General features: G+C 34.7%; 1 pseudogene; it reads right to left on the reverse strand.

Moving 5' to 3' along the window:
* Positions 1 to 53067: 53067 nt before the first annotated feature.
* LOC145661111 (tRNA (uracil-5-)-methyltransferase homolog B pseudogene) lies at positions 53068 to 53394 on the reverse strand (annotated as a pseudogene).
* Between the last annotated feature and the right edge of the window lie 18695 nt (positions 53395 to 72089).

Below are 72089 nucleotides of genomic sequence, written 5' to 3' on the forward strand. Positions count from 1 at the left end.
GCTAATTTTTGCAATCAATTCAGTGTTTCAAGAGAACATATCATCACCTCTCGCAACTCTCTAATCGAAAAAAAGAAGTGGTTCAAATTTACTAGTACTTACGGTTTTAAAATTGCTTTATGTAGAGCAAAAATGGCAAAGATATTCAGAAGGCTTTTTCGTAATATAACTTATTAAGTGTCCCAAGTCCTGCGCTGACTCTTTATTCAAATCGGAAGTGGTAGAAATCAATCTAGTTTCAACGTTGACCATCATAAAACAGAAACTGAAACAGATAGCGACAAGTACGTCCTTTCAATCGATTCAACGTTTTAAGAGAACGTATCAGCACAACACGCAATACTCAACTAAAACCAGAAGTGGGTGAAATGTACTAATACCTCCAGTTTCAATATTGATCTTCATAGGGCTAAAAACATATCAAAATTTGGTTCTTACAAGCAGATACGTGTCCCACATATAAGTTAATTTCTCCTCCCATAACCCACTTTTCAAACCGGAAGTTCTAGAAACTAACCATTTCATGTTCCAGCGTTCATCGCCATAGAACAGAAACAGTAATAGATAGCGAAAAGCGGTTTTCTGCAATATATCAAGACTAGCGTTTGCGCTGTTTCCAAAAGTCAAGTAACTTATACACATTTACGGGACGAGACGAGACATTTTCGAGACAAGACGAGAACTTTTCGAAACGCGACGTGAAGAAGCTTGCTGAGAACAGAGTCGAGAAGAGACCTCTACAAAAATTTAAGAGATGAGAAAAATCTTACGTGTATTTACGAAACAGGATATTGCACAATGATTTGAACAGTGGAAATGACACCCATTGAAGCTAGTGAGATTTCAGTGTGCTCACATTGACCTCAGAATGTTATAACTTGTCCTATTTACAACGTTGCTTATGTCTTGTACTTTCTTTACTTTATATATATTTACTTACATGGCTCGATAACTTCGCGATATGTCTCATACATGCATAGAAGCTCTTTAAACATACTACTATAAAATATTGATATAACTACTAGAAATAGCAGTAAATAAGCATGTCTATTTCATTTATTTTTTACATTGATTTTATCAGTCAATTGGACATATTTTAAAAATGAACACTTCATGGGTATAAGATGCTACGACCTGCTTAAGAATATAATTTTCCGCTAAGCAGAAAGATGATATAAAGACCTTGTATTAAAAGTACAATTACAAGATCAAAAATTAATTAAAATTTTCAATTAGTTAGGATCATCATGAAAAACGAAAGGATGTTTTCCTGCAATCAGCTGTCTTAGTAATAATTTTTAAGCATGATACCTATTCTATATGTAAGGAAAATGTCCATCAACGTACGTAACGAATAATATGAGCATAAATCCTCTTGCGACATACTTTTCCAGCTCTTAAAACATACACATTACTCAAAAGTGTGAACTCCTATACACTATGTTAAATGCTTACCACTTTATTTATTTATGTGTCATAGAATTCTTCTTAATCTTGTGTAAATTACGTGTCATTTTTGGTCCGGTGCATACAATCAACATAAACACATTAGCTAACGCTGTATGGGTAGTTTATATGAAAGAAAAAAGTATAGACCGTCAAACTAAACTTTCTGGCATTCATTTCTTAAATTAAATCATAGTATGGTGCATTATATGGAAAGAAAAGTAGTGTTTGCGTCACTGTTAATGTTAGGAGAAATGAAGCAACAATGTAAAATAATTTGCTGTAACGGTTCATATGTTTTCTATACAGACATACATTATAATAATAATAATAATAATAATAATAATAATAATAATAATAATTATTATTATTATTATTATTATTATTATTATTATTATTATTATTATTATTATTATTATTATTATTATTATTATCCAACAGCATAAAAGCGATGAACTGCATCAGGTTAACAACAAGTGACATGGATTTTAATTTCATAACAATTTCTCGCAATTTTCTCGAAAACTATTTATGATAATTTAGATTCAAGCATGGAATGTCCATTTTGATCTGATATAGGTCAATATCATAGTAAAATAAAAAACAAAGTTTAAGAGTTAATAATAATTTTGGGCTATATCTCATTAACCACACCGTATACTGAGATATATATCATTAACCTAATCGTATACTGGGATATATCTCATTAACTATACTGCATACTGGGCTATATCTCATTAACCATACTGCATACTGGGCTATATCTCATTAACCATACTATATACTGGGTTACATCTAATTAACCATACCTATACTAGGCTATATTTCATTAATCATGCCATAAACTGGGCTTTATTTCATTAACCACTCTGTATACTAGGCTATATCTCATTAATCATACCGTATACTGGGCTATAATTCATTAACTATTCCGTATACTTGATAATATCTCATTAACTATATCGTAAAATTGGCTATATCTCATTAATCATACTGTGTGCTGTCATCTTCCTAGTGTCGTAATGAAGAGTTTTACAAAGGTATATGTCGATATCAGTCTGGCTTTGATAGGTAGAGTGGTTTTCGTTCAGCATCCATTTTTGGGTTTACAATGTTTTCTTGTTTTTCGAAAACTACGCATGAGTTTTTTTTTTCACTGAGACATTTCATTTTATTGTACTCAGTAAGCTTTATTGTCTGGTATATGTCTCATCTTTGACATTTTCTTCTGTAATAACATTGTAGAAATTATAAAATGTAAACGAAATTATAATATGCGTTTTTCCGAAAAACTGTTCGGAAACAACCCACCCGTCAAGAATAAACAACCCCTTGTGAATTCTTTTTTTCTTCAGAAATAGCTTATCTCTTACTGATTTTCCTTTGTGAAAATCAGAAATATTAAATTAGAACTACTTCCTTATTTGGTAGAATGTTTCGGAGTCATGGTTTGTTTCCTTGAGGCGCTAAATCATTTGAAAAAAAAATCTCGCTACATATTACCGTTTCCGTTCTATGATGATAAACGTTGAAACTGTAAATGACTAATTTGAACTACTTTCGGTTCGAGTAAAGAGATAACGGAGGAAATGGAGCCTATTCTTGGGACGCTGAATCAATTACAAGAAAAAGCATCTCCATATCTCTTACCGAGATTGTCTTAATACCTGTCGACAAATAGACTGACGGACAAAGTCGTTCTATAAGGCTTCCGGCACTTATGTATATCGTCATTTGAAAGTCTAAAAACTAAAAGCAAACGCAATAATCATTTATGCACTCGGAAAAGCAAGTACAGTTCGTTTCAAATCGTGAAATTATGGTACACTTTCAAACTATGTGAAGTCAATACTGAAACTAGATAACTTAAACTAGAAATACAAATCGCTGAGCAAAGCTACGCTTATTTAAAATAATAAGTGTGTAACAGTTTCGCCAACTAACTGAACATATTGGCTTCATGGGATTACAGTGTCTGATAAAGCCAATATGTTCAGTTAGTTGGCGAAACTGTTACACATTTATTATTTCATTTTTAAATAAGCGTTGCTTTGCTCAGCGATTTGTATTTCTAGTTTAAGTTATCTAGTTTCAGCATTGACTTCAGACACTGTAATCCCATGAAGCCAATATGTTCAGTTAGTTGGCGAAACTGTTACACATTTATTATTTTATTTTTAAATAAGCGTTGCTTTGCTCAGCGATTTGTATTTCTAGTTTAAGTTATCTAGTTTCAGCATTGACTTCAGACACTGTAATCCCATGGAGCCAATATGTTCAGTTAGTTGGCGAAACTGTTACACATTTATTATTTTATTTTTAAATAAGCGTTGCTTTGCTCAGCGATTTGTATGTCTAATAAAAGTTACTTAAGATAGCAAACCTAGTGTGAACCAGTTAGTTATTGAAACTAGATGTAGTAGAACTATAACTTCCAGTTTTAATATGGGAATAAGGTCAAAGATGCAATTTATTCTTGGGGCGCGATGCTATACCAAAGAGTCATTTGTTGCTAGCTCTTGTCATTTCATTTTTACTATATCTCATTAATATCGGAAGTAAACTCTGTAATTTCCGTCTACATTAGAGGAACGAGGTCGAGGACAAAATATATTCTGGCGGTATTGAATACATATGAAGGAACTGTTTCTTGCTTTCTATTACCTTTTTTCCTCTATGAGGATGAACGTTGAAACTTTATCTACCACTTTCAGTTTGAATAGAGGGACATAGAATGTGACAGGATCTATTCTTAAGGCAGTGTGTTGTTTCTTAACGCCACTTCTCGTTATCTCTTATCGTTGTCACTCTATAAAAAATAATATTGAGACCGGAAGTAGTAGTAAATATCTGCTATTTCCGGTTTTAGTAGAAAGGACAAGGTGGATCGGAGACATTCTTGAGTTAATTTATTGAAGAAATCCATTTGCCACCATCTTTCATAGTTTTTGCTCTATAGCGACCAACGATAAAACCGGAAATCGTTAATTTCTGCCATTTCCGGTTTGAAAACAGGGTTAACGAAGAAAGATGAAACCTATTGCTGGGACATTGAATGGATTAAACAGAACAGCTTATCGATATCTCCTACCAATTTCGCTGTGTGAAGATATAAATTGAAACACTCTTAGTAGATATTACTATCACTAAATATCTTTTACTTGAGATATTTAGATGAAATTCGTATTCAGATGCCAAATCGGTTGCAAAAGTGTTTATCGCTGTCAGTCACCGTTTTCGTTTTATGGAGATCAAATGTTGAAACCGGAAGTGATTAATTTCAACCACTTCTGGTTTTAATAAAGGTTTAACCCATGAGATGGAATCTACTCTTGGGACGTCGAATTGATTCCAGAAAACCAATATCGGTACCTTTCTCCGTTGTTCCTAATATCTGTCGATAGGTAGACAGAGGAATATAGCCGTTCTATTGGGTACGCGCAAAATTTCTACCCATTTTTAGTGTGCATATGGAAGTGTGAAGAACACAATAATCACCAGTATGAGCAATGATTTTTTGCCATCATTCTGGTAGAAGATGAATCTCACGCTAATATAACTCTATAGGTTTGGAGTTGAAGAGCTCGCGTAAAGAAATTTTCACAGCTTCCATATTACCAAAGATCTTTCCCATGAAGGAGAGTTGCAAAGCGCGAAACAGGGAAGTTTGTAGGGGTCAAGTCAGGGGAATTGGGCAGGTGTGGTAAAAACCACAAAACCAAAGTCCATTAATTTCTGATATGTCATCAGCGCAGCACTATTTAGCTCAGCGTTATTACATTATGTTGGATGACGATCTCTCGGAGATTGATAATGGCCGCTTCGCTGCAATAACTCCTATGGTCTGTCTAGTTGTTAACAGTAAAAGGTTACATTAATGGTTAGGTTAGGTTCCAGGATCTCCCAATGCCTTGAACATACCACCACACATTCAACACCTTCTTGGGATGAAATTCTTATGTTGTCGATGAAGGCACTTGAGGCACGCAACGGAGTCCTGCGACGCTACAAGTTCCGGTACATAACCCACTTCTTATCTCCTGTGACAATCCCCGTCAAGAAGCGGTCATTTTTATACCGGGAAAGGAAGGAAATATACTCTTTCGTTGACTTGCACTCGGCTGATGTGAAATTTAACAACCGAACTTTGTGGTGAAACCCACAAACCCAGCACCACAAGCATTTTTTTTTCACTGCTGTCCTCTGTGCCTGGAATTTTTCCGCTAATTCCCCTACAGTTGGATGCGGACTGACTCTTATGACTTGGCCCAGGCCCTCTTCGGAAAACACTGATGGTTGCCAAGACCGTGGTATATTTTGACAGCTTCAGTTGCTGTCTCTGAATCTTCGAAATCAGGGTCGACATGTGTTTTCATCAATTGCATCCTCACAGTACACTTGTCTAATGCTGCGGCAGCCCTAGGTTGGACTACTGCTCTTCTCAAATTAAAGGAGTAAACAGTATCTGATGCGCTCCTTATTGGTCTCCATTTTGTCGGATCCAAAACGTATCCGTATTCCCTCCAGTTACGAGCTACTAGTACACACTCACTGCCTGCTTCTATACTATTCTTTCAATAACATGATCACCGATTCTAGCTCTTGCAGAGCAATCTATTCTATCACAACATCTTTCACCAGCAACATGTCGTAAAAGGGTGGAACTTTTGGGCGTATCCAATAAGACTTCCGATACTTATGTATAACATAATTTGGAGTCTAAAAATGAAAGTATGCTCCTGAATAGAATTTCCCAATTTTTTTTAAATAAAAGGAAAACAGTTCTTTTTTACCTAAGCTTTTGGAACTAAACAACTAATTTATATAGAAGATTCTATTTGTTATATACACATACATATAAAGCATAGATATTGTAAAATCGAAAAAGCTGACACAGACAGAGGAACATATTTGTTGCATTTGCTGTTGAAACATCCTTTTAAATTACTAGCATTACGTTGTTATTCATATTTTGTTTCCTAGTATAGAGATTTCCTGAGGTAAAGATTTAATGAAAACGAAAGGGGGAGTAAACTGAACATAAAAAAATAATAAAAACAAAAAACTATATATAATTAATTGAGAGAGGAGAACATGACATTTGATATGCTCAAACGTTACAGAAAGGCACCGGTATGTGTTCCGATTAATTAAAACACTACATCATAGATGGGAGGATTTCGGATTGTTTTTGTTGTCGACTCTTGATTGAAAACGAAGAGCTTGGTATGGGGTTGATGAAAACAAATAAGCTCTCCTAATAGGATTGCGAGATGAATTCTGCCGAATTCAAAACAGTCGGTAGGTTAAAGTAAAAAGGTACAGAATTTAAGGTTATTCAAAAAAATATTGAGTGAAGTGTATGGTCTTGTTAAGAAAAAATTGACAGTTCTTGGAAAAGCTCTGTATTCTTATCCACATGCAGACCTCCCCAGTGATCTATTGAATAGAGAGCGCACCTTTAGTACACGAGGTCACAGATTTGATTCCCGATGAGAGAGAATTGAAAGCATTTCGATGATTCGGATCCCTCTTAAACCGTAGGTCCAAGACTCATATAGCCTCGATACTGAAAAGGGACGCTTAATTTCAATGAACAAACAAAATTTTTTACACACAGATAGAACTAAATCCAAGATCTTCATGTCAAAAACGGTATTACACTTTCTTACACATGGTCGCGAAAATATGGCTCTTTAAAAAGAGATAGAAAACCAAGTTTGCTTCAGACAAGATTAAATATAGTAGATGTTATTTCTTCATAACTTTTACTTGAATTGCCACTAATCTTTTTAGTTATCTTAATGGTATGTAACATGTCTTCCCATATAGTGTTTGGATTATTTTATGTTGCTTTAGAGATGAATTTTGCCGATGAGATAAAAAAATGGACTTGATGGTAGTTTTATGTACACACACACACAAATTCCTTTTAATTAAGTGAGTAACTTTATTTATATGTTTTGATATATATACTTCTCTTTTTGGAGTCTGTTTGTTGAGATGGTGTTTAAAGCATGCGATACGGACCAAATAACATCAAAATTTGGAGACTAAATACTGCAGTCTATAAGAAGAAAGGAAATAATCATCTATTAATCAACAATGTAGTGGAGGAAAATAAGCACGCTATAATATTGGCTCACATAGCTTAATTCATGTCAAGAAAAAGTACCTGAAAATACGATAAATAATAATAAAAAACATTCAGAATAGTTGTTTGTACTATGATTGTATAATTACTTTATGGCGACTGAGACTGGACATTGCAACCTGATAACTATGACCAGTGGTCGAACTGAGACGGTATGCGGTGGTATGCCATACCGCCTCTGGTTTTTCTGTGAGGAAGGCATACCGCCTATGGTTTTTCAGTGATCAAGACACATCGTCATTGGAGTGTAGATGCTAAATATCTTTATTAACTCCATTTTATACACAGTGATTGACGAATAGCTTTGCACGTAGAAAAATGTTATATCTTAGGTAGAAATAATTTCTAAGTTGACAACATTGACATTTTTGTAATCTTTTTCATATATATATCCTCAAAGAGGTTCATCTAGTTTATATTTTGATGTCCCATACTGAATTGTTTCTTTCTTATGTATGTGTGTGTCTTTTTGTTTTAATGCATATAAATCTCGTGTTTTGAGCATGGGCGGATTTAGGGGTTGTCTGATTTAGGGGAGTTTTCCCGCAGGAAATTGTTAAGATAAAAATTCGATTTTTGAGCATTTTCGTGCATAGTTCTCTCTAATACAATATAAGGGGATACATTTTTTCAGAAAGTTGTTGGCTGGGGATCAAAGTCTCTCCGTGTCTTCCTCCGCCCCCATAACTACAAAGAAGCTCTCCAGTCATTTTCAGTCATTATGTAAATAGAAATGCAATCTTTTAGACAACATATCCTTGCTGTATTTCAACATTTAGATAGCCGGTATGTCAAGCCAAAATCATAATAAAACAACAATCTCCTGTGGCGCTATTCAGCCGGTTCGTATCGGTTCGGGCAAACCGGTTGTTAAAATATTTCGAGTTCGCAGAACCGTTTGCTATACTGAGATAAACCTGCATACACATACAGACACACATCAGCAAACCAAGCTTGAAAGAAAGAAGCAAAACAAATTATGTGTTTAAACCTGGCAGAACCTATTTTCAAAATTTGAAAATTAAACCATGCAGATCGGTTGTTCACGGTTGTTTTCCTTAAAATTTCGTTTGTTCAGGTTTAATAAACAATTATATATATATATATATATATATATATATATATATATATATATATATATATATATATATATATATATATATATATAGAGAGAGAGAGAGAGAGAGAGAGAGAGAAAGAGAGAGAGAGAGAGAGAGAAACCCGGTTATTAAAAATTAGAATAGCATCACTGACAATCTCTGTTTTCTCCCCACTTCGAACACTGACTATGACTATAAAAGACAAAATTTAAAAGAGCTGACGAGCCTCATCTGCTAACAGAACTTCGCCTAAGTAACAGATAGCCCACGAAAATTAGACCAAAAAGTTAAAAACTTCGAAAATAATTCAAACAAGCTGGATTTCTGTAATATCCGCAGCATATCCTCTAAAGTACCCTTCATTTGAGTGATGAGTTTCTGTCTTTGAGGGAAGGAAAGGTATAATTCTAGCTATTTTTCTATTATCTTAAAAAAAACTATCACTTTTTCGAAAATAATTTCGAAGAAAATAGTTTTGAGGAAAATTGTAGTTTCTAAAACTCTACACAAAAAAGCTTCGTAGACTATTTTCGTAGAGTCAACAGTTTCAAAGATATACCTAGACTGAATTATATCTGTTCAGAAATAAGGTAAGGCTTTTAAGCTGAGACTGGAAAATGTCCGAAAAAATAAACATCGGACATAAAGAAATCTTAGCAATAAAAAGTTGATATTTTGGAGGGAAAAATTCGCCTGTGATAAAAATTAGATAGAGGCAACTTTGAAAGCTAAAATGTGGTCCCCATTTCCTATTGCTTAAAAATGAAATTAAATTAAATTTTTAAGTTTTACGTCCCACGATTATGCCGGCTAGGCTAAAGGAGACGGTGAGGATGAGAAGTGAGTGAAATGGTGGAATGAAGAAAGTGTGAAGAAACGGGAGAATCCCCCAGGAAAACCACGCACACGGTGTTTGTCTACCACAAAGTTCACTTGGCGGGAGCATTTCTATTGCAGAGTTTGATTCTATGAGAATAAATAAATAAATTTTATTCGAAACATTTTTCTCGATTCGTAATAGATGACGTTGTAATCAGTTGAAAACTGATTTCAGTAACTTTTCTTCAATTGGGAGGCCTCTTAGGATATGCCTAAGACATTCTAAAAAGTATAATGTTTCTCCCAAAAATTGGTCTCTTTGATACAGTCTCTTAGAAGTATTACAGGAAAATTATCTGATTTGTTACTACGCCAACAAAGAAACATTTCCTTCTATATATAAGGTTATAGTGGTGTGCACTATGTCTGTTGAAATATAACTCAATCTTTATCTTTGAAACCATTTATTCGAAGATGAAAATGTCTAAGAATCTTTCTTGTTTAGAATTTTATATACTATAATTTTTCTCGTAAAGTTAACTATTTTCCTCGAAAAATTGATAATAATTAGATAACTGAAATCCAGTTGAATGACCGTGCTCGAGCCGACCTTGTCCCGACGCGTCCATGACCAACTATGATCGGAATAGGGTCAGATCGTTTCATCTTCGTTTGATCACGTTTGATCGCCAATAATAATCGTCTGATAGCCAGTCGTATTGACGTAATACAAGTAATTATGTAGGGGCTAACAAGTTAACCTGTTAGCCCCCTCATCGATCCAGCTAGGATCGGAATTGTGTCGGATCGTTTCATCGTCGTTTGATTGCGGTTGATGGTCAACAATTATCGTTTGATCGCCACTCGTATTGACGTAATACAAGTAATTATGTAGGGGGTTACACGTTAACCTGTTAGACCCCCAAACGATAATCGTTGACGATCAAACAATAATTGTTGGCGATCAAACGATATTTTTTGCACGCAGGTACGTACGTATCTATCCACATTAGTTTCTTCTCTGATAATCCACACAACATTACTCCACTAATTGTAAGATCATATATACATCTTCTGCAAAATGCGCGGAATAGGGACCTTCAATTATAATTGGTGGTGATTTCAGATTTCTCCCAGAGGGAACGTACAATTGAGATCAGGGGTATCATTTGGGAAGGAAGAGGATAATTCCCCCTAAATTTTTTGAAATACATATTTTTTAATCAATTGTATAGTACTGTAGTATAGTATAAAAAAAGTGAAACACTTGTATCAGTGCAGAATCTTTCCCTCTCCCTCCCCATAAGAAAAATATGAAATAGCGTTGCTGCAAAAGGTTAAAGTACTCAATAACATCCTTCTCCTTCACTTTTTTCTTATTATTTCTAAACTTACGTGTTCTTCTAGGTACAAAACTCCTGTATGACTTTCATAAAATCTATTATAAATATACATAACATCTCCCTATAAATATTCAGTGAAAATACCAGTAACTCTCGTTAGCATGGTCAAAGATATGTCCCTGAGATAGAATTTCTTTGCTCCGGGGCAGCGGTGAATTCAGGTATGTCCAAAGGGGGCTGAGCACTCCCTACAATATATATGCGCTCCCCCTAGAATATCTATATACATGCATTGAAATATTTGTTGTCTTCTGTTTATTTTTTTCGTAAAATTAAGGAAAGATTTTTTTTTAAGAAAATTAGTTTCTTCTTTTGCCCAACCTAATTGTTCTAATTAACAAACCGCGCTCTCGTATAAAGTCGGAGTTTAATAAACTTGGAAATTATACTTGAAAATTAGATACAAACGCTTTACCACGTTAGTTAGGGGAAAATGGCAATAAATTGGTTATTGCAACAGACCAGATATAAAAAGGTAAATAGGTGAAACACTACAGTAAGGACTTTGTAGACAAAATAAAACAGCCCGAACAAGGTTCAAATTAGCCTTCAATCTCTTGACTCATTCTTCACATATTCTTCTTGACTCATTCTTACATGATGATTCTCATGCGTAGGTTGGGAGACGTCCCGTTTTAAAAGACTTCTTGCACTGAGCAAGGGAGGAAGTGGGGAAGGCAAAAAGTCGAAAAATAGAGTCCCTCACATGGAGGTGTAATGTGAGGGTTTTCCACATTGGTTTGTAAAGAATGGTTTCTTTGTTTTGTACTTTTTATCTGGCATTCGCCTGGTGAGACTAAGAAAATTCTTTGGGAAAATTTGAGTTAGCCGGCCTTGCCGGAACAAATCCGGAAGTGTTTTTTTAATATACGACTTAATTTTTTATTGTCCCCTTTTGTAGAAAAGTCTGAATTCTACACTGCTCCTGGGGGGGATCCCTAAGGCTACCGATGAAATCATCGCTGACTCTACAGTGATCCATATTGAACACCTCTAAGAGGATCCACATAGAATAACTCCATTAGAAGCCCACACAGAATACATTCACTAGATACTACAAGAATTCACATAGGATATTTCTCCAACCATAATAATCCACACAGGGTATCTTTAACAAAACCGTCTTCTATTTTCAAAAACCAAAGTTATAACTCCCATTGTATTCGTCGCTTTCAATAGTTGTGCATATTTCTTCGAACTGAAACATAGATACTAGTCAAAGGCTGTGTCGACATGATGTAATCACAGATCCATGTATAAGGCTTCAATTTAAATATTTTTTTTTATCAGTAAGGTAATATGTAGGTAATATATCTATAGATAGATACATAGATATGTTGTTTATATAGATAACAAATAAAACATATTCTATTGTGTTGCAAAACTCATTTAACGATGCAACTACTGACATCAAATACAGCTATATTCAAAATATCACTACACATTTAAGCGTGTGAACACACTTTATACTCCACACTGTAAGTAGCTGGAGTTTCTCTTACTGACTAAGAAGCCTATTACGTCAGAAACCAAATATAAAAAAAGACTAAACAGAAAATGCATTGAGTTTACGAACCAGAAGACAAATTAACAAAATAAAATATTTTGAAAAAAAAAACGGTCGACAGCGGCCATGTTACCGTGTATTTGAATACATTTTTCGCTAACAGCCATTATAAGAGACCATACATCCAGTATATTGTACAACGCGTCGATTTGTTCGCATCGTAACTCATTAACCTGTTAATTCAACGAGTGAAAATAATACTGTGTAAAAGTGGAGGTGATTTATTTACTGTCCCAGGTAATGTGGTAGTTATTTTCCTCTGAAAATGAAGTTTGGTGGCTCAATATATATATATATATATATATATATATATATATATATATATATATATATCAAGGGAGAGAGAGGAATAAAGAGGATAGAGCGCGAAAGGTCCATAGCTCATGCTTCGAATCGTGTTGATGTGTTTTGAAGATAAATACCCTTTGCCAGGATCTATAATTACCTAAAAATGAATAATTGATCAATGATAATGAGTAAGCCGTAACTTTAAAAAAAAATTAAAATCGATTTGTCATAAACGAGGAAAAAGCGTTTATAGTTGATATTCTGTACATTTTTAGCGTTTATATCTAACTCTCTCTCTTTATATATATACAATGAGCATTGTTTGTCTGACTACAGAGAAAAAGGGTTGTTGTGTATATGCATGGTATCTACAATTCTCAATATAGAATATATATAACATTATAAACATTATTATTTACACACGGTAACCTGTATTTGCATGTAGATTTAATCGGATTCCATATAATTGTAAGGGTCATCACTATCGTTGACGTTTTTGCTCTGATAAAGAGAGATATTGTAATTGTAACACAATTATGTTATTTTTGGGCCATGCGCTTCGAAAAAAAAAATACAACGTACACACTTGTGTTTAAAGAGATAGGCCTATGTTGAAATTTTAGAATTGAGTTCATGACATACTTTTATTTGGAAGTCATGTAGCCTAAGGGTTTACTTTTAAAAGTGGTAGATTTATATCTAAGGTTATGAGAACCGAAACTTTTGACAATCAGTTTTAGGATATTAGTAGATGAAATCAATAGATAGATAGATGAAATACATATATAAAAAATGTAGTAAAAATTCTATAATATTGTTACTGAAAAAAAAAAAACTCCAAAGATGAAACTTACCAATCAATTCATGGACCTTATTTAGTCCAGTCAACGAACCCCACTCCCCCCTCCAAAAAAAAATGCTCATTGGAAAAAATCGTGTATGTTTGGAATTTGGCATAGTTGTCGGGGAACGTGTCCCAAATGATGTACTAAAAATCCTTGAGAATGTTGGGTAGGCGTTCAATGGATGGAAGTTTTTAAAGATAATTTTCAAGTTTTAGTTGTAAATTTTAAAACTATGGGGTCCAGCAGAAAATATTTCAAGTACAAAATTAAACCACATTAAATTTTCTACTAAAATAGTCCTAAATGTTTTTTTTTTCATAGGATCAATAGTTCAGAAGATAGTTGGGGTTAAAAAGTACGTATTTAAAAAAAAATCTTATTTTAAAGATAGAATCATCTGAAACTGTTCAGGTAACCTTCAGAAAAAATACTTATCCTCATAAATCCTACACAAAGGCACCATTGCCCAGGCAGGGACGGATTCCTGGTGCGGGCGGTGTTTTTGGCTTTTGGATGAGTAGCTTTATATATTTTATTTAGTTCTCCTAACGCTCTGAGCGTTTGCAAACGTAACGTGTCTGTCTTATGTTCGTTGATAATACGGACAGTGTACGACAGTGCTGGGAAGTATTTATTATGCGGGATGATATGATAATAAGTTTAATGTAAGTGAAAAAGGGTTAGAGGAGCTAATGAAGGGAGATATTACAAGAAAGGTTTAGAAGCACAAAGAAAAAGGTTCTTTACGCTTCTTACAGGAAATAATACATAAAACCTCAATCGATTGCAAAAGGTTTGAAAGTAGCTCTTTTAGAGCAGCAACCTAACCTAACCTAACAAACTTCAGTATCGTGTTCCATTCCTGGTTGCGTTCGTCTCAACTTGAATTTGAATTTAAAAGTAGGTCTACGTCTTTACACAGATTGTGTCTGTACACGCTCGGAGGAATGCGACGCGCAAGCGAACAGGGCCCAATTTCCGGCCCCTTCTCGTGCAATAGTGTGTTTGAGCATGTGTAGTGTTTAAAGGAGTGAAATTTTTCTGAACAGCAGTAGTTGATTCTATCACCGAAATATTTTTTTCTTTTTTCTTTTCCTCTATGTTTCTTTTCCTCTATGTTTACTATTGATTCTTTGAAACAAAAAAAATTATAGGACTAATTTGGAGCAAACTTAATGGAGTTTAACTTTGCACTCGATTTTTTTGGTGGGGCGGGGTAGACCAATAGTTTTTGAGACATGAGAAAATTCATCTTTAAAGCAACCTCTACCACCCACCTACCACGCACCCTTCAGAACTGTTAGTATGCCGTTTATGGCACTCCCTCACACAACTGTGCCAATTTCAAAACTGAATAAGATTTATTTTTCAATTTTTTCTTCGTTGGCTGGACTATTAAACTGAATAAAATGATGAAATGCTCATGCGTAATTTTCGAGAAAAGAAAAAAAAAACAACTTGTAAACAAAAACAATTGATCCTGTACGAGAATCATTCCACTCAACAGCCGTGTGTACCAACGAAGTTTAAGCTTTCACTCAAACGCGTTCAACATTAAACTTTCAAGTTTAAACTTGGTTCCAGGACTTTTGTTGCACCATTGAAATTCGAAATTCAGTACATATCGTTTAAGTAAACTTCGGTCAGTTTGTAAAATCGTCTCTGATTGGTTGTCGTCTTTTGTCTCTACTTTTCATTTAACAAAGTAACAAATGAAGAAAGCATACCGCCTGCCGGTCTTTTCGACTTTTGAGATTGTGTGCATAGAGCTGTGAGTAGTCTAATTTCAGTGATCGTAATTGTGATGTAAAAAATAATAAAACCAGGAGCATTTTTTTTTCGGAACACGAGAAATGTATTGTAATTTCAAGAGTGGAAAAATACAAAGACATTATTGAATGTAAACAGACTGACTTGGATCAACGAAGTTTAAACCCCTAAATTCGTTCGTTCAAGCTAAAACCAAGTTTATCCACCACTTGCCCGCGACTTATTCTTGAACGCTGTTGGTGTTACAGACATTTCACCGAGCTTGGTTATGACCCTCGTTCAACAGTTGAACTTCGTTGGTGCACACAGCTAGTACTAAAGCTAAACTGTTACCGAGATACATACCCATTTAGCTCTTCTTCGTAATACTAATAACTCGACTATATTGTTAATGAGATACAGCGATTTGTCATAATTATATTAATGAGAAATTGTCATTAACTCTTAAATTTTCATTTCTGTTCAACTAAAATATTGTCCAAAAACATATACTCCTATGAGATGATAAGTTACACCAAAACAGTTGGACAAAATAATATGCTTGAGAGTAAATTTCATGTGTAGATTTCGAGAAATTTAAAAAAAAATAAAAAAATAAAAAAACTTTTATAGAGCTGAAAGGTATGTTGTTTGTTGCCATGATAGCTTTTTTTATTTACTGGAAGAAATTATTTACTCATCTACTGTATATGTAGTAAAATACATCGTTAACGAGCAAACTTTTTAAGCAAAGACTACTTGTAATTATATGAATGAGGGAGATGACTGGAGTAACAGATTATATCATGAAAATAAAGGCACAGACGTGGCAGTAGCTCGAACATATTACACGAAAAAAAAAATATTATAAGTAGTGTGATAAGAATTACCTATTGGATATCTAGAGAGAAAGACGAGAAGAGAGTGAGGAGATGTCCTCATACAAGATAGAGCCACACAATTAACATGCTCCCCGTAAGAACATGAGAAAAGCATTATTGAAGATGGTAATGGAGATGATTTCGACAGATCTTTATCCAGTATGAATGATGACATCCTTATTGTAATGTCCTTGCATATGTACAATAAAGATTATGACTTTAATAGGAAGAAAAGAAGCAGAACAACTTAAACAAGAAAAAAACTTATAGGGACAATATTTTGCTTGAGGCTCATATGTCTAAATTGTAAACGTATAACCCCTGCAACAGAAATGTATTATCTAGGGTTTAACACGAGATGAGAAGAAACCATTTTCATTACGCGACGAAAGAGAGCTCTTCCAACAGAAAGACATACACTTTCCAAAATAAGACGTTACTCTTACGACCACATTTTGGAGGCGTAAGATCCTCAACTCCTATGTTGTAGGTAAGACTAAACTTGTCTATTTCTTATGAGAGTATCAGGGTTGAGGATCTTACCTGTTGTATATATGAGGGTTGTTCAAAATGTTTATAACGATAGTGTTATACTTTTAACAAACAGTGTCGACATAAGTATTATTTTAAAAGTACGTCTTTTCTATAGTCATTTAATACAATTATCTTCATTTTCAACATACGAGACGTGAGTCCGGAATGAAAGGGATAACCTTCGAATTGAGAAAACGTAATATCTCTCAATAGAACATCAATATTTAGCTCATTCAATCTTGTCTCAGAGTGTGCTTCCTTGAAGAACCACTAGATATGCTAGATGATCGATTTAGTTGAAGTAGCCTCTCTAGTGGTGGCCACAAAAACCGGTTTTTCAATTTTCGTCTTTTAGAGAAACCAACTTTTAGAGAAAGTTGTTGTTAAAAACTTTTTCAAAATCTGTTTAATTTTCTGTCAAAAACTGGTTTTGGGTTTAAAATCGGTTCGATTTTCTTTTAAAAAAAAAACGGAAATACTGAAAAATGTATACTCCTTAAAGATCCTCTAAAATGCAGATTTCTAACGAAAGTTATACTGTCTTGCAAGAACATCTTTTTGTTAACTGTAACAACTTCAAAAATACCGATATATATGGTGTATATATCTGTGATATAGTGAAGATGATAATAACGAAGTGATCCAACAATCATTGACAGATAACATGTGAATTTTGATTCACGGTAAGAACCTATGATAGACTCCAAGCTATGTGAACGCAATTCTGAAATAGGGAGTAGTGGATCTATATCTTTTGGTTGCAGCAGAAGGATAACATCAAAGGTATAACCTGATCCTTGGACACTGAAACTGTATCAGAAAGTCATTGATCGCTTTCTCCTATTGTTTCTACTGATTTTGCTCTAAGGAGATCAATATTTAAACTCTTAGTTGTACCACTTCGGGTTTCAGTAGAGAAATAAAAGTAAATATGACATATTTTTTCCTCAGGCGCTAAATCGATTCCAAAAACACAGCTTATTGCTATTTGTAACGTTTATATACGAGGTATATATATATATGGCGATCAATATTGAAACCGGAAATGGGTAATGTCTACCACTCTTAATTTGATATAGGGTTAACAGATAACACGGAATCTATTATCGAACCTCTTAATAGACACCAAATGATAAAATAAAATAAAACTACTTTTTGATGTCCCGTACCGTTTTCGCTCTGATACCTGTTGACAAAACAAATGACAGGCAGTCGTTCCATGAGACTTTGATTCTAATGCATAGCATAGTTTGCAAGTCTAAAAACAAGATGAGCTTGTGGTGAGCTGTTTCGGAACTCACCGCACACAAATTTTATAGACACAAAGACTGTTATCAGTGTTGGTAAGTTACTTGTAAAAATGTAACTCTTACTCTACTTCGAAACTAACGCAAGTGACACGTTGCCTTTATGTACGAAAGTTTTTATACAAAAACATTCCAATTACTTCAATTTTCCCTACTACCACTATTATTATTATTATTATTATTATTATTATTATTATTATTATTATTATTATTATTATTATTATTATTATTATTATTATTTAATAGGGGATGATAGGAGAACAGTAGAAATAAATGCAGAGATCTTATTAAATGCTTGCAGGGACATGGGTTTAGAAGTAAATGCAGAGAAAACTAAATACATGGAAGTGCGTCGGGACCGTAATACTGCAAATTGTGGAGGCGTTAAAATATTAAATAATACTTTTGATAAAGTGGATACTTTCAAATATTTAGGATCAATATTAACAGCCGAAAATCATATTCACGAAGAAATTAAATGCCGACTAAAAGCAGGGAATTCGTGTTACTATTCGATTCAAAATCTCTTGTCGTCGCGAATTCTGTCGAAGAATTTGAAGCTTAAAATATATAAAACGATAATCATGCCTGTTGTTCTGTATGGTTGCGAAACATGGTCACTTACTCTGAGGGAAGAACATAGACTGAAAGTATTTGAGAACAAGATCCTTAGAAGAATATTCGGACCCAAGAGGAACGAGAATGGGGAATGGCGGAAACTTCATAACGAGGAACTACATAGTTTATACGGTTTACCCAACATTGTTAGGGTCGTCAAGTCTAGGAGGCTTAGGTGGGCAGGCCATGTAGCTAGAATGGAAGAAAGTAGAAACGCTTTCAAAGTCTTGACTGGAAGACCCATAGGAAAACGACCATTAGGAAGACCTAGGCGCAGATGGGAGGATAATATTAAGATGGATCTCGCAGAGATAGGAATACAAAGTAGAAACTGGATGCAGTTAGCTAAGGATAGAAGTCAGTGGAGAGCTTTTGTGAACGCGGCATTGAACCTCCGGGTTCCATAGGCCATAGAGTTAGTTAGTTAGTTAGTTAGTTATTATTATTATTATTATTATTATTATTATTAATATTATTATTATTATTATTATTGCACTAATCATCGTAAATGTTTAGAACTGTAGGTAGTAGCGCAGTTATATCCTTTCATGTGGACAGTTACTTTCAAGTAATAAAGTAGATCTGCTCATCAGTCAGTTTATTCATATTAACTCCTTACTGTATATCGTTAATTATTGTACCCATCAAACATATCCACAGTAATAGCAACTATAAACAATGCACTATTATTGAAATGCTATACTGCACTGTAAAAAAAATGTTCACTTTTTATATGCGTAAACTGCAACGCCTTTTTATCACTGCTTTTACATGTATACATATGTGCAATAGGAGGAGTGCAAAGTATGTACAAAACATGAGAAATGTGCACGAATTGCACCCTTGGAGGTTTGTGCACATTTCTCACACATTTTGTACATAATTTGCACTCCTGTTGCACGCATATATACATATGAAAGAAGTGATCAAAAATCGTTGCAGTTTATGCGTACAATAAGAATTTTAGGAATGATAAAAAAAAAATGTATCAAAAGATTGCGATCTTGGCCAATATTAGTTTTTGGATCAAGAACCACAAAATTTTTGACTGGCCCTTAAATCGATTGTTCGTATTTTCTAGGGAATAAGCAAGCCATCATACTCAGTTAAGTGATAGTTTAGGTTTGGCTACACTATACGTAATTCTCCAGATATAAGGCCTAAAAGAAAATTTTTGATTGAATTGGATCTTTAGATCCAAAAAGTGTTGGATTTTTTACTATGTGTGTGTATTGCACTACTTGTAGTTGCTGTAGCGCATTGTAAACAGAAAATTAAAAAAAAAAATATTTTGAATATATATATAAATTTCTAGAGTAGACCGAAAAGCACCCACACAAACATTTGGGATCAAACTATTGTCCAAATGTTAATAATTTATTTATGCGTGCTCTTAATAATATTATATTGATACTTTCTTCAAAGCTTCATTCTTGTAATTTTCTGTTTATACTTACGGAGACTTTAAAAGTTGTGATTTCTTCGAAAACAAATGTTTCAATGGCAAAACAGTAAGAAAAAACATAAGATTTCGTTTTCTCAAGAGAGCAAATAAAGAAATGTATATTGAGTATAGGTGAAATAGGAGGTGTAATATGTTGATTGGTTATCGTGACAATGATGTAGTGATTTTCTACTATATATTCTTTCAACTTGAATAAGTAGGCATTAAATTAGTGAGCGAAACGTCAAAACTTCGATGTAAAGAATATTGTAAACTGTTTTATACAATATGATTATCATTATAAATCAATAAATAAGAATCAAGGTTAACAAACACACACACATTATATATATGTACAGTATAGGCCTATATATCGCTCACTAATTTATATCGCTCATGGTCACTCACGGCTGCAGACAATCATGGAATGCACACTCCCTCTGCAATCATCTGTGGTGGTTGTCTTTGTACGTTCTCGTGTGTAATTCTAGTCACTTCCATAGTCATTTATTCACATTCATCCATGGTAAAACAACTTCCCCGAATAACGCTCATCCGTCTATGGATTTCAAACCCTCGTATACCTTCCGACTACAAGAAATGGATTGCAGTTCTTTGTAACTCGTTGTTCGAACAGAAAAGCAGTCATATTTCGCTTGAAATCACAGAAAACAAGTACGTAATGAAGTATGACCATTAAAGAAAAATCATAAACAGTAAACCTGCACCTATAAATATACAAATAAACAAAATGGACATGTTGATTCTATAAATTCATCTGATTATTTGGCCTTAAGTATATTTTCTCGATCTTTCTTTTACGTGTTTGAACGTTATCCGTATCCACATCAAACCACAAAAATATTACATCCTTTTTTTTTTTTTTTTTGTAGAGTTGAAAGAAAAGTCACATGACTGGTCTAAGTGAGCTAATACTAACAATAGACATAAAAAACACTTTTTTCTGACGATATTCAATAGTGTATATTTGTATAAGAATGCATATTTAGTGTTCCATAGAAAGTAGCAAATCGGTGTCTGGGTTTGATGATATTTGAATAAATGTCTTTAGATTCGTTGATTTATTTGGAGATTACAACTACATTCCTGTTCACAACCGAAACTATATGACACGTTAACCTATATGAGATCCGACACATATGAGCTTCTACCGGGAATCGAACCCGGGTTTTCCGCACCAAGGCGCGTACGCCAACCATATAGCCACTTGGGAGTTAAGAGTACAAAATAGCAGTCTCATCCAATCTGAGGTACGCGTATCTGAAAGGGGATGCGATGACATCTTAGGGGTGCATAAAATTTAATATAGTATAGTTCCATTCTATAACATGCAGTTCTGTTAAATTTACAGAATGATCCTTCTACAGGGTGACCAAAATGTCACGAACCCGATGTTTAAGACCGTATAACTAAAAACTAAATGGAATGAGAAGGAACACTCTTTGCAACAGAAAGCCCTATATATTGAGAAAATTTTCAGACACAAACATGTTTCTTGCATACATGATTTAATAATAAACATTAAAAATGCTGACAGAGTGGATTTTTTTTTTTTTTTTTTTTTTTTTGTAAATCGATTATACTGAATCACAGAAGACATATCCGTAAATGTTTTCAACATTTCTCATTACTACCGAACAATCTGGATGGTCATATATTGAATTTGACAGAAAAAGTACGTTGATGAAGTCTTACAAACATTGCACACGTGTATTATTGAGCTATTCACAAAATCCGTTTTTATAATAATATGAATCACGCTGGCAACGCTGCTGGTGTCAAGTGTCACTGACAGATGTGTTTGACCTCTAGCTAGAACACTAAGGTACTTTTATTGAAAAAGGAGAAAGTTGATTGTTGTAGGAAAAAAGATTGTCGCTTATTAATAACTCTCTTCTTGTAAGAATATAATTTGATAGTGATTTTGCACGTTACTTTTGATACTGATATTATGTGTATAATTGAGAAATGTATATTTTTGGTAAATTTCACAGAAAAAAACAATGATAAATACGAAAATTAGAATGAGTAAAACAGAATGTTGCTAAATGGACAAGAAAGTTTTATTTTCGTTTTATTCATTTTATTTACTGCTCTTTTGACATGAAATTTGCCACATACATGTCTTTGCCGATTATGCACATACTAATATTATAAGAAATTCCGGGCGAATTCGTTATCAAATTATATTCCTACAACAACATATTTATAGACACGCGACAATAATTTTGGACAAGAGTGTACATACACCTTGCAACCCTGAAATGTAGTGATTAGTTTTTCATTTGTTTCATGTGCCAAGAATAGTTGCTATCCTGTTAGTTGTTCCATAGTTGATGGTGTCAACTTGTGTTGAAGTGCTTTGTTTTTCCAAAATGAAAATCTCTAGAAAGCAGGACACAATGACGCAGGAAGGACACAATGACGCAATCTCTTTTGCCACAGAAGTCAACCATTTTTTTCCCTAGTTCAAAGGTTTCAGGAAACTGGATCAGTAACAGACAGGTTACGTTCAGGACGCCCCTCTGTTTTGATGGTTGACGTTATGCAGTGTATTGAGCAAAGAATTGTGGCATCACCAAAGAAGTCAGTGAAGAAGCTCTCCTCAGAATGTGATTTACGCAAGTCAACTCTTCAAAGGACTGTACGGAAATTGGAATTTTATCCATATAGAGTTCATGTTTTGTATGAATTGAAGGAAGTGTATTTTGCATCACGGTTGCGTTACTGTCGTTGGTTTCAAACATTAATAAGAGGAATTGCTGTCAATGTTCTGAATATCGTTTCTTTTACCGACGAAGCTTGGTTTCAATTAGACGGCTGTGTAAACAGCCAGAATTAGAGATTCTGGGCTACAGAAAACCACACCAATTTTATGAACAACCCTTGTACTCCCAAAAAATCGGAGTGTGGTGCGCAATATCGAGGCCTCGTATTGTCGGACCGTTATTCTTAGAGACAACAGTGGATACTGCTGCGTACGGGGTTCTCATGATGCAATTCGTTGCTCTCCTCGAAGAAGATGAACGTGATACTTGGCTGCAACAAGATGGAGCAACTTGCCACACATCCAACGATTCACTTCGTATGCTGCGCGAATGTTTTGGTGATCGTCTGATTTCCAAAGATTTATGGCCCAGTCGCTCTCCAGATTTTACATCTGCTATTTCGTGTGGAGTTACTTAAAGGGAAAAGTATACCAAAATAAACCCAGGATCTTGGAGGATCTGAAAAGGAACATTACACAGGAAATTGAGAATATCGGTGCTGTAACCCTCAGAAAATGTCAGAAAATATGATAAAACATACAAACTTATATATGCAAGAAAATGGTGGACATTCTGAACACTTACTTTGAATATTTCATGTGATTTGTTATTTGCCAATTTCAGTCCTGCAAGATGTATGTACGTTATGAGATTTTTTTCTTTTAAAAAAAATCAACTTTCTCCTTTTCCATTAAAAATGTCTTGGAGTGTTAACTGCAGGTCAGTAACACTTGACAGCAACAGTGTTGCCAACGTGGTTCATACTATTGTAAAAACATGGATTTTGTGAATAGCTCAATAATACACGTGTGCAATGTTTGTAAGACTTCATCTGTCAAATTGAATATATGAGCATCCAGATTGTTTGGTAATATTGAGAAATGTTGAAAACATCTACAGGTATGAATTCTGTGAATCAGTGTAATCGATTTGCAAAAAAAAAAAAAAAAAAAAAAAAAAAAAAAATCCCCACTCTGGTAACAGTTTTAATTTTTATTATTAAATCATGTATGGCAAGAAACGTGTTTGTGCCTGAAAACTTTCTCAATACATTGGGCTTTCTGTTGCAAAGAGCGTTTCTTCTCATTCCATTAAGTTTTTTTTAGTTATACGGTCTTAAACATCGGGTTCGTGACCTTTGGGACACCCTGTATTTATAGTAAAACTGAGTTATTTAATTAATAAGTAATCTATATTATAAAATTGAAAGTGACTATGTTTGTGACTCTTAATCTCTTGAAACGCCCGACCGATCTCGATCAAATTTTCAACGTAGATGCGGTTCTGGCTTGGGAGTATTTTTAACTATTTACTTTGACTGTAGAACTTAGGGTCGGGGAGGAGGGGACATAGAAAGAATAAATAAAACTTAATAACTCTTTAACCACCCGACCGATCTTGATCAAATTTTCAATGTAGATGAGATTCGGTACTGGAATGATTTTTGTCATTTCACTTTGACAGAGCAATCCAGGGGAAGGGTGGAAGGGGAGATATACAAAAATCAATGAATATAAAAATAAAAGTGACTATGTTCGTGAATTAATAACTTTTGAACTACCCGATCGATCTCAATCAAATTTTCAACATATATGAAGTTCAAACCTGGGAAGTTTTTTACCATTTCATTTTGACAGTAAATCTTAGGGGAGGGGAATGGGAGAAGGAGAAATATATGAAAATGAATAAAACTTAATAACTCTTGAACCACCCGACCGATCTCGATCAAACTTTCAACATAGATAAAGTTCGGTCCTGGGATGTTTTCTTCGTTTCGCTTTTACAGTGCAACGAAGGGGACGGGGAGGGGGAAGATATATATATATATATATATATATATATATATATATATATATATATATATATATATATATATATATATATATATATATATATATATATATATATATATCAAAAAAGTAAAAAATAAAAGTGACTGCCTCTGTGACTTCACAACACTTTAACCACACGACCGATCTTAATCAGATTCTCAATATGGATCAAGTTCGGGTTGGGGTGGTTTTTTTTATCATATCACTTTGATGGTAGAACTTAGGGTGCGTGGGAGGGGAGGGAAGAAATATATAAAAATAAATAAAACTTAATAACTCTTGAACCACCCAACCGATCTCGATGAAATTTTCAACATAGATGACGGTCAGGCTTGGGATATTTTTTATCATTCAACTTTAATTGTGCAACGTCGGGGAGGGAGTGGGGGAGGCGGAGATATATGTAAAAAGAATAAAAATAAAAGTGACGGCCTATGCGACTTCACTCTTGAACCACCTGACCGATCTTGATCAAATTTTCAATATAGATGAGGTTCGGGTCTGGGATGGTATTTATCTATTCACTTTGGCTATAGAACTTAGGGAAGGTGATATAAGGGGGAGATATAAAAAATAAATAAATCTTAATAACTCTTGAACCACCGGTAGGATGTCAATCAAATTTTCAACCCAGATGAAGTTCGAACATGAGATGTCTTTTGTCATTTCACTTTGACGATATAACTTAAAGGAGGGGAAAGACATTTACAAATGATCGAAAACGAACGATTGGTGTCGAATCTATAGTTTTTGAGGTCGCTGAGATGAATAGTGACACTTCTGGTGCCATTTAAATCCAAATTCAGCCCCGAAAAAATTGTGGGAGCGGAAGGGTATATATATATATATACACTGCTCCACAAAACTTAAGCAACCCGAGAGAACATGGTATAAGTGACGTGTGGGTCCCATTCAACACTGGTTAGTGGCATGCACATACACAGAGACACACAGGCAAGGCGAGCACCCACTCTATCGCATAAGCAGCACCGTTGCATGCGCGGTGAACAACTTATACCACGAGGCGTACACCACAGCCCAGTAGTGACTGAGGCTCCAAGCATTGAGTTAGTGGTTTTTGTGTGGGGTACACACCTTGCAATGGCTGGTAGACGACATTTGAGTGACTGACTGTGGGCGAATAATTCGGCGGTTGGAATTGGGCCGATCGCAAGTGGAAGTGGCGCAGGAATTCAACGTGAACAAAAGTGTTGGATCGAGGCTGTGAAGTCGCTTCCAAAATGGAGGTGAAGTCAGTAGACGTCATGGAGGAGGCCGTCCGAAGAAGACGTCTGCCGTCGAGGACCGATTTCTCACAATTTCTGTCAAACGTAACCGTCAAGCTTCATTCTCTCAACTGGCCAATGAGTTGTTTCAGGCTACAGGACAACGCGTGAGTCGTGAAACTGTTCGTCGGCGACTCAATAGAGCAGGACTGTATGCAAGAAGGTCTTTGTTGTGGGTGCCATTGAAATTGGAGCACAAACGTGCGCGTTACACATGGTGTCAGGAGCATCTTGCATGGGGGGAACACCAGTGGGCGCGTGTCATGTTCTCGGATGAGTCGAGATTCAGCCTGTCGTCATATTCTGGTCGGACTTTAGTGTGGAGAGAGCCAGGAACACGCTATCATCCAAACTTCGTTGCTGAACGGCCGTCCTATGGCGGTGGTTCCATTATGGTGTGGGATGGAACTATGCTGAATGGGAAAACAGTCCCATATTGTGCAACATGGCGCTTTGACAGCACAACGGTACCAGTATGAAATTCTCAATACACATGTGCGCAATTTCCGCGGAACATTTGGCCCAGACTTCCTGTTCATGGATGACAATGCCCGCCCACACCATGCACATCTTGGGTCCGAGTATCTGGAGAGCGAAGACATTACGCGTATTGCATGGCTTGCATATTCGCCGGACTTGAATCCCATCATCATGTGTGGGATGCTCTTGGGCGGCGAATAGCGCCGCGCAGTCCACCAGCACGCATTCTCCCTCACCTGCAAACAGCTCTGCTCGAGGAGTGGCGCCATCTGCCGCAAGACTTGATCAACACTCTGATTTGCAGCATGGAGGCCAGATGTCGTGCCTGTATAGCTGTTCGTGGTAGTCACACGCCATATTGACTGCCTATAACCTCGTACAATCCAGCTTCACCTGTTGAGGTATCGTTGTGCTGAACTTTTTGGTCACTCTGTACATCCTAACTGTATTGTTCGTCTTCACTTGTGTTGCATTGTGCATCTGGACCGTCTGTTTGTTCATTATACTTGGTGCAGTGATGATGTCGTTTTATTTTCTTCCACTTTCTTCGAGTTGCTTAAGTTTTGTGGAGCAGTGTATAATCAAAATGACCAATATCAGTGTTGAATTCATACTTTTCGGGGTCGCTGAGATGAACAATGACACTTCCGATGCCGTGGCCTGCAACATGGGGAGAAGAGGAGATATATAAAAATAATCGAAAATGATCAATATCAAGGAGAGCTTTAGTAATAGTAAAAAGTGACTGACTAACGAAACATTACTATTTTTTTTCTTAATTTAACCCAGCGAAGCGGGTAATTGATGCTAGTACATTATATAATTTATTTTTGACCTATAATATAAATTAAGAATAGCTTAAATGTAGGGATACACGCTTCGATGGAAAGGTGTCGTTAGGGGTACGGGAGAAAAAAGGTTAAATACCAAAGAATTATAAAACTGATTATTAAACTGTTTCCTTTACCGGATTAAATACTACCGTACCGACACTCTTGCTATTTAAAACAGAAAAAAGCATAGCACTGGATATAATCAATACGTAGTGACAGTTATCATAATATTTAATTACTAAACATTATTCTTTAGATATCAAAAGCTTTTTTTTGAAAGATGGTTATTAATTTCTCCTCTTATATCAACTTAATACGTTAATTTATCTTTTGCTTTTTGAAATAATATTGAAATTCCAGATTGCTTATTCACAACATAATATGATAATAATCCTCATTTGTGTTAGTTCGTTTTATAAACACTTTGTAAGCTTATGTGGTTTTGTAAATCAAAGTTTTTAAAACCAGGAAGCTGTTCATCTATTTCTAACTTCCGGGTATTTTGATTTCTCAACCGGGAAAATTGTGTGCATTACACAAGCGAGAACGTTTTTTTCAATTTTTACTTGTTTTCATTGAAAAAAGCTTATTTAGTAACCACTTTAGCGTATAATAAAAGAAATTCTAGTTGTTTAAGTTCATTTACAGCTCCCTGAGGCAAAATAAAAAGAGCTTAAATGATTTTAAATCAAATAAAGCATATAACTAGACTCTTTAACATGTAAAATATAAAGTAAACTCCGAATATGCTATTACTTATATAGTTCTGGAACTCTATATACACACACATCACCATCATTGCTTTGTTTGCTTGTAACTGTAACAAACAAACATAATGATAAGTTTCAAACACGTTCTACTTTGCTTTCTAAATACATGATAAAGTGTTTATGTCACCTGAATAATATTCTATATAGTATGTATCTAATGGAAGAATTGTTGTAATGCTGAAAATATCACCCTTTCGCCACCTACATAGTATTATATATAGCATGCATCTAATAAAAAATGTTATAATACTGAAAATGTCACATACGTGTATTACGTGGAAACAAATTAACATTCTTTTTTTAAACATAATTGGTAAATAGAAAGTTTTAAGGCTTGTCATAATGCTGAAAATATCACGCTTTCGCCACCGCATGATATTCTATATAGTATGTATCAAATGAAAGAATTGTTATAATGCTGAAATATCACGCTTTCGCCATCCGCATCGTACTCTATATATTATGCATCTAATAAAGGAATTGTTATAATGCTGAAAATGTCACATACGTGTATTACGTGGAAACAAATTAACATTCTTTTTTAACGTAATTGGTAAATAGAAAGTTTCAAGGCTTGTCATAATGCTGAAATTATCACGCTTTCGCCACCGCATGGTATTCTATATAGTATGTATCAAATGAAAGAATTGTTATAATGCTGAAAATCTCACGCTTTCGCCATCTGCATGATACTCTATATATTATGCATCTAATAAAGGAATTATTATAATGCTGAAAATATCACGCTTTTGTCACCTGCGTGATATTTCATATAGTATGCACCTAATGAAAGAATTGTAATAATGCTGAAAATGTCGCTTTCGCCATCTGCTTGATATTCTATATAGCATGCATCTAATAAAAGAATTGTTATAATACTGAAAATGTCACATAAGTGTATTACGTGGAAACAAATTAACCGCTTTTTTTTTAAAAAAAAACGTAATTGGTAAATAGAAAGTTTTAAAGCTGTAGTGTCATAATCAAAGTGTATTATTTTACTTTATCTTTATGGAATTTGATTTAGTAAAAAATCCCTAATATTTATCCTATTTGTCTGAGTGTAAACCACCAATTTTTATCAGAATGTAAAGCGTCAAAAGTTAGGAGTCGTTTATTGATGCAGGTGATCCATCAACCATTTGCGACTTCAACCTTCATTATAGAACAAAAGTAGTTAAAGATACAGAGAAGTGGTTTTCTGTAATCGATTAAACGTCCTAGAGCTTATGATTTTTTAAAATCCATCCTTAACTCTCTAATAAAACCAGAAGTAGTTGACATTCACTATAAATTCCAGTTTCAATATTAGTCTACATAGCTAAAAAAAAAAAAAAAAAAAAAAAAAGCAAAATAAAAAAATCGGCTTTCTGGAATCAACTTAGCGGTCTAAGAATAGGCGTTAACTTCTCTCTTAATCCTTTGCTCAAACCGGAAGTAGCAGAAAATTTACCATTTCTGGTTTTAACATTGATAGTTACAGAGAAAAACTGTAATAGAAAGCTAGAATTGGTTTTCTGTAATCAATTAAGCGTCCTAAGAACATGTTCCATTTCAACTCCAGTCTCTAGATCAGCCTTTTCCAACCGGTGTGCCGCGGCACACTGGTGTGCCGCGAATGGACCGCTGGTGTGCCGCGAGGAAATCGAAACAAAATTATTAATTCTATAGCAACCAAATTGCAAGACATAGGGAACATTTTTTGTATTTCACATTACTATAAATTTCTACCATGGAAAAAATTACTGTAATTGTAATATATTATTCTACATCTACATTACTGCGTAGTAGACAGTATTTCGGCTCGTACACATTTCCACGGTTAGCTGCTAAGTTACCGGTACGCTTCAATCGAGAGTCATACTAACACCGAGAAATGGAAGCACTTGTATTGTAGGCGTCAAGTGAACGTTCGTAGAACACTCATTCGCACGTGAATGACAGAACAACACTTTTTTCTAAGGTGTGTTTTTGACTTCGACGCATCGCAAGCTGTGTGATTGCAATAATATGCACCGCTTTTGGTTAAAACAGCAAAGTTAAAAGTACAAGACATTTGTTTGTTCGTTCGTTATTTAGTAATCTTCGTTCTTAGTAAAATGTTGGATACAGTTTTCGAAAAAGAAGAATATTTTTAAAAATTTGAGTCCTATATTTCATTGCAATTGTTTTCTATTTTCAAATTAGAATAAAAAATAAGCATAATAAATTAGCATAGGGGAAAACCAGTGATAGAGATTTCATCTCTGTGAGAAGGAGATCAATAATCACAGAAAAAATTACCATGGTATTTTATATTTGCAAATAATAATAATAATATCTATGAGTGTGCCGCGAGAATTCAAGTTACACCTGTAGTGTGCCGCAAGTTGAAAAAGGTTGGGAAACGCTGCTCTAGATTAACACCGAAATAAGCAGAAATCAAGCACTTCCACTTTTAACGTTGATTGTTATAGAGTAAAACGGTAGTATATACCGAGGAATGGTTTCCTGAGTAAGTATTCCAAGAATATATTTTATTGTCATCATTAACAATAGCGGAAGTAATAAAATCAATAACGATTTCTGGATCTACATAGAGCAAAACCGAAGAAAATAACGAGAGCGTTTATTATTATTATTATTATTATTATTATTATTATTATTATTATTATTATTATTATTATTATTATTATTATTATTCAATTTAGCATTTTAAGAATAGGTAACATCTCTCTTAACCCTTTATTTAAACGGAAGTGGCAGATAGGGATGGTATCGAGACGAGACTTTGTACAGTCTCGGTTTATAAGTAGCGGTCTCGGTCTCGATCTTTGTCTCGAGTCAAAAATTACCGTCTTGGTCTCGGTCTCGTCACGGGCAACAGATCTTGGTTTCCGTGTTGAAGGCCAAGTCTCGGTCTCGTCTCCAAAGTCTCGAAATAAATAATGTGAAATTAAAATTGTGAAAGTGTTATTATCATACAATCTGTCGTTTCCGCTTCTTATTTTTTGCCTTCATTCTTTTATGGTATGATGTACTTCTGCGTGTTCCAGGTTCAATCATCAGTGGGCATAACATACCTGAGATAAAATCCGAATAGTAACCCATATTTCACTTTCAGCAATAGATTTTGTCTCATATAGCCTCAGTACTGCCTATACAATTAAATTCTATTAAATTAACTCCAGTACTATACAGTAGTTTATTTCCTTCCTTTGAATTAACATTGTTGAATACTCCTAACGAATAACGCAACACATAGCAGCACGAATGTGTTTAATCTTAACAAAATTGAAATTTTACAATTTTTCATCTATTATCCAATACATTCTGCTTTGACTGTCATTTTAAAAAAAGAATATAACGTTCATTATCTTAACAAATAGGGTAAATTATTACTACAATATATTTTGTTTCAAATTGATCAAATGTTTTATTATCGTTTAACATCTCAGTGTTTAATTGACACTTTAAAACAGGAACGTCATTAACCTTGTGGTGGGAACCACGGCATTCATCTTTGCTATCTATGGTCTCGGGTTGGATCACGAAAAAGTTAGATTCAAAGTCCGATGTTTCGTATAGTTCGCGTCTCACTTTAAGTACATTCTGTTTCTTATACAAGTTCATAAGGTTGTAATGTATTACATAAGCATATATCCAGTGCAGTAACATAGATTAAGCTAATTCCTGAGCTCTCAGCATGTGATATTTATTCGAGAAAACTAATCGTGCGTTTATTACGTTGAAATTTTATATTGATTTAAAATTACTTGCGAAACATAAACATACATATAAGTATATAGGTAATGCGAGTTATCTGTTTCTATTTTCTCTCTCGCCAAAACAAGTGATTCTTAACTTTCTAGTTTTCTTTTGTATTGTATTATTATTATTTTTTTTAGTTTTGCTGCAACAGGAAGGATCAAAAATTTACCCAACCTTACCTAGTAAGAGTTATATATATATATATATATATATATATATATATATATATATATATATATATATATATATATATATATATATATATATATATATGAGAACTTTAGAGGTAGACTATGCTAAGTCACTTTTTGGTCAAAATTGAGTTAAGAATACTTTTTTAATAGACTATGTTCTATCTAGTGGTGTAATAATGTAAGTCTAAAAGCATCCTATTACTATGTAAATATACTTGGAAAACAGTACTAGGCCTATAGGTCTTACTTAAGGAACCGGTTTTTGATTTTTCCTGTAAAATTATGAAATTATGACTTGGATTAGTTTATCACTGAGGTAAAGATATAATAAAATCATAACCATAATCATAATCAACCATTATCAGTCCACTGCTGGATGAAGGTCTTTGCAAGTCTTCTGCACAACTATCTATCTGGTTCATTCCCGTTGTGCCTACTTCCCGTTCTGCCTACAGACCCTCCAGCACTTTAAAGAAAATATTTTTAATTATCTTATCTCTAGGCAGAACGGTAATTCCCGTTGTGCCTACTTCCCGTTGTGCCTACTCTTTCGAGACGGGGAATTATGTGCAGGGAGGAATTTTTGTAGGGAATATTTCTTTAGTATTTCTAAAAGCTTCTGTAAAAACAACCACCACCTCTACAAGTTTCATCATACATGGAAAATTGGTTGACTCAGTTGCAAGAATGTTACATAATTACATAATTTCTTAGAATTACGAAACAGATTATTGCGAATGCAAGACAAAACCCATGGAAAATTTCTGATAAAACTGACAAAATTCAAGGAACAGAATCATAGTTGCAGTTTAATAAAGAGATTTTTTTTTTTCAGCGGCCATGCATCTAAAATGTTATATATAATTCTTCACTTTATTGAAATAACATTTTCTAAATACTGAAAACCCAACGAAACACATAAGACTGTTATAGTAATCAGATGTGTAGCTAGAGGGGAACGAGCGGGGCTGTTTCCCTGAGCGCTAATAGTAGGGGTCGCCGAACAAGCAAGAAGAAAGAAAAAATATGGGAAGTCAGTAAACGACGCGTCGCCCTGAAAACGTATTGGCGTCCGATTAAATCAATATTGTTAGTTTGCAAAGAAATAGATATGATAAAAATTTTCTTGCTTGCTCCGCTCGCAACATAAACGTTTCAATAAGAATCACAACAAGCTTTTACTTATTACGTTAAAAAGTTATTATATATGATTTGTTAGTGTCAGTGTGATAAGCAAGGTGCCTAGTAATGACTTATAGTCTACACAGGAGTGTTTTCAAAATCAGAAACGGTCAAAGTATGAAATACGTGTTCGGCGTTTTGTTGGTGATGAGTTTGCTTAGATAATCACGCTTCTCTACCAAATCGGATTACTCACGACGGTGAGAATGAAAACTCTGAGAAATAAGCAAAGAAGGCTCCTTCTGAATTTCCATTACATTTCACAGAATATTTTTACCGTAAAATAATCGAAATTAAAATGCTATTTGTGTGGTCACATACAGAATAAAATCACAGATATTTACGATTATTAGGAAGGCTGGAACCACGTGTAATAGGCTTGATGGCTTACATAGATGTGGTTGCATACTGTTTACATTTTGAACAACGATTATGAGATCTTTATTTAAATTACATTGGGTATATTGACGATATGTGGTATTTAGTATTTACATTGACAGTATAAATGAAATGAAATGAAATTTTTAAGTTTTACGTCCTACGGTAATGCTGGCTAGGCTAAAGGAGACGGTGATGATGAGAAATGAATGAAATAGTGGAAAGTAGGAGAAAACGGTAGAACACCGAGAAAACCAACGCACACGGTGTTTGTCCACCACAAAGCTCACCTGGCTCGAGCTGGGATCGAACCATGGACCCCATGCACCAGAGGTGAACGCTCTACCCCTGAGCCATTGCGGTCCCATTTTTTTCTTTTTTTACAATATAAGTACGACATATTGCGTGTAATACAGAATCATGTATAGAGGACAAAGCACCTGATCATATATAGAGGTGATGCCGGAAAAAGATCTGTGATGTAGAAGACAAAGGCTTTTTTTAGAAAAAGAAAAGAGACCGAATTATGCATCTTCTTGCATTGTTTGTTTAATATATGGCCAAATATATTTTGAGGATGTGAACTGTAGCACCTATTACGTACTGCGAGCCTTAGAATGTTGGAGATGAACTACTGGAAAACTGAATAAAATTTTGTTGTGAAATGACTTGATATTAGACCGAAATAAGTTTATTTTCTTGTAACTGAATCAATTAATTTTCCATTTCTCTGTAAGTATTAAAAAAACACATCTCTACTAAAGTAGACGTGAATAACGCTGCTAATAACAAAACTGTACCTAGTCATTTTTTCTGAGAAGAGCAAGTAAGATAACATTTAAAATATATGATGAAGTTTAAAGGAATAGTTATTCTTCTTACAGAATCTATTAGAATTACTAAAGAAAAAATCCCTAGAAAAGATCCCTCCCTGCACAGAATTCCCCGTCTCGAAAGAGTAGGCAGAACGGGAAGTAGGCACAACGGGAATTGCCGTTCTGCCTACAGATAAGATCATTAAAAATATTTTCTACAAAGTGCTGGAGGGCCTGTAGGCATAACGGGAAGTAGGCACAACGGGAAGACACCATCTATCTTGAGCAATTCTTTTTCAGGTTACTCCCCAATTGTTCTTGATTTCGTCAAACCTTCTTGTTTAAGAACGTTTCCTAGGCTGTTTTTATCTCGTGGTATCCAGTCTAGAATTGTTTTCGTCCATTGATAATAATTCCTTGTAATATGTCCAGCACATTTTCCAGCCCATGTTAAAAATTATTTCATTAGTACCAATCATTAGTTGCCATATAGTTCATTTCTATATATTTGGGTTATAAATAGTTCAAATCCGCTACTTTTGGACCACACACACGATACTTTTTGATCTTAGAATCTGACAATACTGACTCAATGATTTAAAACCTACCACCTTGCAAGGTCTTCCATTTTGGTCTAGCGGCTAGCACGTTAGACTTCGGTTAGCGTGGTCCCGAATCCGATTTTCGGTAGCTCCGTATCTCCTTTAGCCGCCCTAGCATAACTGTAGGACGTTAAACTAAAACAAAACAAACCAAAAATCAACACAATGTGGATTACTAACTGTACCGTAAGTCCTTGAATAATTGCATATGGCTATATGGTATAGATCATGTTTGAGGTGGTCGGTGGTCAAACTAAAACAAGTGAAATGTAACTAGGGTGTAATTAGAACATTTAATTAAGAACGATTTTGTGTACATCAGACCTAAGGCTAAGGGGAATAACTAGTGTTACTGAAAAGTTACTAGTTATGTTTAATTTCAGCTACAATTTGCTTGACATTAACATTAACATTATAAAGACTATGAAAAACGTAGTCCTTTGAAAACATTCTTGCACCATAAAACAAATTACGAGTAATTTTAAAATATTTTGCAGTTTAGATACGTTATTTACACTATATTCAAGGATCTTATAAAATAGAGGATCTGCCCTTACGACAAAATCTTGAAGCTATACGTCACAGTTTCGCCACCCCTACTTTGCCCACTCCGCCCAATAGGATCGCAATGTTTTGAGCCAACAATCATGGCGGAAACGAAAGTATCCAATCAGACGATGGCAGAAACGAGAGTAGCCAATCAGACTTGCCGATGCTTGGTTGTTTTTTGGCTTCATCGATTTAATAGGATGAAGATACATATGGGCAGATCCTCTATTTATAACATCCTTGCTATATTTAGAATAATATTTATCAATTTATATAAGTTGGTAGCACTGCTTAACATAATAGAACAATCATTATAAAAATGTAAACATAAGTCTGAAACGGTTTGAAATAACAATTGTTGTTAATGGCATTATGATTATTCTGAAAATACATCCACATGATGAGACCTGATTCGTCAGCGCGTTTTCGAAGTAAAGTCTTTAGAAAAATTTAAATTTTCCATTTCTTGTAACTTTGTTCCTTCATATATTCGAAATAATTTATACCTGTGGTCTAAGTGAGACGGTATGCGGAGGTATGCCATACCGTCTCTGGTTTTTCATTAATGAAAACATACCGCCTCTGGTTTTTCAGTGATTAAGACATACCGTCACTAGAAAGTGGATGCTAATTTACATTTAATAAATCTATTTTTATACACAGTAATTGACTAATAGCTTCGCATGTAAAAATATTTTATTTCTATATAGAAATAATTTCTAATATGCCAATAACGACATTTTTGTTATATTTTTCCCACTTCTTATTTTAAAGAGGTTTGCAAAGAAATTCACGAATTTATATTTTGTTTTATAATTTGTTGTGCCCTATTCAATCCTTTCTTTCTTATCTCTGTGTGTGCCTTCTTGCAAGCCCGTAGCCAGCCCAAAAATGTAGCGGGGGGCCTTGAAAGTTAGGGGGGCGATCAAAAAATATTATAGTTCATCACCATATTATAGTTCATTAGCAAACCTACTGTGAAAATTTTAAAGGGGGATAGTAAAACTTTAGGGGAGGGCGGTCCCCATAGACCTTCTGGATACGGGCCTGTCTTCTTGCCTTAATGTATATATATAAATGCCATGTTTTGAGCATGGGCGGATTTAGAGGTTGAAGTCTACTGAAAGTTCTAGCTTCAATACTGATTTCCACATAGCAAAAACGGTAAGAGATAACGAGATGCAGTTTTTCTGCAATCGATTCATTGTTCTAAAACGTTTCCATCTCCTCCGTTAACTCTCTATTCAAACCGGAAGTGGTTAAAATAAACCATTTCCGGTTTCAACATTTATCTCCATAAAACAAAATGGTATTAGATAGGTATAAGCGGTTTTCTGCAGAGGATTCAGGCTGTCAAGGGAACATATCATCACAGCCCCCAATACCCTACCTAAACCGGAAGTGGTTGTAAATTACTACTACTTCTGGTTTTAATATTGATTTCCTTAGTGCAGAAACGGTTAGAGATATCAAGATGCAGTTCTTTTTTCAGTGGATTTCAGTTTCCCAAGAGTAGGTTCAATTTTCTTCCTTAACAATCAATTAAAAAAAGAAGTGGTTCAAATTAACGATTTCCGGTTTCTACCTTTACCACCATAGAACAGAAACAGTAATGCTTAGCAAGTAATAGCTTCCTGATATGAATTTAGCGTCCAAGAAACAGATTCTATTTTCTTTCTTAACAACCAATTGAAACAAGAAGTGGTTCAAATTAACGATTTCCGGTTTCTACCTTTATCACCATAGAACAGAAACAGTAATGCTTAGCAAATAATAGGTTTCTGATATGAATTTAGCGTCCAAGAAACAGATTCTATTCTTGATCTTACTAATCTGTTGCAACCAGTAGTTATAGATGTACTACCTGAAGCTACAATAGGGGCTATTGAAATACTATTCTGTAGTTTGGATGTCTACTTTTGTTTTACACTGTGATTTTTTCCCTGCACGTATGGGTGGTGTTTGTAGGTAGAGAGAAATACGGAGATTTTTTGACGGGTAGACGGCGACAGCGAAATTTCTATTGATGAATCGTTAAAAAAATTCAAACTTCACTTTTCACATTGTATATACGCACTGCGACAAACAAAACTCTTTATACTGTGACACTACTCGCGGTAATAATCACAAAGGTAAAAATAAAGTTTCTTTAGTAAATATATATAGCCTATATATATATATATATATATATATATATATATATATATATATATATAGAAAACGGAGATATAAGTTGTACTTAGCCGTTAAAAATTGCCAGAAATATTCTATCAAAAGTAATGAATATATTTACATTGACTTCCATTACAAAACACCGTTCAGGAAACTGTTCTGTTTATGGGATGAAAATTAAAAATTTTAGAAATTTACAGCGGTAAAATGTGGAACAATTTATGAGTGCATAAAATGCCATTCACTGTCAGGAGATTTTAATGATGGAACTTTATAGTTATTTAATACATGTATATTAGAATAGCGTTCAAAGTTTAGATACAAATCTACAATTGATAAATTGATTAATGTGTTCCAGAAAATTAGGTTTTAAAGTTAAGATTTAGAAGAGTACAGCTTTTTGTTTATCTCTATAAATTTTTCGTCTGTTCAAAAGGTTCTTAGAGTTGTCTCGTAATCAGTACGGCACGGGGAAGGTCGAATCAGAAAAGAAAAGAAAGAAATCCGGGAGGAAATTCATTCTTAGAACAGGAATTTTATTCTCTTTTGTTCTCAAGATCTCAATACACGACATGCTATTTTGATTGGCAAACATATGATAACTTTGAGGTACTGATTATCTTTATACTTACGGTTGCCTATGAGATAAGACGACATAGGATTTTCTTGACGATGTACGAGGCAAGATAGAGCTCCTCGAATAAGAACAGATATACAAAGTACTTTCTAAGACAAATTCTCACTTTCACGACTCCTTTTCTGAGAGCAGACAGTCTGTAGGAAACTCTACATATATTTGCGTTATTGTAATAAAGACAGAGAAGAAGCTTATATATTTTTGGGCTCTGGTATTATTACTTTCATACCCTTGTCTAAGTCGTAGATAGATAGGATCATAAGCTAATAGAACAAGCGCAGGGTATCACTTTCCCTTTCTTGTTCGAAAGACTATATTGAAATCTGTAAATTTGACGATTTGACGTAAGTAAGCGATATATTGATGATCTGAGTTAGAGTTACTACACCTACATACATACATAGATACATAGAGGAATATACATAGATATTCTTTTATACTGTTCATGTGAAATAATATTATAGTGAAGGAACTAGAGCCCGAGAAAAAGATTCACAAATATTACAATAGTCACGGATGAAGACCAGACTAGTGATTCGGATCTCACTTGCAGTGGAAGTCTGTTCAGAGTTGTAATTAATGTTTCTACAAAGTCAGCCGTATACATCAAGAATATCACAAAATGTAGATGTCTAAATAATTATTTTCGTTGGTACTTTTGTTAAATTTTATATTATATTCTTAAATTAAATGCATAAATGTATGAATTGAAGTGCAGCGCCGTTATTCGAAGTCTGCGTTAATAGCCTAGTCGTTATTATGTAACGCTGGTCTTACATAATGACGTAAAACACAAAAGCTCAAACTCAAATTGAAAATGATACGTTTCATGTTGCAATTAATAGTTTCGTTAACTTGTTCAATAGTTTTCAAATTAACTTACTAGTGTTGAGGATCCGGTATCTTGGTTCGATCCCCGGAGGATTCACAACAGAAGAAAATACTATTATTATTATTTTTTAGAAAATATACTTGTTATTTCACTTGTAAATTAATATTTGCTTGTAATTTTGAGCCATGATGTATTTTAAATATGTACTAGGCTGATTCTGTTATTAGAAGAAGAGAAAGAAAAAGAAATAATATGGTTATAATGTTAATATATAAAGATATTCAAATGTTGTTACATAATCTAATCTCGAGGTCGTCGTCATGACAAGAAATAATAAATAGAATGATTGAGAAAATGAAGCAGACATCTTAAAATTTGTGTGGTAGTAAAATGTACACTTCTCTTATATATTTATTAAACTAAGTGTGCAAAAAGATAAATTGATGTATTTTAATGGCTCAATAATTTCAATGAACCGTTATAAATTGGTGCCGAAACGCCGAGAGTGAGAGAAAAGTTGTATCGTTCAGAAGTATAGTAAAAACGATCAACATTGAGCCCAACATCAATTTCACCATTTTGAGAAGTGGCAAAATAATAAACAGGAATATTATGAGTGCTACAGATAGTGGAGTAACTGATAATCAAACTATTTCTACTGTAATAAATTCTCCAGAGAACATGATTGATATTTTAAGGGAAATATCACAACAAATTAAGGACCAAGCTCGAAGAAGTGATGAGATATCACATCAAATTAAGGATCAAGCTCAACAGTTTGAAGTTAGACCAAAAAATGAATCTACAAGCACAGGAGTTAGACCAAAAAATGAATCTACAAACCCAACATTTTGACGAAAAGCTGGAGCAATTGCAGCAACATAACGACGACAAATGGGACGAAATACAAGAACAATTAAATCGTGTGAACCAGCAAATTGCCCCCAAATTTGGACGCTATGATGAAGATATGGAAAAGATAGTACAGAGATGCACCGAGGTTCAGGACTCTGTAGATGTTATAGAAACAGTGGTAAATGAACATGCCAATCAAATTAAGCAGTTGCAGGATGAAGTGAACTTCATTAAAGAAAAGTGTGTTCACGAGAGTGCAGTGCGAAATGGTGGACACACGAATACTGTACACTCTACATCCATCGGTTGGGAATCTACACGTCATCCCAGAGCAACGTTTGAATGTAATGAATCTTCAAGCTGTAATGAAGATAGTACCGAAGGAGAAAGGAAAACGAGGCAATCATCCAGGCAGAAACGTAATCACCACAGGTATTTGAAGGCCAATACAGGAAAATGATTACGGTTTAGAGAAGTAAAAGACTTGTGAAAAAAAAAAGTAAAAGCACTTACTAAATTTAGTGGTGTACCGGAAGTCATACCTGCGCGAGCGTTTCTTGAAAAATTTGAGGATGAATGCGAACTAATGGACGTAGACGAGTCTCAATTTTTAAAGTTGTTACCACATGTACTATTGCCACTTGTTTGACATGATTCAAGGCCATTAGGAGTAGTCTACATACCTATTCTGATTTTAAGAATGCCTTATTATCCAACTATGAGAATGATTTTATGATTGCAAATAGGGATGCTTTATTGAGAACGAAACCATTTAATCCAAAGGTCCATAGAAGCATTACTGAATTTGTGGTTTCTACCTATAATGAATTAAGGTCAATAAATCCAAGTCATCCGGAATCCCGAATTATTGCTTCTATTCGACTTCTATTCCCTTTTAGGTTACAACAGTTCTTAATGTCTGCACAATGTATCAATTTCAATCATTTGATTATGCTTATTCAAAATTATGAGAGTCAATCTGCAGTATAAAATGGTAATAGAGGGCAGGATAAGGTAATTCTGGTTGTAATCATATACAGTATGCTCCTGTTCGCAACCTAAATGTACAACCAGAAAATACTTCTAACTCATATCGTTTTAATAGTAGAATAAACAGTCACAATGTTACCGGTAATCAGATGCAACCTAATCGTAGAAATCGAAAGAGGAATTTTAGAAACAGTAATCGGAATTTCAATAGGAACAATAATCCTCGCCTGTTCACACAAAATCGATTTACAGATGGCAGTAAGTACACGCATAGAAATCCGAATGCTGTAACGGCGCATAATCGCCAGAAAAATACTCAAGATTGTGAAATACAACGTAATTTAACCGAAGTTACGAGTCAACGTAATTTAAATTAGATTGTGCTGATGTGGAAGGGGTTAAACCTACGTCAGCGTTAAATACTTCCAATCAATTTCTGATTATGAAACTGATTTAAAAATTTTAGATACAAATGCTGTTCAATACCTACCAATTGTTAATTGTTTTTGGATATTTGATGATGATATGGAAGTAAATGTACATACCATTGAAAAGGACTTTTTCTTTTTAAAAACCTTTTGTGCAGCGAGAGTTCCTATAAAAGTTAATTATATTCCTATCCATGCATTAATTGATACGGGAGCTACCGTATCCCTTTTATCGTATGTTTTTTTGGCGTGAAATTACCAAGAATTATTCAAACCCTAGGTTACAAAGGGTACATAATCTCATATTAATTGATTACACAGGAAAGCACAAAAAAGAGTGATGGGTAAAACGCAGATAGAAATTGGAAAAACAAAATTATAAAATCGCTATTCCTATTTTGGTTATTAGTGAATTGAACGAAAAGTGTTAATTGGATTAGACTTTTTAACGCAATTACGTACTGTTTTGAATTTTGAAAACAAGACGTTCACAATACACACAATAGATGATGTAGTAGTTGAAAAGTTAATTCCTGCTAGGGATAGCATTGCGTCTCAATGCCAGCCTTTTATAAATAACGTTTTAGAAATTAAAAGTAATGAGTTGGAGAAAACTAATACTAGCAAAATGGTAAAAGGATCGTCTATGACGGAGAAAGAGTATCTTTCCTTTTATAAATGTGTAGATGATATTCTAAATTCATTGAATTTTGTTGATAACAAAGTGGTTTCAGTACTTAAAGACATAATCTATAAACACAAGAGAGTGTTTTCACGTAAACCAGGTTGTTGTAAGGATTTTGTATACTATTGAAGTAGATACTAAAGATCCCATTGTGACCAAACTCTATATTATCCCATACCGTTTTATAGGAAACGTGCGTAAACAGATATCTGAAATGTTAGAGCAAGGAATAATAAGACCTTCGCAGAGTATCCATTTAAACCCGTTACACGTAGTACCAAAGAAGGACGGAAAACTGAGAATAGTGATGGACCTCCGAAAATTAAATTCACATGTCAAGTTTCAACAAGTACGATATCCACCTGTAGATGAAATCCTCAGCTCATTACAGGGTAACACTGTGCTTGGGAATTTAGATTTGGTCATGGCCTATAATCAAATTATGTTGGATGAAAGTTCGAAACTCTTTACTGCCTTTTTGTTTGAAGATCAGCTATATGAATATAATCGTGTGGTGTTTGGATTGATTAATGGTAGTGCAACATTGGCATCTTGCTTGAATCAAGTGCTAAAGCAAGACTTACGTAATAATGTCGTATATTATGCCGATGGTATTTTGATCATGGGTAAAACACCAGAGGATTATTTGAAAAACTTGGATCTAGTTCTTGAGCGATTAGAAACTTTTATCTTAAGATTGAAAAATCTAAATTCTTTCAAAAGTCCATTGAATTCTTGAGGTATTCAATCGATGCAAGTTGAATGTGTTACAGTGATTCCAAAGTACAAGCAATTAGAGATCTACCAGTTCCCACTAATTTAAAAGGAACTCGGCAAATATTAGGTCTTTTTAATTGGTTTAGGAGATCTATTCCAAAATTTGCTGAAACCGCCGAAACTTTATTTTCGATAACAAAGAAAGGAGTGCCATGGCAATGGGGAGATGTCCAAGAACAAAGCTTTCAACGTTTGAAAACATGTATTATGAAAAATATTCGTCTAAATCATCCTGACTATAATCGTCCGTTTTTGTTCAATGTGATGGTGCACTTACAGGAATTTCTGGGATACTCTGGCAACTTGGGATTTCTACAAATGAACCTTCTGTAATACATTGTGTCAGTTGAACTTTGAAAAATGCAGAAAAAGGGTACACTATTACTGAAATTGAACTACTTGAGTTGAGAACGTTCCAGTGAATACGTTATCCAGATTGTTTCCTAGTGAAAATAATCATGTATTATCGATAAATGTTTTCAAAATTTTACAGGAAGAAATTTCCAACATTTCTGGGAACGAATTGCAAAAATCCCAAAGGGAATATCCGCCTTATGCAAAAATCATTCAACATTTGACGTCATGTGGAGATAAATGTGACTGTCCTCGTTCCTGGAACACCCTGTATCAAATGTCGAATTATGTCTTGGTAATTAAAGACTTCAAATATGAACATAGGACCAAAATTTGTGTCCCACCAAAATTGGTTCCGTGCAAATTGAAAGCTTATCATGATGACTTTGGACATTTTGGATATTTAAAAGTGTATTCCTTAATTAATAAATCCTTTTATTGGAAATCGCTTAGATCTCAAATCAAAAATTATATTAACGATTGTGAAGAATGTATGAAGATCAAGCATAATTATCGTTCTATATATAAACCTATGTTGCCCATAATACCTGAACGTCCACATTCATTCATTTCTATAGATTTATATGGACCACTTCCTAGAGCTCCCACTGGCGAAACTTTTCTGCTTACTGTATTGGACATTTTTACAAGATATATAGTAGCGTATCCTTTACGTAAAGCGACTTCATCAGCGATAGTTAACCGTATATTGAACGTTTACATCCCACATTGTGGTCAAGTCGAACATATATTATGTGATAATGGGGGTCAATTTCGTAGTGATGTGTTTATGCGTGCCATGAATACTGCTGGTATTAAAATACAATTCGTAACGCCGTATCATCCCAGCAGTTCAGTTGTTGAAAATATACATCGAAACCTTGGGATGTTATTCCGACATTGCTGTCGTAATAAACATTGTGATTTGATCAAATATGTAACTGAAATTACATATTTTCTAAATTATTCGGTGTCTGATACTTTAGTAGTTGCGCCTGCTAATATTCATAATGGGACAGATTATGTTGCACCGATTGAACATCATTTTGGAGTTCAAATTAATGGAAACAATGGAACTGATTATTCACATCTTGTGAGTATGATACATTTTCGTAGAATGCAGAAATTCAAATCCCGAAACCTGAAAGTTGAAGAACAACAATTGGGTAAAATTAAAATTCAACCTAACGATTTGGTATTCGTAAGACTACATCCCCAGAGTGATGCATCATTAAAAAGCATATATAAATTTTGCGATTTGTTTGCTGGACCTTATTTATGTACGAAACAAATTAATCCTAAAGTATTTGAACTTATGGATATAAGAACTGAGAAAATTTTAGGATTATGAAATATTGATGAAATTAAGTTATGACAGAAATTGGGTTATGGCTACCGAAAACACTAGAAAACGGTGAATGAATTTAATCAAAACTTTAGTTTCTCCTGAAGTTATAACGAAAGCTAATGTAAAGAAAACTTAACAGTGGAAACTTAGTATTCAAAAGAGAAAAACGAAATATTTTATGGATATGTGAGTTGGTTTAATGTATTTTACTTTATGTTATTTAATCTTTGAGTTTATATCTATGTCAATATATGTGTTTTATTTGATATTTGTGTTTTATACTATTCGTGTATTTTCATATGATTGCTAAACGCAATATTAATTACATTATTCGTATTTCATGTTATAGAGTACATTTGAAAGCTTTCTTTTTGTAATGCGGGAATATATATTGAAGTTAATACTTTATGTTTTCTCCAAGGAATTCGTATTCAAGCAATTCTTAATTTTATGTTTTCGTTCTATTCTAATTTTATGCCAATAATATAAAAATTAAAGAATAAAAGAAGATATTTTTAATGGAAACGTAAGAAAGTAATGACAGTTATGTAAAATTGATATTACATATTTTATGGAAAAATTATGAGTAATGAAAATCAAATTTTGAATAGAACTTTTAACTTAAATTCATATATTCTTGTTAATCTTTTCTTCTTTATGGCCTATAATGGGCTTGAATTAAGATATTGACCGTATTTTTTTTTGTAACGTGCCATGTAATCGTCGACTATGGAGCTAATTATAAAGGAATATAATTATTAATAATATTTTTTGTATAAAAATAAGGAAATACTTGTGTACTATGATATGAGATATATTGTATATACGAGAAGCACTTAAGAAGAGTATAAAGGTTAACGGTCCAAAGTTCTTTTTCTTTTTATTGAATAATTGAATAAAAAGAAAAGTTCGTCGAGCGCCATAATATACAACAGTATTGTTGTATATTTTTAATTGTTATTTCACTTGTAAATTATTATTTGCTTGTAATTTTGGGCCATGATGTATTTTAAATATGTACTAGGCTGATTCTGTTATTAGAAGAAGAGAAAGAAAAAGAAATAATATGGTTATAATGTTAATATATAAAGATATTCAAATATTGTTATGTAATCTAATTCTCGAGGTCGTCGTCATGACAACATATAATAAATAGAATTATTCAGTTGATAGAAACAGACATCTTGAAAAGGTATGTTGTAAGTAATCTGTACGCTTCTCTTATATTATTATTATACCACGTGTGTAAAAGGTAATTGGTATGTTTTAATGGCTCAATAATTAAAGAACCGTTGTAACTTAAAAGCTATGTAGTTGGCTACTGTATACACCAATATCCAAGATCAACCTTCAAAGTATAGGTCATTCCCTATTACACTGCGTTACCTCCAAGAGACTTGAATTATAGGATAATACCGTAGGTCCCGGCATCATAACATTAGCCTTGATAAATTCAATAACAATTTTTTATTAAAATAAATTACAGCCTTCCTATTATTCTGATAAAATATATAGACCCTGTGGTACAAACATGAAGCTGCATTCACGCCCCATATGACATTTTTTTATCTCACTTTTTGTTTGGTCTTGAGATCTTCAGCTGTTTGTGATTTAAGCATTGGATTTTATCTGATACACCCTAAATATGTACACTAGCCTTCGAGTAGGTGGTTACTTTATTCCAAGAAGTTCCCACTGCCAGCAAGCTAAGGAAAATACAGTAGAACCACCACTCTATATTCCCCAGTTTGCTGGCAGCAAAAAAATGTACAGTGGTCTTTCGCAGGTCAAAATATAGTTCCGGAGATAAAATATTTCCGGGAGGGGGATAGCTTGGGAAGGACTATTGGACGAGAAAGTAATAATGGGGGAAAACAGACAGAGAAAGAAAGAAAGGGGACATCAAAAGGTTTAGGATCGGGACATGGAACGTACGCACTTTGTTACAGGGAGGAAAATCAGAAAATCTCAAAGGAGAAATGGAACAAAATAAACTATATTTTTTACGAGTTTGTGAAGTTAGATGGGAAGGTAATGGGGTGTTGAAGAGCGAAGAATATAGAATATTTTACTCAGGTAATGAAAAGGGCGGTCATAATGGCGTAGGAATAATTCTTGGAAAGCGCTTAAAGAAGAAGGCAGTGAAAGTACAATTTATTGATGATAAAGTTATGATGTTAAGACTTAATGGGAAAACGGAGGATCTAGTAGTGATACACACATATGCACCGACGACTTCGTATGCAACAGAAGAAGTAGAGGAAAATTATGAGAAAATAGAAGAAATTATAGATAGGGAGAAGAGGGGTGCATGTGTAATTGAAATTTGAGATTTCAATGCAGTTGGGAGAAAAACAAGAAGGTAGTACCGAAGGCAAATATGGTTTAGGTGAAATAAATGAAAGGGGAGAGGGACTAATGAATTTCTGTAGACAAAATTCACTAGTAATTGGGAACACTTGGTTCAATTAGCACAAGAGAAGAAGATATACATGGAAATCACTAATAGACGGCGGAAGATATCAGATAGACTATGTTATGATTCAGGACAGGTACCGGAATAGCTTAGAAAACTCGAAGACCTTCCCGGGGATGATATTTTCACTGATCATAATCTTGTGCTCGCCGAAATTGATATTCAACTGATAAATGTAGACAGAAGAAAAGTAGGCAACAAAGTGTTAAATACTGAAAAGTTGAAAAACGAGGAAGTAAGATATCTTTTCGTTGAAAAATTCGAGGAAAAAATAGGTGCAGGTAGTAACGCACGATGGGAACACATTAAACTTTGCTTACAGCAGACTGCAGAAGAAATCGTAAGTTATTGCAAACACAAAAGGGCTAAGAAACCACGGGTTACAGAGGAGATGTTGCAGAAAATGAGGGAAAGGAAGAAGTGGAAACAGGTTGATACAGAAGAGGGCAGAAAGATGTACATGAAGTTAAATAATGAATTACGGAGAGAAACATTAAGAGCAAGGGAAGAGTTTTATAAAATAAAATACCAGGACATAGAGGAATTAGAAAGAGTTGGGAAATATGAGAAAATGTACAAGGGGGTGAAATCTATGGAATTCCAGAGGAAACAAGTGGGTATTACGATGACAGTAGAAAATAAGAATGGGAAGGTAGTCGGCGAGAGAAATGAGGTGAAAGGAAGATGGAAACAATACATTGAAGACTTATATGAGAGTAGGGATATACTGTGTAGCCTAAGTGTTGAAGTAGAAAATAAAGTAGGCAAGGATGATAAAGGATTTAGTATTTTTTAGGATGAATTTGAAAAGGCTATATCCGAGATTAGGAGTGGAAAGGCAACCGGGATAGATAATATACAAATCCAATTCATTAAAAATATGGGAGACAAGGGAAAGAAAGAATTGTTCCAACTATGTAATGAAATACATGGAACAGGAGAATGGCCAAAAGACTTCCTGAAGACGGTCATGATACCGATGGCTAAGAAATCGAACCCAAAGAGATGTGAGGATTATAGAACTATTAGTCTCATATCTCATGCAGCTAAAATTTTGCTCCGAGGTGTATGCTGTATTTATTGATCTAGAAAGGGCTTTTGACCGAGTGAATTGGGAATTGTTGTTGGGAGTTCTAAAGAAAATAGGGCTGGAATGGAAAGATCGAAGACTCACAAGAAACTTATACATGAACCAACAAGTAAGTGTTAGGATAGGGGAAGAACTGACGAAAGACAGTGCAATTGGAAGGGGAGTTCGACAAGCATGCTGCCTCTCGCCAACACTATTTAATGTCTATCTAGAAGAGATAGTGAAAAAGAGTTTACATGATGATGACGACATTTCGGTAGGAGGTAGAATGATTAGATGCATAAGATTTGCAGACGATAATGCCCTTGTTGCAGAATCTGAAAAGAAAATCATTGAAATAATAAAAAACCTGAGGATGGCCTTTGCAGAATATGGGATGAAAATAAATGTTAGAAAGACAAAAGCCATGGTAATTGGAACGAAGAGGTCCATGTCAAATATAAAAGTGGGAGGGGAGAAAATAGAAGAAGTGAATAGTCTTCGATATGTGGGTAATATTCTTAGTAATGACATGAAGTGCGAACGTGAAATAAAAGCAAGGTTAGGAATGGCAAAAGAAGCTTTTAGGAGGAAGAAAAGTGTTTTGTGGGACCTTGAATAAAGAGTTTTAAAAAAGACTCATAAAATGCTTCGTGTGGAGCGTTGTACTGTATGGGGCGGAAACGTAGACATTATGTAAAAGTGATGAAAATCGACTGGAAGCCTTCGAAATCTGGGTGTGGAGAAGAATGGAAAGAATTATTTGGATCGAGCGGAAAACGAATGAGAAGGTGTTAGAAATGGTGGGGGAAAATAACACTTCTATATGTTGTTAAGAAGAGGAAGAGAAACTGGTTGGGACATTGCCTAAGAAGAAATTGTATCATGAGGGACGTCCTAGAGGGTATGGTGGCGGGAATGAGAGGAAGGGGGCGAAGGAGATTGCAATTAATGGATGATATAAAAACAGAAAGATTATACGTCAAGACTAAGAGGTTAGTGGAAGACCGTGGAGCATGGAAACTTCTCAGCTGCTGCAAGTGACCTGCCAGTAAGGGCAGAATACCTATGATGATGATTATTCCAAGACCATCGCATTTGCTCAGGTTATGGTGTCGTACGTTTCATATCCCTAAGATGCCTCTAATCTTATGGAATTTGAGATATTACCATCTTATTATAACAATTGCAACCCCATATCTTTTCTCTTCCCTTCTAAGAGGAACTACAAAAAACGCTGAAACACCTATTTAGTTGTTTTAAATTAAAAAGTTAAATACCAATGTCCCTAACTGTAAGTGATTTCGAGATATGTTCATCTTGGTATAACAATTGTAACCTTACTATTTTTTCTTTCCGTCTTTTTTCTTCCCTTCTAGGGACAATGTAAAAACAGTAAAATACGTGTTAATTCAATCGGTCATTGAAGAAAAGGGCACATGTGACACCTTGGTCGAAATTGTGATAACACTAGGTTTATTACCTCCATATCGCCTTCTGAAAGTGGTTATTTTTGAATATTAAAAACCTCGTTTAGTGCAACAAGGGAACATGTGCCCTTTTTGCACTGAACGCAGTTTGTAACACACTCAACAACTGAAAGAAAGTCTTATATTGAACGCGTTGTAGACAGTCATTTCTTACACTTTTCCCGCTAAAATGTGTCTTTGTGATTGGATGCCTAGTACGACAAAGTACGTCGTAATAATTATATCGTTCGTTCGTCGTGGATGTTGATGCTCTGTTATGATTAGTAGTGCTGACTTTGCCGTGTCTGGTAGTTGCGACGATGAATCTCCGCAGACCAAGAAACAAAAAGGAATTCGGCATACTGAGAAGTACCAGAGAAATGCCATGAAACAAGCTAAAGTTAAAGGACAACCACATACATCATATTCTGACAAGTAGGCCTATATTCCAGCTGTAAGAACAGGTGATGATTGCCGATGTAGATTAAAGTGGTTTTCAAAAATTACCGAAAGTGAGTGATGCAGTATACTGTCATATTTCCTTTCATTAGAAACCAAAGATTCCCAGGATATCTATCTCCAAAGTCACATATTTCGAGTTTTATCGTGGATTGCAGCAGTAGCCGAGAACTCACGAATATGCACAGCAACGCATGGATGACGACAGTGGCGTGATATCCAAAATAATATTATTATTTTCATATTATGAATCAAACGAGTTTTGTTAATTTTATTCGTTGTATATTTCGAGTATGTTCTTTTAACTTTCTTCACGTGTCTTGATTATCATGTTTACTCAGTCAACTTGCAATGTTTTCTACTGTAAATTACGTGATGAGTAATGAACCAATGTAAAACAAAAACCTCCGCGTTTATTATTAATAATAACCTACAGTATTATTTGTCTTACAATAACTTAGATTGGCCATGTTAAAGATGTATTAAGATACCTTCTTTCAAACCTCAACTAAATTGCCTTAGGTTACGTTAAGTTAACTTTTATTCATTTCTCAAAGCAATTCGTGCGACAGTATATTATGTGTACTTTTCGTATGCTTCGGAAGCATAAGTACTTTAATATTTCGCTAAGAATCTTGTTCTAAATTCGGCAAACACTTCACTATGAGCTTAAGATATTTTATTAGAATCTAATATGAATTCAGTTTGCAAAATTGAGTCGTAAACGGCTATTGACCACTTAAAATTCAAGGGGAGGAAACTCAAAATACTATCCACAACTCCTCCATTTCAAACACTGATGCAATGTAACAATATATATAATACATATATATACATCTCTCTCTCTCTTTCTCTCTATGTATATATATATATAGAGAGAGAGATGTATATATGCTTATTACGTATATTGTTACATTGCATTGGATCATATATATACAGGCGCGGATCCAAGAGGGACTATAGGGGCTAATGGCCCCCTTGACGCTAAGGTGTACACTGGATAAAATGGGCTTCAATCCTGCTTTACACTGGATAAAACTGCAAACTATGTTTTATCCCCTCCCTTGATCATATCCTGGATCCGCCACTATATATATATATATATATATATATATATATATATATATATATATATATATCAATACTACCGTGTCATTATACTAACACTATTATACTCATCACTATCAATCCATATTAGTTTCCAATGAAGTGTTTGTTATTCTGGATAAAGAGTTTGCAGAACTTTCAACAAGATGCAAGCGAAATTTGATACCAAAACAAAACAAAAAAAAATGTTAATAGGTGAACGTGGAAAGCTTAAGTGGGTGGGTTTATAGGAAGGTATACATTTATTTTGTGAGATAATTACAATAGAAAGTAACCTACGAAAAGGTAACATATCGTACCGTACCTGAAATGACAATATATTCTACATTACTCTTCCAGTAACTCTTAATTCACTACATGGAACTACCCGAAATCCACCAACCACCAACCGCACATCCATCATTTAATTTCGATATGCTTATTTAGTGAACAATCTCAACCTCATCCTATGATTCGTATTTGTGTCACGGACTATGCTTAACTAATTTATTAAACTTTTGTCCTAAAGCGAATAAAACTCACTTTAGCCCTAATTCGTTTATATATATTTAAATCACCAGGTTATTATAATAAACATATCAACTTCAGATCAATAAGTCATAACATTATACGTACCAACTAACGTCTATTTTATTCTTCTGTTTATACATACACTATAGATCAACAGTCATCCATTTCGTGTATAATGTAGATAATAGTATTTACCATGACAACATGTCATGTCAATAATAATGTTTTTTTTTCTTTTAACTGTATATAGGCTATATGTTTGATTATTGCGCCTCTGATCATGTATTGACAAAATAGGTACAGATTAACAATACCATTATAACAAGAATATATCGTTGTATAAAATGTCGCCCAGAACGGGAATTCCGTAACAGTATTACAGTGAAGGAAAGAACCCTGGATATTTTCAAAACATTCACTTTTTGAATAGCCCTCGTATTAAATTATTATTACATTATTATAAGTATTTTTCTTCTCTTTTTCTTCTCCATATATATATATATATTAATTCATAACAACATTTTATTTTATTACTAATCACATATCAGAAAAACGTTGATTCATTAAAAAATATATCCTTTATGGGTCTATCCAAAATTATAACTAATTGATGACCTACGCAGAGTTATTAGTTAATTGTCCCTTTTTACATTGAGCGATAACATTCATATACAAATAACATTATTTATAATTAAGATCGTCATCATATCAAAACGACAACAAGATCAGAAGGCAATAATTACATTTAGAAACTTCAATTTAAGATCAATGTCATAGATTTCAATTTAACACAATCAGATCTCTTTTGAACACGTAAGATAAAATAAAGATAAACATAACTCTCAAAATTAGTACAAAGATAAAATAAATTAATCTCATCATAACATGTTGTGCATATATAAAGTTCAAATGAAGTATTCATAACACAACTCATAACATCCAAGAGAATTGATTAAGAATTGTTATCCAAGTTTAGTTTAGTTAACACATCACGGTTGACTAAAGTTTCAACTAGTTTTAGCCATTTCCAACTTTAATCTGATATTTATTTTCCTGTTCTTGCTCTACCTTTTCATTACGTCCCTGAAACTTCTGATGAAGCCCAATTCTAGGTGGATCTACGATAACAAGTATCTTCTTTTCAGCTACTTTCTCCACTACGGTGGGCAAAATATCTTCAGCCTGTCCAACAAAATACTCGCTGTTCATGATGACATCCTTTACAGCATTGGCTCTTGCATCTTCAACTGTCTGGCTCTACATTTCTATGCCAAGAATTTGAGCTCATTTCTTAACAAGAGTAAACCCAATTCCTCCAGTGGTACAACACACATCTATGAAGGAAGTTTCTTCGTCAACTTCAACCATTTCCGCGATGGAACTATAAAGCTGCTTGGCTCCCGAAGTATTCACTTGAAAACAAGAATCTGGAGATATTCGGAAATTCATGTCACAGATAGTTTCTTTCACATATTCTTTTCCGAATAACAGCTGCAGTGGTGGAGGTTTCTCAACTTCTTCCTTTTCAGTGAAGGTCTGGAAATAGAGCGATGCTACATTCAAGCTTTTTCCTTCTCTGTTTTGGAAATAATCTTTCAAATCATCCTTCATCTTCCCTATAGGCAAACGTTTCAGAAAATCTGCAAGTCCTTCATTCTTCTCTTTTCTTTCTTCTGTCCAACCAACTAAATCCAGATTCCTCCTCAGAGGAAATCCGTCAGTCGGGTGAGATATTTTATTTCTTCAGTCTTTTTCTTCAATTGTTCACCAAAAGTAACATCCCACAAAGGTATTGTAGCCTGTTTTATCTATCTTCTACAGGTAACTCGACTTTCGCCTTTTTAGAATCCTTATCACCAGACTTTTCTAATTTTCGCTTACGTTGATCAGTTTCGGCAACTTTGGCTGAAAGAACTCGCTTCTTCCAACTGTATCCATTTAAGGTCTTTACTGCCTTCTGTTGGTCTTCTTCAGTTTTGAAGATCAAATAAATCCAAGAACTCGCTCTTTTCTGTGACCTAATAGTATGGCTTCCCAACTTCAAATCGTCTGTCAACAATTTCTTCAATTCCCCTAACCTGTATAATCTCGGCAGACCTTTCACTTCAATTTTGAATACGCCTGTAGTAGTAGTGGTGGTGGTCTCTTTGGCCGGAGATGATGGTTCTTCGTTAATTGTAGCATCTTCCGCATCACCATTCACCACAGGTCCAGTTGTTTCATTTTTATCCTGTTCTTCAATATTTTCATTTCGTGCATCGACCTTCTTCTGACCTTCTTCCGGTTCTACTTTCATATTCACACCAGTAACATTCACTTTTTCAATTAATACTTGCAAGTTCTCTTTCAAATTATGCTGTAGCAGATCGAAATTTTCATGGATACCCTGAACTCTATCTGCAAGAGATTTGTGTTGAGTCAATAATTGTTCGAACTTTTCATCACTTGATTTTTGTATTTGTTCTATCGATTTTTGCATCTGTTCCATCTTTTCATCGTTCGATTTTTGTATTTGTTCTATCGAATTTTGCATCTGTTCCATCTTTTCATCGTTCGATTTTTGTATTTGTTGATTCGCCTTTTGCATTTGTTCAGGCTTATCAGTTAGCAGTTGGCAAATCGTATTAACAAGATTAGCCTGGCCATATTCAGGTGTGTTTTCTACTAAAATACTCGGTACATCCATTACGTCAGGATTCTGCATATCTCTAATCCTTTGTATTTTCTTTCCGTTTCTTAAAACGGTGAAATTCATAAAAAGGATATATGTTTGCAAATATACCTCGTCCTTACTTGTTTTCAGAACTTTGAGGTAAGGTCCCGGTTTTACGGCACCAGATAAAGCGAATAAAACTCACTTTAGCCCTAATTTGTTTATATATATTTAAATCACCAGGTTATTATAATAAACATATCAACTTCAGATCAATAAGTCATAACATTATACGTACCAACTAACGTCTATTTTATTCTTCTGTTTATACATACACTATAGATCAACAGTCATCCATTTCGTGTATCATGTAGATAATAGTGTTTACCATGACAACATGTCATGTCAATAATAATGTTTTTTTCTTTTAACTATATATAGGCTATATGTTTGATTATTGCGCCTCTGATCATGTATTGACAAAATAGGTACAGATTAACAATACCATTATAACAAGAATATATCGTTGTAGTCCGTGATTGTACTTTTGGTTCACTACTGTTCAAGAGACTTACAAAAGGTAGCGAAAAAAATTTTTTTGATATTTCAAAACTAAATTGTGATTAAATTATAAATTCTTTTATCTGTAACAACTACTATGTAATTCTGTCTTTGAATTTGTTTTCACGTGCGTACCAAAAGTCAACTACTTTACAGAAGCCATCATGTAAGTTCGTGCATTAACAAACATGAGAGAAGTATATTCCTATAGATATATGTATGTGGATTCGATCTCAACATATTGTCTACTGGACTTCTACATCTATAAGTCTAAGCTATGTACTCACTTTACTTTTGCCAACAGACACAAAGAAACATAAATTACACGCATTAAAATCATTCAACAAAACTCTATTCTTTCATTTTACCATAAACGAAATGTTCATGAATATTGATGTAAGAATTATTGATGTCTGAATTTCTACGAAAAAGTTGGTTATTGCTATGACTACGGTACCCCTCGTGTACGTCTCTAATACGTTAACTCATAGCTTAACTGCATTTGCACCAACTCATTTCAATATCTTGTGTACAGAATATATATATATATATATATATATATATATATATATATATATATATATATATATATATATTATTCTAACAATACTTTTCCATACTAATAATTACAAACTAACTACTACATTTAACAGTTTTGTATATTTTTCTTGGTTTATGAAACTGTTTCTTACTTCCTAGTTTGAATTTAGGCAATCCGTAAAACACTTATGACAAGATGAGTTATTTTCATGCTTTGATAGGACGGTTAAAAAACCAAAATGACATCTGTGTCAAGTTGGGTTGTATAACGCTGGCAACTAATGTAATCCCAGTTTGGAAACTAATGAAGACGGACAGTCCGAGATAGAACATAGTATTCAATGCTAGAAAAACATTTTTCTTAATTGTAGAATTCACTACAGAGAAATAATAAGAAAAGCATTTTAAAGAACTCCCAAAAAGTTGACTTTCTTTCCATCTAAAGTAAAAGTTAAATAGGAAGAAAAGTTAGAAAACCCGATTGCACAAATTTATCGGAAAATTTACTTAACCTAAATTTTCTGCAATCAATCTTGTCTTAGACATACCTGCATGACCATATACTTACTATCTGCAGTAAATGGCTCTCGCGCAAGGACTCTCGTTGAACAAGGAAGCTGTTGGGAAGAAAGAGAAAGAACGGGAGCCAACATTTTTGTAGGCATTGATAACGACCATCTAGCGAGGTAGCTGTGCTGTTTATGCCGATCGATGTAACACTCGTACGGCTGAGTAATAAATTATAGGTTCTCGTGTCAAATCCTTCTCCACTGTGTCACTCGACAATTTATAGCTTTCCACTTCTTTAAGCTAAAGTGGATACGCCTAACGCTTAGTAAGAATTTTTCTTTTCATTTTGCCCAGTCCTATTTTCCTTACTACTGAAACTCAGTACTCTTCATGTCCTCTCTGTAAAAACAGTTCATAATACGTATACAATTAATTGGATAAATTAATTTAAATAATCAGAAAGCTAAGTAGTGTGAAAGTTCAATGAAGCAGACAAACCAATTCAACATTCGACTCCATCTTCTTCCAATCCAAGTCCAACAATCATCATCATTATCACTATTTTAATATCACATCTGCATGTTTCTTGCTACAATGGAACACGGTGTCTCGATGTTGGGGCTCTTACCTCTGGTGTGTGGGATCCCTTGTTCCATTCCGACCAAGTAAGTGTGTGGTGGACAACATCGTGTGCTTGGGTTTCCTCGGGGTACTCCCGTTTCCTTCCATATTCTCATTCCACTAATTCTTCATCATCATTCACTTACCTTAGACCACATTTCCATTTTACATGAATCTTGTAGCTGTCATAAGAAAATATTTGCAACCCAATCTTTCTATTTACTGTTTACATTTTACAATTTCCTGAAAGCAAGAAAGGTATCTCCACCCATGCAACACTGCAGTCTAGTGACAAATAGTGAACCTCCTCATTAAAAACGTGTATTTTGGCACAATTCCCCTCCCTATCCAAAAGAATCCGTTGTTTCGGAAACTGGCTTTTCCTTTATGTCAGCAGAAGGGCTATAGCAGGTAGCAAGCAAGACGTTCCAGAAAGTTGCATATGGTTCAACTCCCTGCAAGATAGGGGACAAAAATGTTGTATGTCCCTTTCTAGACTATGTTTACATAGTGAAATATGGTAGGGTTTCAAGATTCTTTTTATGACAGCTACAAGATTCATGTAACGTGGCAATAGCCTAAAGGAAATAACGTGGGACGTTAAACTGAAAAGAAAATCATTTTTTCATTTCTTTCATGCTGCAAATTGAGAAGATTCCATGCATTGTGGTAATCAGCTAAAGTGTCCGCCTTACCCAATGGCGAATGCCAAGAATGTTTGCCCAATGGCGAATGCCACTTTCAAGCTGCCTAATCTGAGACCTTGGTCTCTTGGGAATCAGTGTAATCCTCACGTCGCCTTTCTGCTCAAATTCCGATTACACACTGAAGTAGTGGCCGGGTGAATGTCGTGTGGTGACCAATTGCCCATGGAGATATTAGGGACACCTTAATTAGCTGTTGTAATCTTATTCAGAGGTTTCGTCACCAAGTTACGGGTGTTAGATTTGTTTATAGTACTTAACACGAAGTTACGTTCATTAAAGATAAAGCTAGGATAAAGTTAAACAAACTGAATGGAATTATTAGAATTTTATTAAGACAAGAACAAATTTTGGGGAAATAGTTTTGAAAAGAATGTTAAGATTTAAAGTTGTGTTTATACCTTAGCCAGGCTGTAATATTTTTGTTGCGCACTCTTTTGATTTGGTTTGTAGTCGACAGTTAGGCGTCGATAATAGATCTCCAAACGAAAGTGTCGCAATTGACCCTAGCTGAATGTCTGAACTAATACCCGGAGAATCCAAGAATGAAGTATATTATAAACGATATTTCTTTCTTTGATGCCAATCTGATCTTTTCGATAACAATAAATGTTAATATCACATGAACAGAGACGGGTTAATTACATAAAAGAAGGAAATTGGGTCACCAGAAAATTATCTCGTCAGTTTATTTATGCATAAAATAAGCATCATGTGTCATTTCCAACACAGAACAGTTTAAAAGGGGGGAAAAATACGTGTTTACATACAACCTATGAACGCAACACGATAATTATAGCCATATGTTGTTTTTATGTCAGTCGATTGTTTTTCCACAAATCTGGTGCGACTGCATTTAAAAAGTTAAGTAGATGAGTCTACAATATTATTATTATTTAACGAAGTAAAATATGTCCAAAGCATAGACCAATCTGGGTGCACAAATGCTTCTCGGAGTTATAGGCTGCCGGAAATATGAAAAAAAAATGAACTTTAAAGGTCCACAGCTCCAATACTATGGGACCTCGTATCGTAGTCGGGTCAAGGTTTCACTTAAGAACTAATATGAACGCTATCCAAAATTATATGTTTCAGAATCTAAGCTACTCAAGTAACAATTTTTAAAGAGGGAGTTTGGCTACGGGCATATAATTTGAAGCACTCACCAACTACCTCTATAAAAGTTGTCGCGGAAGTACCGCAGGATTGTGAAACTTGGTGATCCGACTATGGAGCTATTTGTAGTTAAAGTTCGTTTCTTTTTCACATGTTTTCGGTAGCCTATAACTCCGAAACGAAACATTTGTGCACCCAGGTTGGCCAGGTTTAATGACACATAACCCAAAATTTTTATTTTTTTAATTTTCGTCTTACTATACCATCAAAAAACAAATACACATTTTAATCAGTACAGGACATCTGATATGATTCCGTACTTCGAAATAATGCATTATTCAATTTAGCACATCTGATTTATTATTCTGTGTTCTTTCAGGTCTTTGTGAAATATGTAGCCATATATATTAATTGTTCGGAAACAATTTTAACATCAATAAGGCAAAAAGTAGACTAATCTGAATGTGGAAATATCTTTTGTCGGGCTCCATGACTCTCCAGCCGAAAATTTGTCAGAAAAAGTATTAAAAGAGCCATAATTCGAAATGAATGAAATGAAATCTCTCTGTTTAACGTCCTATGTCTGTAGCCGTTAGGATAAGTGTGACAATGATTAAGGCTAGAGAATAATGATGAAAGAATTGGTGGTCTGAGGATGTAGGAAGAAACGGGAGTACCCTGAAGAAACCCACGAACACTATGTTGTCTTCCATAAACTTACTTGACTGGGGACCGAACCAGGGATCCACACACCAGAGGCAAAGGGTCTACCTCTGAGCCACCCTACTCACCTGCCATAACTCGAGAACGGAATATCAGATTAAAGTGAAGTAAAAGGAACACACATTATTTTTAGTCGCTGATGGCATTAATACACAGCTGGTTGTGGTGCAGGGTAGCTAGCACAAGGGTAACTCGCAAAGAAGTTAGGGAATTCCTTGAGTATTGTACCAAAACTTAAGAAAGAAAGTAAAGTGTATCCATATAATAGACCATGTTTCATGCAGATGAGTCTCCACACTTATAGACTTCAACATACTCAGAAGATGATGTTGATACGAAACACCAAAGAATTTTGGAAAATCATTCCTTACACGAAGATGGGGGCACAAATGCATCAATTCATAACTGTAGCTTGCCAAAAGTTTGGCGAATAGATATCATTCCAGATGTAGTATAGGGAAGTTTAAAAAGTTAGTTTCAAACAAAACTGTAGAAACTAGTTTAAAAGGTTCTAACTATAGATGTTATATCTAACGATCTATGTTTGCCAAGTACGTTGTACCCACATTTTCGAAGGGAAAGTTAAGTATCTGCTAAAAACCATTCTGATTTCCCGGTCTTGTACGCACAATGCGTTGCGAGCGTACGGCACGAAACGCAATCATAGGCACTTAAATGGAATTTGTACTTGTTTCTTGTATAAGTATTTGAACCACTTAAGCTAAAACCCTTTATTTTCAAACTACGGCATTTCATAAACTTTTTCTGAACTTTCGGCAGTTTATAACTCCAAAAAGAAGTGTCATTCGAATTACGTTTATTACAAAAAGAAATATCTCTCAAGTTACGGGTATTGTTTCTTCTTTGACTGGAATATGATCCCTTCTTTCTCCCGTGAATGTTGTAAACAGAATGTTAACTCTATCTGTTTTGTTTTCGATTTATAAAAGTTTGAAAATTCTTTCTTAAGTGCAAATATAAAGAAGGAATGCAATGAAAATAAGGGAAACCATATATCTTCCCTTATATTATTATAAAACCTATGGAGGTTCTAATGTAACTTCATGCAAACCCAAAATTGAAAAAAAAAGAAAAGAAAAAGAAAAACTGTTATGTTCACTAAACCACTTTGCATGTTCCTTCCTCCCTTTCTTTATGTATCACCATACAAGGACATACTTTAAGCATGTTTATCATTTTTATATACATATATAAAAAAAGAAATCTGGTACGGAGATTCATGGATTCTTTCTTCAATTGTGTTGTCAAGTCTCTCTTGTTTCCCGTTTAAATGACAAAATCGTGCGCACAATTTGTTTCCAACACCTTCTTTATGAACAATATAAGAAAGGACGAGAGAATGTATGTACAGAATTAATTACCTTTGCGTTACAGGCGGCAGTTTTTGGCAGTGTCTGCACAGATTTCATGTATTCATTCAGTCCGCTCTCTTGAATACCGTGTGAATGGCTTTCTTTTAAATAAAAGAGAGAGTAAAAAGAAAACGGCAGAAGGAAAACACGAGAGACAAACAAAAGAAGAAAAAACAAAAGAGAAGAATGAATGAGAAAAACAGGAGCAGCATCCAAAAAGAGAGAAGCAAAGTAAGGAAGACAGGGACGAGAAAATTCTTGTTGTTGTTGTTGCGTGGAATATACTATATGAAAAGGAAGACGTAAGTCTGCCGCCGCTCTACACTGATGCTGCTCCTCATTTCCCTCTTCCTTGTAATCCACACCTTTTCATTTCTGAGGTAATAAATAAAAGTGATAAGAACATAAGCACATCACATCAACACTCATTCCCAACAATAATGTCGTCATCTCACTTATAATGGTGGAGAATGAGAAATTGCTAAACTTCTCTCTTGAGTTTCTTGTATTTTCATCATCAATGGCCCACTTTTTGACTTACCAAAGGAAATTAAAAACAACAAAATAAAATATGATTTTCTTTCATCCACTATCTGTTTAACTTTTCTTACTTTTTGAAAAACTTATTTTCTTTTCTTTCTTTCTTTCTTCCTTTTTCTTTTTTTCTTTTTCTTTTTCTTTTTTTTTTTTTGGAAGAGCATTATAATAAAAGGACAGGACACTTTATTCTCTACTCTGTACTTAGATTTTTTTTTCGTTCATTTATCACCAGAAGACCATATATGTTAAAGATACTAGGAAAACAATACGGTGACGAAGCTTACGTTCAAACACAGTGCAAGTAATGCAAAATAATGCAAGTCTTCATCAAAACTAATAGAGTTTAATTTAGGACCATTAAAGCATTGAGGCTTGTAAATTTGCTGAAAATGACCTGCTAAATAATTATAATGATGATGATGACGACAACGAGGAGTACATGAAAAAAAAGGGGGCTCATTACAATTTTTGAGAAAAAGCTTACATGGAAACTAGCTGTTGGTGCTAGATACTTCAAAATGCACTACAAATATTGTAAAAAAAAAAAAAAAAAAAAAAAAAAAAAAAAGTGGCTCGTTGCAGGGAAACTTACACAAGAAAAACAGCTATACAAGGAAAGAAGACGCCCATCAACATTTTAAATTGCTTCTTCTGACAAAAATGTCAAATGTCGAGTAGCCTCTTCTTTTGGTGTACCCTACTGTAATCTTGTTATTGTAACAGTAATCTTAGAACTACAATCTTATTAGATGTGCATTGTGACTACATGGTTAGCATAAGCACCATCAATTCGAGAGAATCAGGTTCGAGTAAGGTTGAAAGCTCAATATTATTACTTTGTTTGTACAGTACAATAGGCTTGGTATATTTATTTACCAATATTAGTCTTTTGTGTATTACTTAACGGCGGGAGCTCATGTGGTTCGGATTCCACATTAATCAGTAGGTCCACGTCTCATATAGCCTCGCTGCTGAAAGAGACGCTAAACTAAACTCAACTGTGTATTACTTAAGCTAACTTGTACACTTCATATTAAGCAGGACTTTTATCATGGAATGCAGTCTTGCCTTGAAGTAAATTACCAGTAAATTACAGTAAAAATGATCAGTAAATTACACTCTAGCTAACTATTAAACAACGGGATTCCATATCTGAATAATACATTTATTTCGTATTTCAGAGTAAGGCCTCCCTTTAACAGAAAATTGGTACTAAAAACAATAACAATTATTATCCGTAATTATACTAAGAAAACCTATTAGTTTATATAACCCTCTTATATAAGGAATCCAACATCCACTTTGGTTGTCAACCTCAAATCTAGATTGTGATACTGTATTTCTTCCTATTTAACTTTTCTATGTCAACTCTTGTCTACTTTGGGTTCCACGTTAAGCTGTAGTTTCATGTCTCATAAAAGGTTAATCCTGAAAGGAACTTGCACAATACATCAACCAATCTAATCTTGGCCTTATATATACAGGGTGTTTCAAAACAACACCGACAACGTTTGGAAGGTAATTCCTCACATCAAGATAATACGAAAAGTATAGACCAACCTGGGTGCACAAATGCTTCCTTTCGGAGTTATAGACTGCCAAAAACATGAAAAAATTATTTTAAAGATCCAGAGCTCCAAAACTTTGGGATCTACTGTAGTCGGGTCAAGACTTCACTTAGGAACTAGTATGCGCCCTATCCAAATATCCATGTTTCAGAATCCTACTGTACTTCCGCAACAATTTTTATAGAGGTAGTTGATGAGTACTTCGAATTATATGCCTGTAGCCAAACTCCCTATTATAAAAACTGTTGTGTCAGTACCTTAGGATTCTGATTTTTGGATAGCTTACATATTAGTTCCTAAGTGAAATCTTGACCCGACTACAATAGGTCCTATAATTTCAAGTTAGGGACCTTTAAAGTTCTTTTTTTTTTTTCATGTTTTCGGCAGCCTATAACTACGAAAGAAGCATTTGTGCAATCAACTTGATCAATACTTTTCGTCTTATCTTGGTGTCAGGAATCACCTCCCAAACGTTGTCGGTGTTGTTTGAAACAGCCTATATATATAATTTCTGTATTGTATCGGTTCTCAAAATAACCACATGAGTTTGCTGTACACTGCATTAGTTTATTTTTGCTTGTAAGGCAGTAGCCAATAGTCTAGTATATGGTATCTCTTACACTAAAACTGCAGAAATGGTTTAAACAATATAGCACTGAGAGAAAAGTGAGAACTCAAAATACAGAATACGCCATCACGATATTTTAAAGAGTACACCCAACTTACAAGATAGAAACATATTTCTGCTGTTAATAAGCACTTTGGCATTTCTAAGTAAGAAAAATGAAAACTAAAATTAAAAAAAAAAATGTAAATAAGAGGTGAGCTTTTAAATATTACTTTTACTTCCTTCTTCGTCTACTTCATTCAATATTATTTAAAAAAGAAAGAAAGAAAGAAAAAGAAAGAAAGAGAAAATCATGGATGTTAAAGACCCAAAAGCTTTACTATTTTTTTCTTTCTTGTATAAAATTCATTTCGTACTTTCTTTCAAATACTTCAATCAAAAGTGCTCTCTTTCTCTCTCTCTCTCTTTCTTAGACTCACACATTCAAAGACAGAGGACCCAAAGACACCTCTGAATGTTATATAAAGTTGTCGTAAAAGAGCCAGTTTTAGTCATAAACTTTTGCAAGGGCAAGAGCCGTTCATTATGTCAGCCAAGACGCTGAGTAAAAATAAAATTAGAAAAAAAAAGAGAGAGAAAAAGAAACAGAAAGAGAGAGAGAGAGAGAGAGAGAGAGACCAAGACGAGATGAGAATGTTATCGGAGCCATTAAAAAGTCCCATCGTACCAATAAAAGTATTTGCTCGTTATTACTCGAATTTTATGGTAATTTACGCCAGGCAGTCGGCTGGCTTATATCGAAACGAGAAACTCCTTCTGCTTTACTCTTTTGCAACGGAGACATACTTCTTTTTTTTTTCCTTTCTAAAATTCTGCTAAAAGTGTTGTGGGATGGGGGGGGGGAAGAGAGTAAGTTTTCCTTTTGTGTCCTTTCGAATTTCTTCTGTAAAATGTTTGCACCAATGAAGACACACCGTTTACTTTACATTACTTCCCGTAGCCAAATTGCCCTCCTAAAATTTTCTCCTTGTATACTAGTGTTATTATGCAGCTCATATATATTATAGACCTGACGTTAGAACACTTCCTCCCCCCTTGTCTGGTCTTAAGGTTACATTTAATTTAGTAGCATACCATTTATATCGCACACATCCAATATATAATCTATGTAAACTTAACTAACTATATTTTATGGATGTATCGATATTATCACTCTTTGTTTTAAATTTTGACTTTATTACCATATTTCCTACAATTAAGTACTTTCTTAATTATCTTCATATAATGTATTATTACTATTAACACTACAATAATTGTCGTCATTTTCCTATATCATGTCAAACATTAAAGTATTACATATTTTATACCCTTCATTAGTGTACAAAATCTAATCTGCCATAATCTACTTTTTTTTTTATCTTGAAACAAGAAGAAACAAATAACAGTGTTACGTGTACATCACGTGAAGGAGTTTGGTTTAATGTTGCATGGTATTTTTGGACCAAAATATTCAATATATTTCAATCAAAAATTTTCTTGTAGGCCTTATATCTGGAGAATTACATATAGTGTAGCAAACGAAAACTACAGTTAACTCAGTATGATGTGCTTATTCCGTAGAAACTTCGAAAACTCGATTTAGAGGCCGTTCAAAAATTTTCGGGCCCCTAATCCAAATGGATCAAAAGATCCAATATATTTCATCAAAAGTTTTCTTGTAGGCCTTATATCTCGAGAACTACATATAATGTAGCCAAACCCAAACTACCAGTTAACTCAGTATGATTAAGAGAACACACACACACACACACACACACACACAAAACGATTTAGAGGCCGTTCAAAACTTTTCTGGCCCCTGATCAAAAAACTAATTATTGGCCAAGATCGTAATTTTTTGATCCACTTTTAGGTTTCTTAAAATTCTTGTTTTCAATTAGTATTGGAACTGGAAATGGTAGTAGATTTCTACCACTTCCGGATTTATAACATAGAATAGAGTATAGATGTATTATGCTCTTCCAGACGCTTAATCGATTGCAGAAAACCACTTCTCGCTATTTATTACCGTTCTAACTCAATAGCGATCAACGTTAAAACCGGAAATGTTTGATATCTACTACTTACGGTTTGAATATCACCCCCATAAATTACTTCGATTCTTTACTTTTGACCTTCTTTCTATACTATGACCAAAATCCATCCATCAAGTAGTTCATAAGATCCCCCACCCCCACCCGAGCAGGAGAAATATACAGGATGTTTCAAAACAACACCGATAACGTTTAGGAGGTGATTCCTGACACCAAGATAAGACAAAAAGTATAGACCAAGCTGGGTGCACAAACGCTTCCTTTCGGAGTTATAGGCTGCCGAAAAAATGAAAAACTGAACTTTAAAGGTCTATAGCTCCAAAACTATGGGATCTACCGTAGTCGGGTCAAGACTTCATTTAGGAATTAACATGTGCCCTATCTAAAAATCCATGTTTCATAATCCTAAGGTACTCACGCAACATTTTTTATACAGGGAATTTGACTACGGGCATATAAGTTGAAGTACTCACGAACTCCGTCTGCAAAAACTGTTGCAGAAGTACCGCAGGATTTTGAAACATGGATATTTGAATAGGGGACATACTAGTTCCTAAGTTCAAAGCTATAGACTATTAAAGTTAATTTTTTAATGTTTTTGGCAGCCTATAACTCCGAAAGGAAGCACTTGTGCACCCAGGTTGCTCTATACTTTTTGTCTTATCTTGGTGTCAGGACTCACCTCCCAAACGTTGTCGGTGTTGTTTTGAAACACCCAGTATAAATGAATGTATGGTAATCTAAGCTCTTTAAAAAGTAGAAACATATAATCTTAGTTAATATCACTGAACTTTTCATTCACTCGGACTGTTTTGTATTATTACTCTGTTGAGTAATAGTGAGTGATACGCGAGGCAATATAATACGGATTCGTGCATGCAGTAGTTCAGACTTTGTTGGTGCCAAACGAAAAGTCTCTCCAAGTTTGAAAGTGAACAAATTGTAGGTACAGGGTTTTTTAATGCAGATGTATTCGACACTGATAATGTGGTAAGTGTATCAAGAGCAGGTATGACATCGTTACAGAACAGGAATAGGGGATAGAAAGAACCTACGTCTATGGAAAGGGACAGTGTTTATGACTTTTAAAGGTAACCTTTAAACGCTGTTACCAAATGAGAGGACTGCTGTGTAGCAACATCTTTGTACATATTCACATCAATATCTAGCACCTGCTCACCTGATTGTTCTGTATGCATAGCCGCACCTATTTACCACACAGCATTGTATGCGTCACTATCTTAGTCTCATTCGTCTAGCTCACACGCCATCGATAATCTCACTCTTTAGCCCTAACAGCACAATTATATAGCAGGCATATGCCTATCACGTTCCCTCAGGTACATAGGAATGTGTCCAGTGTGTGCCTTATGTACCTCTCAGAGAGAAATCACATGTAAGGCAAGTGATAGTCACAGTCTATGTCCGCCTCTAGGCACATGTCTGACATACACTTGGGGAACGTGCCTAGCATGTTCTAGATATGTTCCCCATGCCGTAAGCGTGAATGAACCACAAAATTACTCCCCCAAAATATGTTAAATCACATATATGCGTAATGTGTTTACATTAAGGTGAGTTTAAAAACACTTTAAACAAGTAAAAAAAAATATCCGAATGTGGGCGCAAACCACCAATCTTTGGATTACTAGCCGCGTGCTCTTCCGACTTGGCCACGGAGGCGATGAAGGGAACGTTGCTTGTAGAGGGATAACTTATTGAGGTCTTTTGAATTTTCTTAATTAGAGTGCTCCTTTAACAGCGTATATTCGACGATAACCGTTTCGGATTAGATAAAATCTGCTCGCCATTTAATTTTATAACAAAACGACGAGTGTCTATTTACTTTATTTCATGGTTCTTCCATATTCACTTTCAAATGATCGGCGACAGTTGCCATCTAATAAAGTTGATGCATTTGCTGCTTCTAATACACAATCGCTTAGAAAAAGAAGCAACAAATGCACAGGTGTGGGAGATGAATTTAGAACACCTAAATGGCGCATGCCAAGCACATCTTGTGCTGTTAGGGAGGAGAGAAGGGGCCGCGGTGGCTCAGTGGTAGAGCGTTCACCTCTGGTGAATGAGGTCCTTGGTTCGATCCCAGCTCGCATTAAGTGAACTTTGTGGTGGTGGACAAACACCGTGTACGTGGGTTTTCTCGCGATTCTCCAATTTCCTCCCACTTCCTTATTCCACCATTTCCTTCGTTTCTCATCATCACCGTCTCCTTTAGCCTAGGCGGTATGACCGTGGGACGTAAAACTTTTAAAGATTTTCTTGAGGTGATAGTGATCGCCAAACACAAAGAATGACAGAGATAACACTCAACCAAAAACAGAACCGCAGTTTATGCGATCTCACCCCGACGACAGCTCCATAACCTCAACATCCGCATTCAGGCTACGATATTTGAAACCTCAGACAACCGTTACTTACACGGTAAGACGAAAACGTGACTAGACGAGTGTAATACTATTCGATGAGTCCTATTTACCCTTCTTTTCGAATATAAGTACGGGATTTTGTGTGTTGAACGAGCGAGAAGGAGTATACTCCTTTTCGTCTATTTCTTACCATTAAACCTCTGGTACGGGGTGACCCTGGTTGGATTTCAGCTCTTGCTAAATGAGTTTTGTAATAGGTAAACGCCTTGTTCGTGGGTTTTCTCGTGATTCTCCAGCTTTCTTCGATTCACCATTTCATTTATTATAATCAAAACATCTCTTTTTGTCTCAACATAATCGTGTGATTTTAAACTTAAAAAAAAAAAAAAAAAAAAAAAAGAATTGACAGAACCTCTGTGCTGGAGTAGACCACATATTTAATGGTATTCCTTTGTTTTTATTATTGCTCGGAAAGGACGAATTACTGATAGTAATTATGTCTACATTGTAAATAGATGACCAAGTATACTAGCAGCGAAACAACCAACCTTCTAAGATGAAAATACACGTGTCCGTACATTCAGTTAGACTTGTTAAGGCGTGGCTTGAGGAACATACATACTTTAGATTGAAAATTCGCCCATTTCCAACAACTTTTCCTTCTTTCCATTTTTTCGTATCCTTACCCATAACAAAGTTGGCTTATGACTGTAGATTTATGATATACCCGGTATTTTATGGAAAATTGAGAAAAAAATTTTTAACTGTGAAGCTTGCATAAAGAATAAACTTTAAATTCATTTCATATGTCCCTCTGCAATAATTGTTAATAATATTTACTTAAATTAATAATATATATACCGGGTGAGGCATTTAAAACTGTTTTTTTGAATATCTGGAAAACTACAAATCGGATTTTGAAGAAGTTGTAATAAAAGTTGTTCGTCTCAAAGGGGGACATCCAATGATACCACACTCGACCCCCTGCCCCCACCCCCGGGGGCGGGAGGGGAGGCAGCTTTGAAATCTTAAATAGGAACCCCCATTTTTTATTCCATATTCTGATTCTCCGTGAAAAAATACGTAACTTTTGTATTGAACATTTTTTTTCGTTGCGTGATAGATGGCGCTGTAATCGACAAAAATCAAAATGGTTCACAAACTTGAAAAATGAGGCATTTAAAACTGTTTTTTTGAATATCTGGAAAACTACAAATCGGATTTTGAAAAAATTGTAATAAAAGTTGTTCGTCTCGAAGGGGGACATCCAATGATACCTCACTCGACCCCCTGCCCCCACCCCCGGGGGCGGGAGGGGGGCAACTTTGAAATCTTAAATAGGAACCCCCATTTTTTATTCCATATTCTGATTCTCCGTGAAAAAATACGTAACTTTTGTATTGAACATTTTTTTCGTTGCGTGATAGATGGCGCTGTAATCGACAAAAATCAAAATGGCTCACAAACATTTGAAAAATGAGGCATTTAAAACTGTTTTTTTGAATATCTGGAAAACTACAAATCGGATTTTGAAAAAGTTGTAATAAAAGTTCGTCTCGAAGGGGGACATCCAATGATACCACACTCGACCCCCTGCCCCCACCCCCGGGGGTGGGACGAGGGCAAATTTGAAATCTTAAATACGAACCCCTTACTGCAATGGGTGAAGTTGGTACTGTTGCAAGAACATAACTTTTATTTTAACAGTTGTGGAATTTGAAGTGCCATTCATTTGGATTCTTCATATTTTCTTACGATACTTACTTCCAGTTGTACAAGGCAGTTTCGTCAAACATCTCGATTACTATTTATGATTACGGAACACTTTAGCATATCCTTTAGGCTGTATCATTGTATCACGACCCTTAAGCTCAAGCTCAATCCTATTATAAAACACGATGAGAAGTGAGATAGGAGTGTCCTGGAGAAGTTAGATATAGTGCATTCATTCAGCCAATGGAACAGGATGCAAATCTTAGCAGAGTTCTTATTCTGCCTTGCATATCCATCTACAAAGTGTCGAATTTCTGATACGCCTTCACATGACGTGTTTTGCAGACGATGAAACACTACTGATGCAATTTCCGATGATCCTTTGGCTACGTGTGCTTCTGTCCAATAATATACTGTGTAAACAATTTGTTCTTTGCCTATCGGTTGACGTTCCTTCGTAAATCGTAAAATTAAACAACTAAAATTGTGCTGCTGTAATAGGTGGTTTGATCTGGAACTCGAGGAAGAACATGATTCTTTTGCGAGTCGAATAATAAAGTGATTGCATCATTGTTTCTACTTTTCAATAAGGAATGAAAGGCTTCACCTTTCTCTTATGTATCGAAAATTCAGTTTCACAAGAGGTATTCCTTGATTGAAGTCTCAACTCAAACTGCATACATTTCGAACATTTATTTACAGCAGGACTTCCAAAACTTATATTGTATTCAGTTACAAATAAGAGTATGGAACCCGAAGATCGTTTTCCACATCGTTATTGTACAGTTGGTGAAGTTTTGCTACAGACAAATAACTTGGCAGCTAATGCTTCTTTCCATTTTCTCGTCTGCAATAATGTTTCTGTACAGGAATTAGTCTTTCACAGGCCCGTTTTTATAATATTGTGCTCCTATGTGCCCTTTTGCTGCCTCCTCGCACAATTTTGCCGCCCCCTCAAAAACGACCAATATTATTATAGTTGAATTCAGTTATTTGGGTGGGGGGTCGCTGAGATGTATAACGACAGCTTTAATACATTTCAACTTCAAGGTCATATTCCACTCCCCAGGAAGGGGGCGAGATTTTAAAAGTAATCGAAAACGACAGATATTAGTGTTGAATTCATAGTTTTCGAGGTCGCTAAGTTTAACGGTATCATTTTTCATGATGTTTTAAGTTCATACTCACCGCTTGGAAGGGTGGTGGGAAAGGATGACTTTTTAACATATTTTCTCGCCCTTGCGCGGGACTCTGCAGATTGCTAGTTTTAAATATTACTTTATTGTGAATCTTAGAGAAATTCCAAAATTTTGCCGCCCAATAAATTCTGCCGCCCTGTGCTCGAGCATAGAATAGCACTTACCTAAATACGGGCCTGGTCTTTCAATGAATGTTTTAACAGTTTTCTTCTTGGCTTCAAACATATGGGACTTATGGTCTCCTCCTCTGTTTTCTGATGCCAGCTATCCACTTTCAAAATTCCGTTTACATATTAGCTTAAACCGTTTCTCAGATACTCCTAACACACAACAAAAAAATTCTTACACACTATCAGCAGTGTTTTGATGTCACTATCACATTTCGGATCGTAATATCGAATCCAAAGCTGTGTTGCTTCTTCCCTGTTGTTCTTTGGTCTTTTTCGTTGTGGTGTTGAAGGTTTCGTATGCTTTAATATGAAATTGTCTTGGATTATTTTATTTTTAACCAAATAGAAGCATTGGTGAAATTTGCAAATATCTTGCATACACATTTCTGTACATCTAAGTCTTTCCTCCTACATGGTTACAGTTAAAGTGTTTCGTGCAAACATTTGGGTGAATAGGTTGACTCTTTTAATTTTTACGTTTTGCGTTTCCACTTGTCAGGATTACGCATTTTCTTCCTGCCGTTTCCAGGTGGACTTGGTGTAATAATAACATCCTCCTCTTTCAAATCTTTTAATCTTTCCATCTCCGTGGACATTTACGCCGGAAAGCTTCTTTTTAATAGGACAGAGTGATTTCATTACACTCTTCAAGCTACTTTTGCTACTCCAACAATGGCGTCGTAGTAAATAAAACCAACCTTATCGTTAAAACCTTATCAAATTTTCAGTTATAGCCGGTGATAACACAATATTCTTTCTTGAAGGAGAAATGAATGTAAATCCCGTGAAATTTAATTGTTTATCACTATTATCTTGCTTGCTGATGCAATGCATAGCATTGGGAAAAAAGACAATTTGAACCGAAAATGGCAACTAGTCATTCAATGGTTATAGAAAAGAGCCGTTTTATAATTAAAAAATCCTTTCCTTATCAGTGCGCCATGTTGTTGTGGACAATATCACTTATGAACAAAAACCTACTTTTCAAATTACTTTTTTTAAAATGTTTTAGACAGTTTTGGCAAGAAACCAATTCATAAACAGAAAGATACGACCTCAAAGATTTCAAAGCTACTGATATCTCAATTTAAAAAATAAAAAATGGACAAGATCCGTTTTGAAAATAAACTCGACAATTAAAACTACTTTTAGCGTTACCCAGGAACAACGACGTGGACGTAGTAGTACACGGAGAAAAAAAATGTAGGTGGCATACTTAAAAACGTAGGTTACATTCGTAATTCCTGTAGTTTCTGGACTTAACGTA

This window comes from Thermobia domestica, chromosome 9, assembly GCF_964235325.1.
Source record: "Thermobia domestica chromosome 9, izTheDome1.hap1.1, whole genome shotgun sequence".
Taxonomy (NCBI): domain Eukaryota; kingdom Metazoa; phylum Arthropoda; class Insecta; order Zygentoma; family Lepismatidae; genus Thermobia; species Thermobia domestica.